Source organism: Coregonus lavaretus, assembly GCF_964263955.1.
Source record: "Coregonus lavaretus genome assembly, chromosome: 39".
In the NCBI taxonomy this organism is placed as follows: Eukaryota; Metazoa; Chordata; class Actinopteri; order Salmoniformes; family Salmonidae; genus Coregonus; species Coregonus lavaretus.
The window spans coordinates 7,870,107-7,936,455 of record NC_140026.1 but is presented as its reverse complement, the minus strand read 5'-3'; the positions used below and the strand labels follow the sequence as shown (position 1 = coordinate 7,936,455).

Below are 66,349 nucleotides of genomic sequence, written 5' to 3'. Positions count from 1 at the left end.
GGAGGGACTGATAATCATATCTGTCATGTCTCATGCAGGATGGATGAGGGATGGATAGATGAGGGATGGATAGATGAGGGATGGATAGATGAGGGATGGATGAGGGATAGATGAGGGATGGGTGAGGGATGGGAGGATGAGGGATGGGTGAGGGATGGATGAGGGATGGTGACCCAGGTCCAGGTACATTAGTTACTTTTGTTTGTTTGTCTTAACAAGTTACTTTTGAAGTTCAATAGAAGTGTTATTGATGAGAGAGAGAGAGAGAGAGAGAGAAAGGGAAAGAGATAGAGATAGTGAAGACAAGAAGTGAGAGAATAAGGGAAGAGATAAATTGAGTTAAAGACAGATAAGAAATAGATTGAATAGATAGATAAAGAAAGATACACAGAGAGGGATGTAACTGACAATTCAATGTCTATTCCACGTTGGTTCAACGTAATTTAATTGAAGTGACGTGGAACCAATGTTGATTCAGACAGTGTGTGCCCAGTGTGTGTGCAATGAGCCTTTTTAGAGTTGAAACAGTCTTAGGAAGTTCTGAAGCTTTTGAATAATTTCAGTCAGTGATGTTGGGAGAGAGAAATACACACAGAAGCTTAGTTTAAAGACTTGAAATGAGCGAGGTAGAAAGGCAAAAAACTGAGAGATAATAATCACGCACAGAACGAGCAGTATGGCTGGTGGCATTGTCATGCTGGAGGGTCTTGTCAGGATGAGCCTGCAGGAAGGGTACCACATGAGGGAGGAGGATGTCTTCCCTGTAACGCACAGCGTTGAGATTGCCTAAAATGACAACAAGCTCAGTCCGATGATGCTGTGACACACCGCCCCAGACCATTACGGACCCTCCACCTCCAAATCGATCCTGCTCCAGAGTACAGACCTCAGTGTAACGTTCATTTCTTCGACGATAAATACGAATCCGACCATCATCCCTGGTGAGACAAAACCGCGACTCGCCAGTGAAGAGCACTTTTTGCCAGTCCTGTCTGGTCCAGCAACGGTGGGTTTGTGCCCATAGGCAACGTTGTTGCTGGCGATGTCTGGTGAGGACCTGCCTTACAACAGGCCTACAAGCCCTCAGTCCAGCCTCTCTCAGCCTATTGCAGACAGTCTGAGCACTGATGGAGGGATTGTGCATTCCTGGTGTAACTCGGGCAGTTGTTGTTGCCATCCTGTACCTGTCCCGCAGGTGTGATATTCAGATGTACCGATCCTGTGCAGGTGTTGTTACACGTGGTCTGCCACTGCGAGGACGATCAGCTGCCCGTCCTGTCTCCCTGTAGCGCTTTCTTAGGTGTCTCACAGTACGGACATTGCAATTTATTGCCCTGGCCACATCTGCAGTCCTCATGAATCCTTGCAGCATGCCTAAGGCACGTTCACGCAGATGAGCAGGGACCCTGGGCATCTTTCTTTTGGTGTCAGTAGAAAGGCCTCTTTAGTGTCCTAAGTTTTCATAACTGTGACCTTAATTGCCTACCGTCTGTAAGCTGTTAGTGTCTTAACGACCTTTCCACAGGTGCATGCTCATTAATTGTTTATGGTTCATTGAACAATCATGGGAAACAGTGTTTAAACCCTTTACAAATAAGGTCTGTGAAGTTATTTGGATTTTTACGATTTATCTTTGAAAGACAGGGTCCTGAAAAAGGGACGTTTCTTTTTTTGCTGAGTTTATCTATGGCTCTGACATAGGGGAGAGCGAAATATATGGCTCTGACATAGGTGAGAGAGATATCTATGGCTGTGACATAGGGGAAAGAGATATATATATATATATGGCTGTGACATAGGGCAGAGAGATATCTATGGCTGTGACATAGGGCAGAGAGATATCTATGGCTGTGACATAGGGGAGAGAGATATATTTGGCTCTGACATAGTGGAGAGAGATATATATATATATGGCTCTGACATAGGAGAGAGAGATATATAGGGCTCTGACATAGGAGAGAGAGATATATATGGCTCTGAAATAGGAGAAAGAGATATATATGGCTGTGACAAAGGGCACAGAGATATCTATGGCTTTGACATAGGGCAGAGAGATATCTATGGCTGTGACATAGGGCAGGGGGATATCTATGGCTGTGACATAGGGCAGAGAGATATCTATGACTGTGACATAGGGCAGAGATATACTATGGCTGTGACATAGGAGAAAGATAAATATATGGCTCTGACATAGGGGAGAGATATATCTATGGCTGTGACATAGGGCAGTGAGATATATATGGCTGTGACATAGGGCAGTGAGATATAAATGGCTCCGACATATGGCAGAGAGATATATATGGCTGTGACATAGGGCACAGAGATATCTATGGCTGTGACATAGGGCACAGAGAGATCTATGGCTTTGACATAGGGCAGAGAGATATATATGGCTGTGACATAGGGCAGGGGGATATCTATGGCTGTGACATAGGGCAGAGAGATATCTAACACTGTGACATAGGGCAGAGAGATATATATGGCTGTGACATAGGAGAAAGAGAAATCCATGGCTATGACATAGGGAGAGAGATATTAATGGCTGTGACTTAGGGGAGATATATATATATATATATATATGGCTGTGACATAGGGCAGAGATATATCTGTCACGCACGTTGACTGATGACTCGTGGAACCAAGGCGCAGCGGGATAAGCGTACATCTTTATTGATACACAACACACGAACAAAACAACAAAACGAAACGATACATGAAGTCCTGAGGTTACACACACACCAAACCTTTACGGATCAAGATCCCACAAACTAACTGGTGCCAACAGGCTGCCTAAGTATGGTCCCCAATCAGAGACAACGAGCTACAGCTGCCTCTGATTGGGAACCACCCTGACCAACATAGATCTAAACGATCTAGAACAAAAAACATAGAAAACTAAACATAGAAAAACCCACACCCTGGCTCAACATTTAAGTCCCCAGAGCCAGGGCATGACAATATCTATGAATGTGTCACGATCGTCGGGTACAGAGGACCAAGGCGCAGCGTGAAAGGTGAACATATTTATTAAATAATGATAACACGAACAAAAACAACAAACGATAACGTGACGTCCTCGGTCTAACACAAACCACACTGGAACAAGATACAACAAACACTGTGGGAAAACTGGCTGCTTAAGTATGGTTACCAATCAGAGACAACAAGCAACAGCTGATACACGTTGCCTCTGATTGAGAACCACACTGGCCAACATAGAAATACAAAACTAGAACAAAAACAAATGAAAACTCACACCCTGGCTCAACATACTAGAGTCCCCAGAGCCAGGGCGTGACAGAATGTGACATAGAGGAGAGAGATATTTATGGCTGTGACAAAGGGGAGAGAGATATCTATGGCTGTGACATAGGGCACAGAGATATATATGGCTGTGACATAGGGCAGAGATATATCTATGGCTGTGACATAGGGCACAGAGATATATATGGCTGTGACATAGGGCAGAGATATATATATATATATGTGGCTGTTACATAGGGCAGGGAGATATATATGGCTCCGACATAGGGGAGAGAGATATCTATGGCTGTGACATAGGGCAGATATATATATATATATATATATATATATATATATATATAAATGGCTCTGGCATAGGGCAGAGAGATATCTATGGCTGTGACATAGGGCGGAGATATATATATATATATATATATATATATATATATAGCTGTGACATAGGGCAGTGAGATATACAGTGAGGGAAAAAAGTATTTGATCCCCTGCTGATTTTGTACGCTTGCCCACTGACAAAGACATGATCAGTCTATAATTTTAATGGTAGGTTTATTTGAACAGTGAGAGTCAGAATAACAACAAAAAAATCCAGAAAAACGCATGTCAAAAATGTTATGAATTGATTTGCATTTTAATGAGGGAAATAAGTATTTGACCCCTCTGCAAAACATGACTTAGTACTTGGTGGCAAAACCCTTGTTGGCAATCACAGAGGTCAGACATTTCTTGTAGTTGGCCACCAGGTTTGCACACATCTCAGGAGGGATTTTGTCCCTCTCCTCTTTGCAGATCTTCTCCAAGTCATTAAGGTTTCGAGGCTGACGTTTGGCAACTCGAACCTTCAGCTCCCTCCACAGATTTTCTATGGGATTAAGGTCTGGAGACTGGCTAGGCCACTCCAGGACCTTAATGTGCTTCTTCTTGAGCCACTCCTTTGTTGCCATGCTGGAATACCCATCCACGACCCATTTTCAATGCCCTGGCTGAGGGAAGGAGGTTCTCACCCAAGATTTGATGGTACATGGCCCCGTCCATCGTCTGATGCGGTGAAGTTGTCCTGTCCCCTTAGCAGAAAAACACCCCCAAAGCATAATGTTTCCACCTCCATGTTTGATGGTGGGGATAGTGTTCTTGGGTTCATAGGCAGCATTCCTCCTCCTCCAAACACGGCGAGTTGAGTTGATGCCAAAGAGCTCCATTTTGGTCTCATCTGACCACAACACTTTCACCCAGTTCTCCTCTGAATCATTCAGATGTTAATTGGCAAACTTCAGACGGCCCTGTATGTGTGCTTTCTTGAACAGGGGGACCTTGCGGGCGCTGCAGGATTTCAGTCCTTCACGGCGTAGTGTGTTACCAATTGTTTTCTTGGTGACTATGGTCCCAGCTGCCTTGAGATCATTGACAAGATCCTCCCGTGTAGTTCTGGGCTGATTCCTCACCGTTCTCATGATCATTGCAACCCCCCCCCCAGTTTTATCATGAATGCGGCAACGGTGTGCTTTAGGACCATGCGGACGCCTCCGTGCGTCGAGTAGGCTTTGGAGTGTTTATCCAAATGGATAAAAAAAAATTGAAATCAAATATTGTGTTCCCCCCCCACTTGTAAAAGCAATGTTGCGCCCCTGTTTTGTCCAAAGACTGACCAACCCTTCATATTACATATGAATGAACTAACAGACTAAACAAACTGAGTTTCTATGTGAGAGGTCAAGGATGTGTGTGTGTGTGTCAATCTACCAGGAACTCCAGGACCACCAGGAGACCAGGGTCCACCTGGAGCCAGCGGGTACAAAGGACCCAAAGGTAAAACGACTTATTACACACTACACTGCACACTATAGATTACACACTGCACACTATACACTACACACTACACACACTACAAACTATACACTATACACTACACACTATACACACTACAAACTATACACTATACACTACACACTACAAACTATACACTATACACTACACACTACACACTATACACTACACACTATACACACTACAAACTATACACTATACACTACACACTACAAACTATACACTATACACTACACACTACAAACTATACACTATACACTACACACTACACTACACACTATACACTATACACTATACACACTACAAACTATACACACTACAAACTACACACTACAAACTACACACTACAAACTATACACACTACAAACTATACACTACACACTACACTATACACTATACACTATACACTACACTATACACTATACACTACACACTACACACTACACACTATACACTATACACTACACACTATACACTACACACTATACACTATACACTACACACACTACAAACTATACACACTACAAACTACACACTACACTACAAACTATACACACTACACACTACACACTACACACTATACACTACACACTACAAACTATACACTGCACACTACACACTACAAACTACAAACTACAAACTATACACTACACACTACACACTACAAACTACAAACTATACACTATACACTACACACTACAAACTATACACTACACACTATACACTACACACTACAAACTATACACACTACAAACTATACACTGCACACTACACACTACACACACTACAAACTACACTATACACTACACACTACACACACATACTACACACACACACACTACACACACACACACTATGCACACACACACTATGCACACACACACACTGTTCATATAATAATAATATTATTATTACTATTATATTATTATATCAACCACACATACACTACACACACACTACACACAAACACAAACACACACTACGCACACACACTACACACTATGCACTACACACTACACTATACACTACACACACTATACACACTACACACACACACTACGCACACACACACACTGTTCATATAATAATATTATTATTATTATTATATTATTATATCAACCACACATACACTACACACACACTACACACAAACACAAACACACACTACGCACACACACTACACACACACACTACGCACACACACACACTGTTCATATCAACCACACACACACTACACACACGACGCACAAACACAAACACACACTACGCACACACACTACACACATACACTACACACAAACACACACACTACGCACACACACACACTGTTCATATCAACCACACACACATACACACTGTCCATATCAACCACACACAGTGCATGCACATACATCTGTAGAGTCATTTTACTCTATAACTCTCAAACCTAATTATTTCCAACACCTCTCAGGTGTACTGCATTTTCATAAAGTTACAAATCAAATTGCCCGATGTTGGGACAATAAAGCTTTTCTACATCTCGATCTGAAACTCCTTACCTCCATCTTCCTCTGTGGTCCAGGGGAGCTGGGTGACTGTAACTGCCTGGGAGGAGGCACCTCGGGTGGGGTGGGGGCACCGGGTGCTCCTGGGGCCGATGGAAGACCTGGGGCCTTCGGCAGGAAGGGCGAGAGCGGAGACCCAGGCATACCCGGTTTGGTAGGACAAACAGGAAGACCTGTAAGTTGCCAGTGACCAAAATGTTCTCCAAATATGTAAAAGTATAAAGCTGCTAATAAGTACATTTACTCAAAAAAATGTTGTCTACTCTCTTTCCTCGGTTCACTGTTTACAAATATCAAACTATGAAAGTGTACATTAATGGGTTCGCTTTACAAATCTGAGGTATAATGATGAACTGTGTGATGATAACACCTCTTCTTCTCCCCGCAGGGCTGTATGGGCGAGAACGGTTTCTTCGGGCGTAAAGGAGAGAAGGGTGCCTCGTTCAGCCAGAGGATCAAGGGTGAACTGGGGTCCCAGGGCCCTCGAGGGCCCCCTGGAAACATGGGCCGACCCGGGAGAGATGGACTTCCTGGGTCCCCCGGACAGCCTGGGCCTCCTGTGAGTCACACAGATATACACACACACAGATACACATACACACGCACACATACTCTACGCAGGCACACACATACAGTACCAGTCAAAAGTTTGGACACACCTACTCATTCAAGGGTTTTTCTTTATTTTTACTATTTTCTACAATGTAGAATAATAGTGAAGACATCAAAACTATGAAATAACACATATGGAATCATGTAGTAACCAGTAAGTGTTAAACAAATCAAAATATATTTTATATTTGAGATTCTTCAATGTAGCCACCCTTTGCCTTGATGACAGCTTTGCACACTCTTGGCATTCTCTCAACCAGCTTCATAAGTAATGCTTTTCCAACAGTCTTGAAGGGGTTCCGACATATGCTGAGCACTTGTTGGCTGCTTTTCCTTCACTCTGCGGTCCAACTCATCCCAAACCATCTCAATTGGGTTGAGGTCGGGTGATTGTGGAGGCCAGGTCATCTGATGCAGCACCATCACTCTCCTTCTTGGTCAAATAGCCCTTACACAGCCTGGAGGTGTGCATTGGGTTATTGTCCTGTTGAAAAACTAATGATAGTCCCACTAAGCGCAAACAAGATGAGATGGCATATCGCTGCAGAATGCTGTGGTAGCCATGCTGGTTAAGTGTGCCTTGAATTCTAAATAAATCACAGACAGTGTCACCAGCAAAGCACCCCCACACCATCACACCTCCTCCTCCATGCTTCACGGTCTGAAGCACACATGCGGAGACCATCTGTTCACCTACTCTGCGTCTCAGAAAGACACGGCAGTTGGAACCAAAAATCTAAAATTTGGACTCATCAGACCCAATGACAGATTTCTACCGGTCTAATGTCCATTGCTCATGTTTCTTGGCCCAAGCAAGTCTCTTCTTATTATTGGTGTCCTTTAGTAATGGTTTCTTTGCAGCAATTTGACCATGAAGGCCTGATTCACGCAGTCTACTCTGAAGAGTTGATGTTGAGATGTGTCTGTTACTTGAATTCTATGAAGCATTTATTTGGGCTGCAATCTGAGGTGCAGTTAACATGAATGAACTTATCCTCTGCAGCAGAGGTAACTCTGGGTCATCCTTTCCTGTGGCGGTCCTCATGAGAGCCAGTTTCATCATAGCGCATGATGGTTTTTGCGACTGCACCTGAAGAAGTTCTTGAAATTTTCCGTATTGACTGACCTTCATGTCTTAAAGTATTGATGATCTGTCATTTCTCTTTGCTTATTTGAGCTGTTCTTGCCATAATATGGACTTGGTCTTTTACCAAATAGGGCTATCTTCTGTATACCACCCCTACCTTGTCACAACACAACTGACTGGCTCAAACGCATTAAGAAGGAAAGAAATTCCACAACAAGGCACACCTGTTAATTGAAATGCATTCCAGGTGACTACCTCATGAAGCTGGTTGAGAGAATGCCAAGAGTGTGCAAAGCTGTCATCAAGGCAAAGGGTGGCTACATTGAAGAATCTCAATTTGTTTAACACTTTTTTGGTTACTACATGATTCCATATGTGTTATTTCATAGTTTTGATGTCTACACTATTATTCTACAATGTAGAAAACATTACACAATTAAGAAAAACCCTTGAATGTGTAGGTGTGTCCAAACTTTTAACTGCTAATATACATACACACACTAATTAGATACACACACACACACACACACACACACACACACACTAACAGATACACACACACACAGATACACATACACACGTACTGTACACAGACAGGCACACATATACACACACTAACAGATACACACACACACACACACAGATACACATACACACGTATTGTACACAGGCACATACATATACACACACTACCATTTTTATGTCTCTGTGTCCAGTACAAAAGAAGTTAGAGGTAGTTTCGCGAGCCAATACTGCAAGCAGATACCCATAGACTTCAAATCATTGCGCTAATGCTAGTTAGCAATTGTGCTAGCGCTTGTTAGCAACTTCCTTCAAACTGCACACAGAGACATAAAAATGGTATCCACAAGTTCATCTGACTCTGGGGAAGTAGATAAAGGGTCTCATTGCCAAAATCCCGAAGTATCCCTTTTAACAGACCTGATCCTCTCCTCTCCCCAGGCTGATGTACATGAAAAAGGAACCGTTGGAGAGAAAGGATTCCCAGGGTCCTCAGGCGCCAAAGGTCGCGCTGGTGAACCTGGAGAGAAAGGATCTGGCTACCAGGGTACCATCGGTACCCGCGGGTTGCCAGGCGACCCGGGATTTACGGGGTTACCAGGGCAACCTGGTTCACCTGGCCCTCCAGGTATGTGCCACCGCGGACACCCAATTAGGGGGGAGTGGAGAGAAAGAGAGAAAGGGAGTGAGAGAGGGGTGAAAGAGGAGAGAGAGAGAGAACATACAGAACAATAAGTAGCCGTTCTTGCAGCTTGGTACATCTACAAGGTTCTCCTCCCTTCATTCATTCCCTTTCAGGCAGTTGGTGGGTTAATTAAAGGGCATCATTAATATGCTTATCTCTCCTCTAGTTAGCTGCCTCATCGATTCACACAGATCGACAATAATTAATTTGCTGTGATTATGCTACTACTGTCCTGTGATTCTTCAATCTCATAGGAGAGAGAAACTGATGTTTCTGAAAAAATTTTAGACAAGTTGATGGATGTTAATGTACTGATAATTTAGACTAAGTGTTCAGGAGACTGACAATATCTGATGACACATTAGGATGTCCTAATATGGAGTCCTGCAAAACATCAGGATGTCCTAATATGGACACCGTATTTATAAAAACAATAAAGAAACACCATTGGACTCCAATTTTGCTAGCTAGCTGACTCTTCTCTGAGACTGAACGACACAAAACCTAACAGCATTTTGCCACTCATATTAATGAACGGGTGTGACTGTTGCCTAAGTTTTCTGATACAATAAAGCTAATGCTAAAACTTTTTATTTTTAATACAATACGTTATTCTCTTCTGAAAAGAGAGAGAGAAAGAGGAGAGCAATGCAAATACATACAGTTGAAGTGGGAAGTTTACATACACTTAGGTAGGAGTCATTAAAACTCGTCTTTCAACCACTCCACAAATGTATTGTTAACGAACTATAGTTTTGGCAAGTCGGTTAGGACTTCTACTTTGTGCATGACACAAGTAATTTTTCCAACAATTGTTTACAGACATATTATTTCACTTATAATTCGCTGTAGCACAATTCCAGTGGGTCAGAAGTTTACATACACTAAATTGACTGTGCCTTTAAACAGTTTGGAAAATTCCAGAAAATGATGTCATGACTTTAGAAGCTTCTGATAGGCTAATTGACATCATTTGAGTCAATTGGAGGTGTACCTGTGGATGTATTTCAAGGCCTACCTTCAAACTCAGTGCCTCTTTGCTTGACATCATGGGTAAATCAAAAGAAATCAACCAAGACCTCAGAAAAATGATTGTAGACCTCCACAAGTCTGGTTCATCCTTGGGAGCAATTTCCAAACGCCTGAAGGTACCACGTTCATCTGTACAAACAATAGTACGCAAGTATAAACACCATGGGACCACGCAGCCGTTATACCGCTCAGGAAGGAGATGCGTTCTCCTAGAGATTAACGTACTTTGGTGCAAAAAGTGCAAATCAATCCCAGAACAACAGCAAAGGACCTTGTGAAGATGCTGGAGGAAACAGGTACAAAGGTATCTATATCCACAGTAAAACAAGTCCTACATCGACATAACCTGAAAGTCCGCTCAGCAAGGAAGAAGCCACTGCTCCAAAACCGCCTTAAAAAAGCCAGACTACGGTTTGCAACTGCACATGGGGACAAAGATTGTCCTTTTTGGAGAAATGTCCTCTGGTCTGATGAAACAAAAATAGAACTGTTTGGCCATAATGACCATCGTTATGTTTGGAGGAAAAGGGGGGATTGCAAGCCGAAGAACACCATCCCAACCATGAAGCACGGGGGTGGCAGCATCATGCTGTGGGGGTGCTTTGCTGCAGGAGGGACTGGTGCACTTCACAAAATAGATGGCATAATGAGGAAGGAAAATTATGTGGATATATAAAAGCAACATCTGAAGACATCAGTCAGGAAGTTAGAGCTTGGTCGCAAATGGGTCTTCCAAATGGACAATGATCCCAAACATACTTCCAAAGTTGTGGCAAAATGGCTTAAGGACAACAAAGTCAAGGTATTGGAGTGGCCATCACAAAGCCCTGACCTCAATCCTATAGAATATTTGTGGGCAGAACTGAAAAAGCGTGTGCGAGCAAGGAGGCCTACAAACCTGACTCAGTTACACCAGCTCTGTCAAATCTTATTGTGGGAAGCTTGTGGAAGGCTACCCGAAACGTTTGACCCAAGTTAAACAATTTAAAGGCAATGCTACCGAATACTAATTGAGTGTATGTAAACTCCTGACCCACTGAGAATGTGATGAAAGAAATAAAAGCTGAAATAAATCATTCTCTCTACTATTATTCTAAAAAAAATAAAAAATATATTTATTTTATTTTTACTATTATTCTGACATTTCACATTCTTAAAATAAAGTTGTCATCCTAACTGACCTAAGACAGGGAATTTTTACTAGGAGTAAATGTCAGGAATTGTGAAAAACTGAGTTTGAATGTGTTTGGCTAAGGTGTATATAAACTTCCAACTTCAAATGTAAATAATACCTTTTTGTTGTAATTTAATGAAGTTACTATAAACAGTAGCTACATCATTTTGGTAATATCACTTTCTCCCTCTATTTTGCTCCTCTGCTGGAAGACAATAACCTTGGCCCAACATCTCAGAATGATTTTTATTTTGCTTATACCTTAACTGAATGAGCTGAATCTCTAACCTCTGATTTGCTGATTGTTTGATTAAATTATTTTTAATTGGCTTATGCATTAATTGGCAAATGACCTGAATGACCTTGATTGGCTTGTTTTCTACCGTCCTGTCCTCCCAGGATCTCCCCCTGTCTCTCTCGCTCTCTCTCTCTGTCTCTCTCTCGCTCTCTCTCTTTCTTCCTCCTCTTCATCTCTTTCTTTTCAACCCTCCATCTCCATCCCTCCATCTCTCTGATCCTGTGCATGTTTGTCTGACCAGGTGACAGCTGTGGGCAGGAGGGGGTTAATGACGCAGAGGGAGGTGAGAAGCTAAAGAGAACTGCCCTGGACAGAGAAACCCAGAGCTCTAGATATAGTACGGTAGACATTTTGCCACTGGGAGTTCCAAGACAATAGGATTCTATTCTCAGATGGAATGTCATTGTTATGGAACGTTTTGGTGTCAAAATGGATGACAGACAGTTGTCCACGGTACTCTGTACTGTATCTGTCTAATCTAATCCATTGGCCAAGTGCAAACCTTGTAATGGCACAGAAAGGAGACACTGAATTTGTATTTACTCAACGTGTCCACCATTTGTTCATGATGTCACCGATGGAAGCTTCTTGTTGCCCCATATGATTAGGATTCCATTGGGCTTAACTCAGTTGATGATTGACACTTGATGATGGACATTTTGACCAGTGTTGAGTTCCCAGTAGCTCTTGTCCAGGGTGACTTGCGACACCACCCTGGACCAGAGCTATGTTCCGAGCAAAATCTCTCTTACTCTGTCAGAAAATGGTTGGGAGCTTAATGTTCCCATGGTTGGCCGCTTAATGTTCCAATGGTTGGGAGCTTTCAGTGGCAGTTAGCATTGCATTACTTTACTCCTTCTGCTCCAATCAGAGTTGCTTAACCCTGGCGCATGCGTTAAGCTCTGCCTCTGCTAAGTGCTTAACCAATAGGGACGGGGGACTACGATGGGGGGTAGACAATCAGACCTCATTACATTATTGAAGTAATACCAAAGAAAAGACATTCAGTTACTTACCAACTGTGAATCACTTTTAACAGGCCATAACTATAACATTGGTTTAATCATTTACTATCTACTTTTAATAAACACACTTACATTATATCATCCCCATAATCTAACATAATCATAATCACATCAATGCATATATCGATAAACAAACATGAAGTCTTAACGAATAGCAATAATGTGTTACAGTGATGGCCAATATTGGTATATAAGCTAGACTTTACTATATCATTTTTTAAAACATTTTAGTCATTTAGCAGACGCTCTTATCCAGAGTGCATACATTATTATTTTATATATATTTTTTCATACTGGCCCCCCGTGGGAATCGAACCCACAATCCTGGCGTTGCAAACATCCCTGCCGGCCATTCCCTCCCCTACCCTGGACGACGCTGGGCCAATTGTGCGCCGCCCCATGGGTCTCCCGGTCGCGGCCGGCTACGACAGAGCCTGGATTCGAACCAGGATCTCTAGTGGCACAGCTAGCACTGCGATGCAGTGCCTTAGACCACTGCGCCACTAGGGATATTGTACTGGTTTCACTGAGACAGTTTCACTTTACTCCAGTCCTGTGTGTGTGTGTTAACCATGATCTGACTGACTGTTACTAGGGCTAACGTTACCATGTCGTCTACCTGGTGAGGATGGAGAACCCGGCTTCCCCGGAAAACCCGGAAGACCAGGTAACATACAGACTTCATCACCATGTCAACACTTCCTGTTTTGTAATTTGAGGAAGAGGTTGGCAATGTTTCTGTGTTTGCTTGTGTCTGTGTGTGCTTGTGCGTGTGTGTGTGTGTATGCGTGTGTAGGTCCCAAGGGCGAGCCGGGTTTCCCAGGTGGTCCCGGTCGGCCCGGTTTTGACGGAGGAAAGGGAGAGAGAGGAGACCCAGGTTATGGAGGCCAGCCTGGACCACAAGGTAAAAACACAGCTGTTGTTAACCATTCACCACTCTTTTCCTTTCCAACATGACCATCTACTGACTGTCTACTGACCATCTACTAACCGTCTACTGACCATCTACTGACCGTCTACTGACCGTCTACTGACCGTCTACTGACCATCTACTGACCGTCTATTGACCGTCTACTGACCGTCTATTGACCATCTACTGACCGTCTACTGACCGTCTACTGACCATCTACTGACCGTCTACTGACTGTCTATTGACCGTCTACTGACCGTCTACATTTACATTTACGTCATTTAGCAGACGCTCTTATCCAGAGCGACTTACAAATTGGTGCATTCACCTTATAGCCAGTGGGATGTTTATTTATTTATTTTTTGGGGAGGTGGGGTAAGGGGGGGGGTAGAAGGATTACTTTATCCTATCCCAGGTATTCCTTAAAGAGGTGGGGTTTCAAGTGTCTCCGGAAGGTGGTGAGTGACTCCGCTGTCCTGGCGTTGTGAGGGAGCTTGTTCCACCATTGGGGTGCCAGAAGGGCGAACTGTTTTGACTGGGCTGAGCGGGAACTGTGCTTCCGCAGAGGTAGGGGGGCCAGCAGGCCAGAGGTGGATGAACGCAATGCCCTCGTTTGGGTGTAGGGACTAATCAGAGCCTGAAGGTACGGAGGTGCCGTTCCCCTCACAGCTCCGTAGGCAAGCACCATGGTCTTGTAGCAGATGCGAGCTTCAACTGGAAGCCAGTGGAGTGTGCGGAGGAGCGGGGTGACGTGAGAGAACATGGGAAGGTTGAACACCAGACGGGCTGCGGCATTCTGGATGAGTTGTAGGGGTTTAATGGCACAGGCAGGGAGGCCAGCCAACAGCGAGTTGCAGTAATCAAGACGGGAGATGACAAGTGCCTGGATTAGGACCTGTGCCGCTTCCTGTGTAAGGCAGGGTCGTACTCTCCGAATGTTGTAGAGCATGAACCTACAGGATCGGGTCACCGCCTTGATGTTAGCGGAGAACGACAAGGTGTTGTCCAGGGTCACGCCAAGGCTCTTTGCACTCTGGGAGGAGGACAAGGGAGTTGTCAACCGTGATGGCGAGATCATGGAACGGGCAGTCCTTCCCCGGGAGGAAGAGCAGCTCCGTCTTGCCGAGGTTCAGCTTGAGGTGGTGATCCGTCATCCACACTGATATGTATTCCAGACATGCAGAGATGCGATTCGCCACCTGGTTATCAGAAGGGGGAAAGGAGAAGATTAGTTGTGTGTCATCTGCGTAGCAATGATAGGAGAGGCCATGTGAGGATATGACAGAGCCAAGTGACTTGGTGTATAGCGAGAATAGGAGAGGGCCTAGAACTGAGCCCTGGGGGACACCAGTGGTGAGAGCACGTGGTGCGGAGACAGATTCTCGCCACGCCACTTGGTAGGAGCGACCTGTCAGGTAGGACGCAATCCAGGAGTGAGCCGCGCCGGAGATGCCCAACTTGGAGAGGGTGTAGAGGAGGATCTGATGGTTCACAGTATCAAAGGCAGCAGACAGGTCTAGAAGGACAAGAGCAGAGGAGAGAGGGTTAGCTTTAGCAGTGCGGAGAGCCTCTGTGACACAGAGAAGAGCAGTCTCAGTTGAATGACCAGTCTTGAAACCTGACTGGTTTGGATCAAGAAGGTCATTCTGAGAGAGATAGCAAGAGAGTTGGCTAAAGACGGCACGCTCAAGAGTTTTGGAGAGAAAAGAAAGAAGGGATACTGATCTGTAGTTGTTGACATCGGAGGGATCGAGTGTAGGTTTTTTGAGAAGGGGTGCAACTCTCACTCTCTTGAAGACGGAAGGGACATAGCCAGCGGTCAAGGATGAGTTGATGAGCGAGGTGAGGTAAGGGAGAAGGTCTCTGGAAATGGTCTGGAGAAGAGAGGAGGGGATAGGGTCAAGCGGGCAGGTTGTTGGGCGGCCGGCCATCACAAGTCGCAAGATTTCATCTGGAGAGAGAGGGGAGAAAGAAGTCAAAGCATAGGGTAGGGCAGTGTGAGCAGGACCAGCAGTGTCATTTGACTTAACAAACGAGGATCGGATGTCGTCAACCTTCTTTTCAAAATGGTTGACGAAGTCATCCACAGAGAGGGAAAAGGTGGCAAAGAGCTTCCTAGGGTTAGAGGCAGATGCTTGGAATTTAGAGTGGTAGAAAGTGGCTTTAGCAGCAGAAACAGAGGAAGAAATGTAGAGAGGAGGGAGTGAAAAGATGCCAGGTTCGCAGTGAGTCTAGTTTTCCTCCATTTCCGCTCGGCTGCCTGGAGCCCTGTTCTGTGAGTTCTCAATGAGTCGTCAAGCCACGAAGCAGGAGGGGAGGACCGAGCCGGCCGGGAGGATAGGGGACATAGAGAGTCAAAGATGCAGAAAGGGAGGAGAGGAGGGTTGAGGAGGCAGAATCAGTAGAATGGAGGGAGAAGGATTGAACAGAGGGAAGAGGAGAGAGTAGCGGGAGAGAGAGAGCGAAGGTTGCGACGGTGCATTACCATCTGAGTAGAGGCAGAGTGAGTAGTGTTGGAGGAGAGCGAGAGAGAAAAGGATACAAAGTAGTGGTCGGAGACATGGAGGGGAGTTGCAGTGAGATTAGTAGAAGAACAGCATCTAGTAAAGATGAGGTCAAGCGTATTGCCTGCCTTGTGAGTAGGGGGGGACAGTGAGAGGGTGAGGTCAAAAGAGGAGAGGAGTGGAAAGAAGGAGGCAGAGAGAAATTAGTCAAAGGTAGACGTAGGGAGGTTAAAGTCACCCAGAACTGTGAGGGGTGAGCCATCCTCAGGAAAGGAACTCATCAAGGCGTCAAGCTCATTGATGAACTCTCCAAGGGAACCTGGAGGGCGATAAATGATAAGGATGTTAAGCTTGAATGGGCTAGTGACTGTGACAGCATGGAATTCAAATGAGGAGATAGACAGATGGGTCAGGGGAAAAAGAGAGAATGTCAACTTGGGAGAGATGAGGATTCCTGTGCCACCACCCCGCTGACCAGATGCTCTCGGGGTATGCGAGAACACATGGTCAGACGAGGAGAGAGCAGTAGGAGTAGCAGTGTTTTCAGTGGTAATCCATGTTTCCGTCAGCGCCAAGAAGTCGAGGGACTGGAGGGTAGCATAGGATGAGATGAACTCTGCCTTGTTGGCCGCAGAACGGCAGTTCCAGAGGCTGCCGGAGACCTGGAACTCCACGTGGGTCGTGCGTGCAGGGACCACCAGGTTAGAGAGGCAGCAGCCACGCGGTGTGAGGCGTTTGTATAGCCTGTGCGGAGAGGAGAGAACAGGGATAGACAGACGTATAGTTGACAGGCTACAGAAAATGGCTACAATAATGCAAAGGAGATCGGAATGAGATGAACTAAACATCTGGGAAAGCGAGAGAGCGGGGCCTCCCTCACTTACGTTTCACTGAAACACCCAAATATAACTCTCCCAACTTCCACCTCAGAAACTATAATTGTTGTATGTAAACTACAGCGGTTCAATGTTTTCTAGGAATAGACTAACTTAGTTTATTCAGCTAGCTAACTTGGTACAGTACTCTTCCGTGAAAACCGTCCAGGGCACCTAGTCCTATGACACCATAGCCAACTAGCATGCCAGGCTCTAATAACACGGTTTAGCACCAATACTCGGCCACAGCAAACCACCAGTGTGTCAACACGCCAAGCAGATCATTTGTGTCCGTTTCTAATGTTGTGGGTTAGTCCGGACAACTTGAGCGAGTCCGTCATCAACTTATTCAGCCAGTTAGTTAGCTAGAATAGTTAGCATACTAGCTAGCCATTGCTTTCTGCCAACAAAAAACCCCTCCTCCCACGGCACGAACACACAGAGAGAGCCAAGCTAACGTTAACTAGTCACCCATGTCCCGAATTCCCTTGAACGACTCTGGTTACTAGTATGTAAAAACAAAACACAAATGTAGGTTATAACTTACCCCTAGCAGCTACTGTTAGCTAGCCAAGTGCAAAGCTAGCCCCTGAATCGACTCAGCCAGTTCGAGTCTGTTTGCTAGATCGTTCCAGCTATTGTTTAGTAGCTATCCAGGTAGCAACAAGCTAGCTCCATTTCGAGCACAGTAGCTACTTACTACCTAACGTTAACGCTTCAGACAATGAGGTTAGAAAAACAGCTGAATGGTAGGCAGCTAGCTGGCGTAATTACAGGTACTCTTAAGCGTGAAACAACTATCCACAGTTGCTAGTAGTTACCAGTAGCTACCCGCTAGCTAGTCCAGGTAGTGGGTTAGCTAGCCTCGTGCTTCACCGGGCTCAGCCGAATACAATACTTACCTACAATAATTACCTACAATAACCTACGATAACTACAATAACCTACGATGACTACCTACAATACCCAACTACAATCTAAATACATGGTTTAAGCTTTACTCTACACCATATAAGCCATATAAGCCAAGCTTACCTCCCGCCAGAGAGAGACACAACCTCACCCGACGACTGCTACTAACCATCTACTGACCGTCTACTGACCATCTACTGACCGTCTACTGACCATCTACTGACCATCTACTGACCGTCTACTAACCATCTACTGACCATCTACTGACCGTCTACTGACCGTCTACTGACCGTCTACTGACCATCTACTGACCGTCTACTGACCGTCTACTGACCATCTACTGACCGTCTACTAACCATCTATTAACCATCAACTTACCATCAACTGACCATCTACTGACCACTGATATCTATGGTTCATTGTTTATATTTATAAATTAGTAATGACTTCTGCTTAGAGTGGCTCTTGTAATTGCTGCCACTTATTGACAATAAATATTTTCTGAAATAATTGACTGAACGTTTCTATAACTTCCACTGAGGCTTTTGATTGCTGCCAACAATGAATGACCTTTAGTGTCTGCTAAATGTCATAAATAATAGTCAAAGTAAAGAGGTATGGAAATGAATCAACTCTATCCTCATCCTCCCTCCCAGGTTTCCCTGGCCCCAGAGGAGATGCGGGGGGGCCAGGTATCCCAGGCGAGGGTCGTCCAGGGTCCCCAGGTAAGAACGGGCTCCCGGGGCGGCCGGGGGAGAAGGGCCAGCCGGGGGAGGTGCTAGGGGCCTCAGCAGGGCTCCCTGGAACACCTGGGTTCCCAGGAGTACCAGGAGACAAGGGAGAGCCAGGAGCATCAGGACTTCCCGGAGGATCAGGTGGGTCTCAGCATGATAACTAACTAATAATCTAATGAATATTCCCTTCAGGAACCAATAAAGTATCTATGTTGCCATCTATCTATCTATCTATCTATCTATCTATCTATCTATCTATCTATCTATCTATCTATCTATCTATCGATCTATTGATCTATTAATCTGTCTGTCTGACAGTCTGTCTCTCTATGAAAACGTTTTAAACTACCTACAACTTCAAAGGTTCAATAAAGCCTTCATAAAGTCTTTTTAATGCCCACATAGATGCTTCAATTATTATTTAGTGGGGATGTATGTTTTTATGTGGTTCTGTCTAACTGTGCTGTATGTTCCTCTGGGTCCTGCTGTATCTTACCCTGTGTCCCGTATTCTCCCAGGTTTTGATGGTCGGTCTGGCATTCCCGGAGCTAAGGGTGAGCGCGGTACGGATGGTTACACCGGAACTTTAGGTCTGCCTGGATTTCCCGGAGACAGAGGCGATGGATTTCCCGGTCCTGCTGGACCAGCCGGAACCAAAGGATTACCCGGATCTCCAGGTGAGAGTTGGAACTCGGAATGCTGACTGATTCAAACCCAATGGGAATTTTGTCCAGAATTGCGGGAATGTTTGGGAATGTTGTCATTAATTCATTGAATCCATTGATTCCAGCTCCCAGATATCTCCTACTTGTTGTTTTTCCTTTTAGCCCACAGAGAGAACACACAGAGACTCTCTCCTCCTTTTAGCCCACAGAGAGAACACACAGAGACTCTCTCCTCCTTTTAGCCCACAGAGAGAACACACAGAGACTCTCTCCTCCTTTTAGCCCACAGAGAGAACACATAGACTCTCTCCTCCTTTTAGCCCACAGAGAGAACACACAGAGACTCTTTCCTCCTTCATGCCTGTATTGATTGTGAATGCCACCCATCCTCTCCTTTATTGATATGTTCTCTCTATTTCCCAGCCTTCAGTTTGTTTGCCTGTAAATCCACTGGTTGCCTGTTTGTGATCGCCATCACCAAAAGCATCTCTTCTCACCCTCTTTCTCTCGTCCATCTCTTCTTCCTCTCGTCACCATCATCTCCATCCATCCTATCATCCCTCCACCCCTCTCTTTTTGGTGTTGGGTCTCTCCCTAGGCTGTCAAGGTGAGCTCCTCCCTTCCCTTCATCCCTCCATCCCTCGCTCCATCTTAGACCAGTCACTCTAACCCCACTCGCCCCCTCTGCCCGTCTCACCACCTCTCAATGCTCCTTTGGAATTCCACATTTTAGAACAACCTGCTTCTAGAACTACTGACTGATCTAAACCCAGAGCATTTGAGTCCAAAGAAAGATATGGAATAAATTGGACAGTTGTTGGACTTCATAGTGTTTTCTCAGCTAGAACTAATCTTATAGTTGCAATCTTAGTGTTGGACCTCTACTAAAGTTGTAGTTTGTATTTGTATTTATTAGGGATCCCCACCACTCGTCCTGGGGTCCAAACATATTAAAGCACTTACATTACATATAAAACAAAATATTATTACACCACTACATATCTACAATACAAAATGTTTAATACCACCATACAACAATATCACAATGTGTGCGTATGCAGGTGTCTGTAGTTAGTTTAGTTAGTTTGAATCCCTAACTAAACTTAACTAAAGCAGGTGTGTGTGTCACTGTAACATTGATAAGCTTGTGTGAACCCTTGACCCCATCTTAACTATCTAACCCACTCACCTCAAACTTTGAGCCTAGAAGCCTGTTCTAGAAACGTCTAGAAGACAGCAACCATAGAAGCCTGTTCTAGAAACTTCTAGAAGACAGCAACCATAAGAGGCTTTCTAGAAACGTATAGAAGACAGCAACCATAAGAGGCTTTCTAGAAACTTCTAGAAGACAGCAACCATAGAAGGCTCTCTAGAGGGTATTTATTATGCATTTGAGCTATCAAATTTTACTCTGGAATTGCACTTGAGTGTACAGGATATTTGATCATAAACATTGGCATGATCATTTTTCATCCCTTGATAAGATATTTGAATGTAACCAGTAAAATATGTTAACCAGAGGTAATACTTTATACCTATGTACCACTTCTACAGTTTAATTTATTAATCCAGCAACCTGTACCCTTATGTGCAATTGCATCTTAAACTACGACAGGAAACAATGTAACTGGACATGCCTTCCTTTTGTCAGTTCATACTGTATGTTTCATTTCGAATTGTCAAAATCATTTTCATTGTAATTGTGATACTGCATATTACAATAGTACCGCTTATGGACAGCAAGGTAAGTTGTGTTTCTGACAGTACAATAAAGGTAAGTTGTGTTTATAACTGCATGGGTAAATTGTATATGTTTTATTAATGTCATGTTTCTATATTTTTATTTATAAACTGGGTGGTTCGAGCTCTGAATGCTGATTGGCTGACAGCTGTGGTATATGAGATGTATACCACGGGTATGACAAAACATTTATTTTTACTGCTCTAATTACGTTGGCAACTAGTTTATAATAGCAATAAGGCACCTTGGGGGTTTGTGATATATCCGCGCTGCGTCGTGCCTAAGAACAGCCCTTAGCCGTGGTATATTGGCCATACACCACACCCCTTTGTGCCTTATTGCTTAATTATCAGCATTTCTCACTCCCTTTTTGCAGGTACTCCTTTGATTCCCAGAGGAAAGTGTTATGCCTGACTCTGTCCTTTCGCTCCCCACCAAGGCTACCCCGGTTTAAAAGGAGCCAGAGGTGACGTGGGCTTCCCAGGCCCAGCTGGGAGGAAGGGACCACCAGGAGAACAAGGAGGTGATGGATCTTCAGGACTCAGGGGCCTTCCAGGACCACCGGGCCCCGGGGGAAGAGACGGCATCTCTGGGGGACCAGGAAGGAAGGGTAGAGGGGGATACTTATTATCAATTAAAGATCCATAGCTAACTACACACTTAATAGCCATACATTCTCTATTTAAGCCTTAAGTGAGTCTCTGGATTACCAGGAAAAAGGGGTAGGGGAAAATCGTTCAACACACATCTACAGCTAGTTACAGTAACTTCCTAGTCAGAGTAAATGACTCTCTAGTCACTACTTTTGATCAGACAGGACTTTCTAAACAGAAGTAGGACCTGTATTATTCCTCCACCTTTATTTGGCAAAACAATTAACAACGCTTCGATCCAAAGTACATCTTCATCAGATCCACTATAGGCATTTTTAAACATCTTTGTTTTTCCCGCTCACAGGCGAGAGCGGTTACCCCGGACTGGTGGGTTTCCCCGGAAGACCAGGTAACCCTGGAAGACCCGGTGGACCAGGAGGAAAAGGAGCTCCAGGGTTCTCAGGAAGAGACGGCCTGCCCGGAGACTTCGGCGCGCCAGGACCTAAAGGTACAGGATTGGGAATGACAGAATCAATGGAATGATGGGAAGGGAGTGGATAGGGAGTAGTTGATCATTCTGATCTGACATTATGAATAGTCTTACAGTGGTTTTGGTTTAGTTTCATGTTTTTCTTGGGGGGGGGGGGGGGGGGGGGGGGGCTTAATCAATCCCTAATGTAATGTAAGAGACACTAACTGTATGAGGTTCAGATAGAATCTGAATGACGTGGCTTCTCTGTGTGTGTGTGTGTGTGTGTGTGTGTGTGTGTGTGTGTGTGTGTGTGATCCAGGTGACAAAGGTTACCCTGGTCTCCCTGGTGCACCCTCTCCGCCCGGAGAAGATGACCTGGAGAAGGGACAGAGGGGCGACAACGGTGCCAACGGACTACCCGGTTTCCCTGGACCTAGAGGTAGGTGGTAGGCTACAAATCTAAATCGTAAGCCATTTTGTGCCAAATGTATGTCATCAACAAGCTCCTACAACAGCCATTTGTGTCAAATCTGTGTCAACAGCAAGCTCCTACAGTCGCCATTTTGTGTTAAATGCTCTTCACCAACAAGCTCCTACAGCCGTCATTTTGTGCTAAATGCTATTCACCAACAAGCTCCTACGTCTGCCATTTTGTGCCTCCCTGTCCCAAGGTGACAAGGGTTTCCCAGGCCAGCCTGGTCGTCAGGGTTTGCCCGGGCTGCCTGGTTATACTGACAGGGCTAAAGGAGAACCAGGACTTCCTGGTCTCCCCGGACGCCCAGCCGGGCCAGGCTACCCAGGACCTAAAGGATCTCCCGGTATCATCGGCTTCCCTGGCATGCCTGGACCAAGGGTAGGCAAATACACCACCATACAAATAGTTTAACAGTGACACTGTGGGCAGTAAACAGAAGTGGAAGTTGATGTTATATTGAGTTTGACATATTTAGAAGTGGAAGTTGATGTTATACAGAGTTTGACATATTTAGAAGTGGAAGTTGATGTTAAACTGAGTTTGACATATTTAGAAGTGGAAGCTGATGTTAAACTGAATTTGACATATTTAGAAGTGGCAATAGATGTTATACTGAGTTTGACATATTTAGAAGTGGAAGTTGATGTTATACTGAGTTTGACATATTTAGAAGTGGAAGTTGATGTTATACTGAGTTTGACATATTTAGAAGTGGAAGTTGATGTTATACTGAGTTTGACATATTTAGAAGTGGAAGTTGATGTTATACTGAGTTTTATATACACTGCTCAAAAAAATAAAGGGAACACTAAAATAACACATCCTAGATCTGAATGAATGAAATAATCTTATTAAATACTTTTTTCTTTACGTAGTTGAATGTGCTGACAACAAAATCACACAAAAATTATCAATGGAAATCAAATTTATCAACCCATGGAGGTCTGGATTAACACATTTTGAGTCACCCTCAAAATTAAAGTGGAAAACCACACTACAGGCTGATCCAACTTTGATGTAATGTCCTTAAAACAAGTCAAAATGAGGCTCAGTAGTGTGTGTGGCCTCCACGTGCCTGTATGATCTCCCTACAACGCCTGGGCATGCTCCTGATGAGGTGGCGGATGGTCTCCTGAGGGATCACCTCCCAGACCTGGACTAAAGCATCCGCCAACTCCTGGACAGTCTGTGGTGCAACGTGGCGTTGGTGGATGGAGCGAGACATGATGTCCCAGATGTGCTCAATTGGATTCAGGTCTGGGGAACGGGCGGGCCAGTCCATAGCATCAATGCCTTCCTCTTGCAGGAACTGCTGACACACTCCAGCCACATGAGGTCTAGCATTGTCTTGCATTAGGAGGAAGCCAGGGCCAACCGCACCAGCATATGGTCTCACAAGGGGTCTGAGGATCTCATCTCGGTACCTAATGGCAGTCAGGCTACCTCTGGCGAGCACATGGAGGGCTGTGCAGCCCCCCAAAGAAATGCCACCTTACACCATGACTGACCCACCGCCAAACCGGTCATGCTGGAGGATGTTGCAGGCAGCAGAACGTTCTCCACGTCGTCTCCAGACTCTGTCACGTCTGTCACGTGCTCAGTGTGAACCTGCTTTCATCTGTGAAGAGCACAGGGCGCCAGTGGCGAATTTGCCAATCTTGGTGTTCTCTGGCAAATGCCAAACGTCCTGCACGGTGTTGGGCTGTAAGCACAACCCCCACCTGTGGACGTCGGGCCCTCATACCACCCTCACGGAGTCTGTTTCTGACTGTTTGAGCAGAGACATGCACATTTGTGGCCTGCTGGAGGTCATTTTGCAGGGCTATGGCAGTGCTCCTCCTGCTCCTCCTTGCACAAAGGCGGAGGTAGCGGTCCTGCTGCTGGGTTGTTGCCCTCCTACAGCCTCCTCCACGCCTCCTGATGTACTGGCCTGTCTCCTGGTAGCGCCTCCATGCTCTGGACACTACGCTGACAGACACAGCAAACCTTCTTGCCACAGCTCGCATTGATGTGCCATCCTGGATGAGCTGCACTACCTGAGCCACTTGTGTGGGTTGTAGACGCCGTCTCATGCTACCACTAGAGTGAAAGCACCGCCAGCATTCAAAAGTGACCAAAACATCAGCCAGGAAGCATAGGAACTGAGAAGTGGTCTGTGGTCACCACCTGCAGAAGCACTCCTTTATTGGGGGTGTCTTGCTAATTGCCTATAATTTCCACCTGTTGTCTATTCCATTTGCACAACAGCATGTGAAATGTATTGTCAATCAGTGTTGCTTCCTAAGTGGACAGTTTGATTTCACAGAAGTGTGATTGACTTGGAGTTACATTGTGTTGTTTAAGTGTTCCCTTTATTTTTTTTAGCAGTGTATGTGACCAACCACGTGGATTCGGTGCTATGTATCAACATTTGAGATTGTGTTTTTTACATTGGATAAAAGTAGAAAATGGCCCTTGAATGTTTTGCTACACTTACTGGAGAGCTCTTCTTTGTCTACACCCATTCATCATTGTTCACACCCTCTTAAGCCTTAGCCCCACCCATCTCTTTAAGAATTCACACGTGAGGCCATGTGCTAAACAGAGTCAGTATCCTAATCTGATTTTGGTGCAGGTCAAAATCAAATCACATTTTATTTGTCACATACACGTGTTTAGCAGATGTTATAGCGGGTGTAGTAAAATGCTTGTGCTTCTAGCTCCTATAGTGCAGTAATATCTAACAATTTCACATATATACCCAATACACACAAATCTAGTAAGGAATGGAATTTAAGAATATATACATATATGGACAAGCAATGACAGAGTGGCATGGACTAAGATACAGTAGAATATTATAGAATAGAATACAGTATATACATATGAGATGAGTAGTGCAAGATATATAAACATTATTAAAGTGACTAGTGTTCAATTTCTTAAAGTGGCCGGTGATTTCAATAGGCAGCAGCAGCCTATAATGTGCTAGTGATGGCTATTTAACAGGCTGATGGCCTTGAGATAGAAGCTGTTTTTCATTCTCTCTGTCCCAGCTTTGATTTACTGACCTTGCCTTCTGAATGATAGCGGGGTGAACAGGCAGTGGCTCGGGTGGTTGATGTCCTTGATGATCTTTTTGGCCTTCCTGTGACATCGGGTGCTGTAGGTGTCTTGGAGGGTGGGTAATCTGACTTTGGTGCAGGTCATGTTGTCCTTCACATTACTGTCTCTGGTAAACACACACTATGTTGAATAAAATTGATGTTTATTTGTCACATGCACAGGATACAGAAGGTGTAAATGGTACAGTGAAATGGTTACTTGCATAGTAGCAATATCAAAAACAGAAAGTGTCCAGATAAAAATACTTGTCTAAATTGATGGGTCATGTGAAAGAAACGCTATAACCACCCCCCAGCCACATTTAGCTAAGTGGATGGGTCACTATTGTCTAGACACAGCTGGCTAACTTGAGGAGTCATATAATCATCTGCTGAAGTGGAGTCAAATATTTTTACAACTAAACCAAGATAGACCACACAGCCTGTCGTTTCAAATGGGAACAAATGAGTCATAGTGGGCAGAAAAAGCAAGGAGGTCGGCAGAGCCAAGCACAAGCTAGCGAGATCCTTTTGGCACTTTCTAGCAAACATTTGCATATTTCCATTAGGGAACGCCTACTCTGTGAATTGTGGTCCTCTGTAGCTCAGCTGGTAGAGCACGGCGCTTGTAACGCCAAGGTAGTGGGTTCGATCCCCGGGACCACCCATACACAAAAATGTATGCACGCATGACTGTAAGTCGCTTTGGATAAAAGCGTCTGCTAAATGGCATATTATTATTATTATAATAATTTTTTATGTGCAATAACTCAATTAGCCTTTGCAGTCCTTCTAAATATCGCACATTTTTGAAACTTTAGCAAAGGGTAAAGTCTAGAAAACTTAGTCCACTCTGTTCATAACAGATTATAGTTTTGGGAACAGAAAACTGTATTGAGATCAAAGGTTTCATCAATGAGAACATTTGCAGAATGTCGGCCAAAATCCACCTCGTTCCATCTTCTCTCACTGCCGGCCACAGGGCTTCCTCTCACGACCATATTTGGTAGTAACTGGAAACGCCGGGCGGATGGGTCACATGTTTATACATCCGGTGAAATATCTGTCTCATTGTTCTATCTGTGGTGGAGTCTTTTGTTTAGACAATGAACCGGCATAATCCCAACTCATACTACTACCAATACAAACATTGTCATAGCTGTAGTATGAATCTGCAGGTAGCTAAATCTACCCAAATAGGTTCCATGTTAGCTAGCTAACATTATGCTATAACTAGCAATGCAAATTGTTTTTTGATTGGAATAATACAGTGCATTGGGAAAGTATTCAGACCACTTGACTTTTTTCACACTTTGTTACGTTACAGCCTTATTCTAAAATGGATTCAAATGGGAGTTTTTTCTCATCAATCTACACACAATACCCCATAATGACAAAGCAAAAGCAGGTTTGCTAATTTATATATATATTTTTAAACGTTACTGTCACATTTACATAAGTATTCAGACCCCTTACTTAGTACTTTGTTAAAGCACCTTTGGCAGCGATTACAGCCTCAAGTCTTCTTGGGTATGACTCTACAAGCTTGGCACACCTGCATTTGGGGAGTTTCTCCCATTCTTCTCTGCAGATCCTCTCAAGCTTTGTCAGGTTGGATGGGGAGCATCGCTGCCCTGCTATTTTCAGGTCTCTCCAGAGATGTTCGATCGGGTTCAAGTCCGTGCTCTGGCTGGGCCACTCAAGGACATTCAGAGACATGTCCCAAAGCCACTCCTGCGTTGCCTTGGCTGTGTGCGTAGGGTCGTTGTCCTGTCGGAAGGTGAACCTTTACCCCAGTCTGAGGTCCTGAACGCTCTGGAGCAGGTTTTCATCAAGGATCTCTCTGTTCTTTGCTCCCGTTCATCTTTCCCTCGATCCTGACTAGTTTCCCAGTCCCTGCCGCTGAAAAACATCCCCACAGCATGATGCTGCCACCACCATGCTTCACTGTAGGGATGGTGCCATGTTTCCTCCAGACGTGACGCTTGGCATTCAGGCCAAAGAGTTTCATCAGACCAGATAATTTTGGTCTGAGAGTCCTTTAGGTGCCTTTTGGCAAACTCCAAGCGGGCTGTCATGTGTCTTTTACTGAGGAGTGGCTTCCATATGGCCACTCTGCCATAAAGGCCTGATTGGTGGAGTGCTGCAGAGATGGTTGTCCTTCTGGAAGGTTCTCCCATCTCCACAGAGGAACTCTGGAGCTCTGTCAGAGTGACCATTGGGTTCTTGGTCACCTCCCTGACCAAGGCCCTTCTCCCCCGATTGCTCAGTTTGGCCCAGGCGGCCAGCACTAGGAAGAGTCTTGGTGGTTCCAAACTTCTTCCATTTAAGAATGATGGAGGCCACTGTGTTCTTGGGGACCTTCAATGCTGCAGAAATGTTTTGGAACCCTTCCCCAGATCTGTGCCTCGACACAATCCTGTCTCGGTGCTCTACGGACAATTCCTTCGACCTCATGGCTTGGTTTTTGCTCTGACATGCACTGTCAAATGTGGGACCTTATATAGACAGGTGTGTACCTTTCCAAATCATGTCCAATCAATTGAATTTACCACAGGTGGACTCCAATCAAGTTGTAGAAACATTTCAAGGATGATTAATAGAAACAGGATGCACCTGAGCTCAATTTCGAGTCTCATAGCAAAGGGTCTGAATACTTATGTAAATAAGGTATTTCTGTTTTTTATTTTTAATACATTTGCTAACATTTCTAAAAACCAGTTTTCGCTTTGTCATTATGGGGTATTGTGTGTAGATTGATGAGGATTTTTATTTATTTAATCAATTTTAGAATTGTGGAAAAAGACAAGGGGTCTGAATAATTTCCGAATGTACTGTATTGCTACACAGATCATACACGTAACATTATCTAGCGAGCCAGCAAGCTAACATTTGCTAGATAGCTAACAGTACGCTTTAACTTTAACTTCTGACAAAATTAGAAATGTAAAATATCTGAAAATGTAGCTAGACTCTTACCCATATACATGGATGAATGCTTCACGGCAGACTGGAACCATTTAACTGCGTTTTGTTTGTAGCTACATCTTGTTTGGCCAGCATTGTGTCAAGTCACTCCAGTTCACATTGACCGTAGCGTGTGCAGAAAGTATCCCATCACAACGTTTTCCAACTGATCTGTTGATAGCGCCTGCTAAATTCAGGGCATCAATGTTCTTGAGAAAGTAGCAAAACCTTTTTAGATCTAGATGGCTAAAGTTATATCTTTCAAAAAGACTGTGGTAGAAATGACTATCAACACATTCTGAGCAGCTCACGTTATAGACAGAAGCATGCTAGACGGCAGACCAATCCAAACTCATCTCCCGACACATGTCCAGCTCATCCATTATCTCAGCCAATCATGGCTAGTGGGAAGGTTCCTGTCTTTTTCCGTGGCTAAACCAACTAGGCTTATAATTTAACAATTGTATTCGTATTTACAGATGGAATACAAGTTTGTTATTAAGGCACATGAAAGTTCACATGTTCTAGAAGGCATTTCTCCCTCCCAAAAATGCATTTTGATAAATAAAAAAAGTATACTTTAAATAGCCTCTTCTGTACAGTAGTCGACATGCGACATGCGCCTAGCTTCCTGAAACGGGTCACATATTTAGAAGTGGCAGTTGATGTTTTACTGAATTGGACATATTATTTTTCCGTAGGGTGACGATGGCGGGCCTGGTTTCCCTGGTAACCCCGGAGTCCCTGGTCAGCCAGGTGCTAAAGGTGAGTGGCTGTCACCTGTTTGTCATATACAGTGAGGGGGAAAAAGTATTTGATCCCCTGCTGATTTTGTACGTTTGCCCACTGACAAAGAAATGATCAGTCTATAATTTTTGCAGAGTTAGCTCCAGGTAAATGTTGCAATTCTTTAGCCATTCCTGAACCTGCGACCAAAAACAAGCTACATATGGACAGTACGAAAATAAATGATGTAATGATTTTGTCTCTTTGCAGCAAAATCTGCAGAGCTGGAATGGTTGTATCCCCCATATATTTTGTATACTAATTTTAATTGAAAAACTCTACGTTTTGAATCCAGCCTTGTTTTGTGTATCAGTTCGTAAACCATGTGCCATGGAATCGGTACCTGGAAAATCTCTTCCCAACTATTTTGCAATCTATATGGCACAGCTGTCAATTTTTTGGTCCTTAAATGAAACTGGTATACTTTTTTATTTATCACAATTTTCATTAGCCAATTTTGGTTTTTAATGCAAGGCCGACAGACAAGTTCCTTACTTTCTCCCCCTTCAACTTGCCTCTACCATTTTTGCAGTAATGCTGCAATTAGTTGGTTGTAATTTTTATAATATATATTTTTTGTGGGTATTTTACACCCTTTTTCAAGTTATCCAATTGGTAGTAGTTACAGTCCCTGTCCCATCACTGCAACCCCCGTACGGACACGGGAGAGGCGAAGGTCGAGAGTCGTCTGTCCTCCGAAACACAACCCAACTGAGCCGCACTGCTTCTTGACACAGTGCCCGCTTAACCCAGAAGCCAGCCACACCAATGTGTCGGAGGAAACACCGTACACCTGGCGACCGTGTCAGCGTGCACTGTGCCCGGCCCGCCACAGGGATCATATATAGCGCGATGGGACAAGGACATCCCTATCGGCCAAACCCTCACAAGGACATCCCTGCCGGCCAATTGTGCGCCGCCCCATGGGTCTCCCAGTCGCGGCCGGCTACGACAGAGCCTGGATTCGAACCAGGATCTCTAGTGGCACAGCTAGCACTGCGATGCAGCGCCTTAGACCACTGCGCCACTCGGGAGGCCAGTTGGTTGTAATTTTTAGTTTTATATATTTGTGTTAGCTGCAAAACTCCACCAGTCCTATTTATGATATAATTTACGAAGATTACACCTTTTTTAAACATTATTTCCAAAAACATGTTTTTTTAAAAATCCATTAGTATATTTGAGTTTAACCATAATATTTGTTGTAATATTTGTTCTGTCTTTTCTGGTGGATTAAACTGAAATTGCAACCAACTTTCTAAGGCTTGGTTTACCTGTACCTTGTCAGTGTAAAGGTTTTGTATTGGTTAAGTTCTTACCTGCTTCTTGTCAGTGTAAAGGTTTTGTATTGGTTAAGTTCTTACCTGCTTCTTGTCAGTGTAAAGGTTTTGTATTGGTTAAGTTCTTACCTGTATCTGTATGGTCCTCAGGGGAGAGAGGTGACTCGTCCGGCTACCCCGGAAGTCCCGGAGCTAAAGGTGAGTCCGGAAACCCCGGTTACCCAGGTGGCCCAGGTGCTAATGGTGCCCCCGGTGACAACGGTTTCCCAGGGGGCCCTGGGTTCAGCGGACAGAAGGGAGCACCAGGCGTTCCAGGAAGACCCGGACTCTTGGGTGAGTAGTGGGGATGATGATGTCACAGGACGTGATGTCATAAATGTCAGGAAGTGATATTTAAACAATTTAGAAAATATGGAATAGAAGTATACTATATATATATATATATATATATATATATATATATATATATATATATATATATATATATATATATATATATATATATATATATATATATATTAACCCCCTGATCATCATTCATCATTTTCTATGTTATTACATGTTCCCCCCTCCTCTCAGGTACCCCTGGTTTCACTGGGGCTAAGGGTCTGAACGGATACCCAGGAGGAAGAGGTTTCGACGGGACGCCTGGCCGCCCCGGCTCCCCTGGATCATCTGGAGAGAAAGGTTTGTCGGACACACACACAAACATACACAAACAAACACGCCCACGCACACAAACGCAAACACACACACACAGAAATACGCCCACGCACACACACACACTCACAATGCAATAATCATGTTCTTTCTCAAGGTCTGCCGGGATCTCCTGGTCTTGATGGACTCAACGGACTGGCTGGGCCCAACGGTCTACCAGGAAGCCCAGGTTATAGTGAGGAGGGTCGCCCCGGCACCCCTGGAGTGGCCGGTCTGAAGGGAGAGAGGGGATCCTCCATCCCAGGAGCACCAGGGTACAACGGGGAGAAGGGAGCGAGAGGAGAGTCAGGTGAGAAAGATTAATAAATCAATCAAATTCATTTTCTAGAGAAGGATCAATCAATCCTTAAAATGTATTTTATAGAGAAAGATGAATCAATCAATAAAATGTATTTTATAGAGAAAGATCAATAGTCAGTCAATATAATTCATTTTATAGCGAAATATCAATCAATCAATAAAATCAATTTGATAGAGAAAGGTCAATCAATCCAATTAATTGTATAGAGAAAGATCAATCAATCCTTAAAATGTATTTTATAGAGAAAGATTAATCAATCAATAAAATGTATTTTATAGAGAAAAATCAATCACATTTATTTTATAGAGTAAGATCAATCAATCTATACAATTTATAGCCCTTTTTACATCAGCAGTTGTCACAAAGTGCTTTATAGATACCCCACCTAAAACCCCAAAGAGCAAGCAATGCAGAGGCAAAAGCACAGATGAGCAGAGATGAGTAACCTTGAGTAACCTTGATGAGTCACATGATGACCCTAACCCCTAGCCTAACCCCTAATGGTGCTCTCACTACATTTGACCAGAGGCTGTTTCTAAAGCAGACAGTGAGGCACTTAAGTTAATGTGTGTGTGTGTGTGTCTCACTGGATACTGACCTTAACTCTTGTGTGGTTGTCAGGGGGTCCTGGTATGACGGGCTTCCCAGGTCTGCCTGGGCGTCGTGGGGAGACAGTCGGCTCCAATATCCCTGGACCTCCGGGAGACCCAGGCCTGCCCGGACTCGATGGAGTAGGAGGTAGTTTAACCCTTTATTTAGCGTTTTATAAGACAATAAATTATATTCCTCTGTCTCACTTTCCTCCTCCTCCTTCCATCTCCTTCTCCTCCTTTTTACTTCTCCCTCTCATCTCCTTGTCCTCCCTCCATCAAAGTCCAGCTCTAACCACTCTATCTCTGTAGCTAGTTTACTGCCTGTTAAATGGTTAACATCTCCTCTCCTCTCCCGTCTGTACCTCCTGGATTTCCTCTTCTCCTTCTCCTCCTCTCCATTTCTCCTCTAAGTCATCTCTCCTTCTCCTGCCTCCATCTACATCCAACACTATAGCCCTCTAAACTGTAGCTAGTTTACTCTTGTGTTAACTGTTGATGGTGGGTTCCTCCAGGTTACCGTGGTCCTCCAGGTCCCGCAGGCCCACCGGGGCCCAGTACGGCCCAGGGAGACAGAGGCGACGCTGGGCTTCCTGGCTGCCCCGGTACCCCTGGGAGACGTGGAGACCCTGGAGGTCCCGGTGTCCCAGGAAGGGACAGCAGCCCTGGATTCAAAGGTACATGGATGATTATGTTTATCTGAAACATGTAGAATTTGTTGGAGGGGCACGTTGGTTGACCACTCAAGCAATTATCAACCAGAATTGGATGTTGATCTGAGGTCTTTGCCCAGTGGTTGATGTACCATACCATGTCTGATGGAGCATGTTGTTGTTGTGTTGCCCAGGAGAGAGAGGCCACTCTGGGTACAGTGGAGTATCAGGAACCAAGGGCTACCCTGGAGATGCAGGAGATTACGGAGGGAAAGGACAAAAAGGAAGGAATGGTGAGAAATGTATCCTTTTAACATTGACCTGAAGATTAAACACTTGTCTTTGTCAATTTGATCAATTATGTTGTAGATGATTTAGCTTGAGTCTCATTTCCCTCTCTCTCTCTCTCGCTCTCGCTCTCTCTCTCTCTCTCTCTCTCTCTCGTTCTCTCTCTCTCTCTCGCTCTCTCTCATCTCTCTTTCTTCCTCCTTTTCCTCCTCCTGTCTCTCTCTCTTCATCCCTCCATCTCTTTGATCCTGTGCATGTTGGCTTCCTCCCCACACCTCTGTCTCCCATCCTCCCTCCCCTCACCTGTCTCCCATCCTCCCTCCCCACACCTCTGTCTCCCATCCTCCCTCCCCACACCTCTCTCTCCCATCCTCCCCACACCTCTGTCTCCCATCCTCACTCCCCACACCCCTGTCTCCCATCCTCCCTCCCCACTCCTCTGTCTCCCATCCTCCCTCCCCTCACCTGTCTCCTATCCTCCCTCCCCTCACCTCTGTCTCCTATCCCCCCTCCCCTCACCTCTGTCTCCTATCCTCCCTCCCCACACCTCTGTCTCCTATCCCCCCTCCCCTCACCTCTGTCTCCTATCCTCCCTCCCCACACCTCTGTCTCCTATCCTCCCTCCCCACGCCTCTGTCTCCTATCCTCCCTCCCCTCACCTCTGTCTCCTATCCTCCCTCCCCACACCTGTCTCCCATCCTCCCTCCCCTCACCTCTGTCTCCTATCCTCCCTCCCCACACCTCTGTCTCCCATCCTCCCTCCCCTCACCTGTCTCCTATCCCTCTCCCCTCACCTGTCTCCCATCCTCCCTCCCCTCACCTCTGTCTCCTATCCTCCCTCCCCACACCTCTGTCTCCTATCCTCCCTCCCCACACCTCTCTCTCCCATCCTCCCTCCCCACACCTCCGTCTCCTATCCTCCCTCCCCACACCTCTCTCTCCCATCCTCCCTCCCCACACCTCTCTCTCCCATCCTCCCCACACCTCTGTCTCCCATCCTCCCTCCCCTCACCTCTCTCTCCCATCCTCACTCCCCTGTCTCCCATCCTCCCTCCCCACTCCTCTGTCTCCCATCCTCCCTCCCCTCACCTGTCTCCTATCCTCCCTCCCCTCACCTCTGTCTCCTATCCCCCCTCCCCTCCCCTCTGTCTCCTATCCTCCCTCCCCACACCTCTGTCTCCTATCCTCCCTCCCCTCACCTCTGTCTCCTATCCTCCCTCCCCACACCTCTGTATCCCATCCTCCCTCCCCTCACCTCTCTCTCCCATCCTTCCTCCCCTCACCTCTCTCTCCCATCCTTCCTCCCCACACCTCTGTCTCCCATCCTCCCTCCCCACACCTCTGTCTCCCATCCTCCCTCCCCTCACCTCTCTCTCCCATCCTCACTCCCCACACCCCTGTCTCCCATCCTCCCTCCCCACTCCTCTGTCTCCCATCCTCCCTCCCCTCACCTGTCTCCTATCCTCCCTCCCCTCACCTCTGTCTCCTATCCCCCCTCCCCTCCCCTCTGTCTCCTATCCTCCCTCCCCACACCTCTGTCTCCTATCCTCCCTCCCCTCACCTCTGTCTCCTATCCTCCCTCCCCACACCTCTGTCTCCCATCCTCCCTCCCCTCACCTCTCTCTCCCATCCTTCCTCCCCTCACCTCTATCTCCCATCCTTCCTCCCCACACCTCTGTCTCCCATCCTCCCTCCCCACACCTCTGTCTCCCATCCTCCCTCCCCACACCTGTCTCCTATCCTCCCTCCCCTCACCTGTCTCCCATCCTCCCTCCCCACACCTCTGTCTCCTATCCTCTCTCCCCTCACTTCTGTCTCCCATCCTTCCTCCCCACACCTCTGTCTCCCATCCTCCCTCCCCTCACCTCTGTCTCCCATCCTCCCTCCCCACACCTCTGTCTCCCATCCTCCCTCCCCTCACCTGTCTCCTATCCTCCCTCCCCTCACCTCTGTCTCCCATCCTCCCTCCCCACACCTCTGTCTCCCATCCTCCCTCCCCACACCTGTCTCCTATCCTCCCTCCCCTCACCTGTCTCCCATCCTCCCTCCCCTCATCTCTGTCTCCCATCCTTCCTCCCCACACCTCTGTCTCCCATCCTCCCATCCTCCCTCCCCACACCTCTGTCTCCCATCCTCCCTCCCCACACCTCTGTCTCCTATCCTCCCATCCTCCCTCCCCACACCTCTGTCTCCCATCCTCCCTCCCCACACCTCTGTCTCCCATCCTCCATCCTCCCTCCCCACACCTCTGTCTCCCATCCTCCCTCCCCACACCTCTGTCTCCTATCCTCCCATCCTCCCTCCCCACACCTCTGTCTCCCATCCTCCCATCCTCCCTCCCCTCCCCTCTGTCTCCTATCCTCCCTCCCCACACCTCTGTCTCCTATCCTCCCTCCCCTCACCTCTGTCTCCTATCCTCCCTCCCCACACCTCTGTATCCCATCCTCCCTCCCCTCACCTCTCTCTCCCATCCTTCCTCCCCTCACCTCTCTCTCCCATCCTTCCTCCCCACACCTCTGTCTCCCATCCTCCCTCCCCACACCTCTGTCTCCCATCCTCCCTCCCCTCACCTCTCTCTCCCATCCTCACTCCCCACACCCCTGTCTCCCATCCTCCCTCCCCACTCCTCTGTCTCCCATCCTCCCTCCCCTCACCTGTCTCCTATCCTCCCTCCCCTCACCTCTGTCTCCTATCCCCCCTCCCCTCCCCTCTGTCTCCTATCCTCCCTCCCCACACCTCTGTCTCCTATCCTCCCTCCCCTCACCTCTGTCTCCTATCCTCCCTCCCCACACCTCTGTCTCCCATCCTCCCTCCCCTCACCTCTCTCTCCCATCCTTCCTCCCCTCACCTCTATCTCCCATCCTTCCTCCCCACACCTCTGTCTCCCATCCTCCCTCCCCACACCTCTGTCTCCCATCCTCCCTCCCCACACCTGTCTCCTATCCTCCCTCCCCTCACCTGTCTCCCATCCTCCCTCCCCACACCTCTGTCTCCTATCCTCTCTCCCCTCACTTCTGTCTCCCATCCTTCCTCCCCACACCTCTGTCTCCCATCCTCCCTCCCCTCACCTCTGTCTCCCATCCTCCCTCCCCACACCTCTGTCTCCCATCCTCCCTCCCCTCACCTGTCTCCTATCCTCCCTCCCCTCACCTCTGTCTCCCATCCTCCCTCCCCACACCTCTGTCTCCCATCCTCCCTCCCCACACCTGTCTCCTATCCTCCCTCCCCTCACCTGTCTCCCATCCTCCCTCCCCTCATCTCTGTCTCCCATCCTTCCTCCCCACACCTCTGTCTCCCATCCTCCCATCCTCCCTCCCCACACCTCTGTCTCCCATCCTCCCTCCCCACACCTCTGTCTCCTATCCTCCCATCCTCCCTCCCCACACCTCTGTCTCCCATCCTCCCTCCCCACACCTCTGTCTCCCATCCTCCCATCCTCCCTCCCCACACCTCTGTCTCCCATCCTCCCTCCCCACACCTCTGTCTCCTATCCTCCCATCCTCCCTCCCCACACCTCTGTCTCCCATCCTCCTTCCCCACACCTCTGTCTCCCATCCTCCCATCCTCCCTCCCCACACCTCTGTCTCCCATCCTCCCATCCTCCCTCCCCACACCTCTGTCTCCCATCCTCCCTCCCCACACCTCTGTCTCCTATCCTCCCTCCCCTCACCTGTCTCCTATCCTCCCTCCCCTCCCCTCACCTCTGTCTCCCGTCCTCCCTCCCCACACCTCTGTCTCCCATCCTCCCCCATCATCTGTCCCTCTAGGTACTTCTGGTTGTAAGGGAGCCCCAGGTATAATTTTAGGTGGCCCGGATATCCCGACTCCCTATGGAGACATGGGAGGCTCTGGTCCCAAAGGAGCTCCAGGGGCAGTGGGAGAACCAGGCAATCCCGGCATGCCAGGCAGAGGGGGTGAGTAACCTACTGGGAACAGCCTGGCCTGCTAGGCAGAGGTCGTGAGTAGAGTAGCTTACTGGACTGTATCAAAGAAAATGTGATTTGTACCCACCAAAGTTTAGACTGGAATCCACACTCATTTTACTTGCTTCAAAACAGTTGTGATGGATTCAGTTAGTGTGGAGTCTAGGCTAACCAAAGTTACCCTTAGTTATCCCTGATCTAGGTTCAGCTTTACCTTCATCCAATCCTAACCTCAACCATAAGGTAGTTATCTAAGTTTCCTTAGATCAGTATTCTAAGCGTATCTTCCTCCTTTGTTCTAGGTCCTAAAGGCAGGCCCGGTGCGGTGGGGAAGCTGGGGAGGAACGGAGGGTCAGGTCTGGATGGACCTCTGGGAGACCCTGGTTCTCCTGGTTTCCCTGGACCTACCGGATCACAAGGTACGTGTGTCTGTGTGTACGTGTGTGTGTACGTGTTTAACTATACTTGTGGGGACCAGCAGTCAGTAGAGGTGTGTGGGTAAAGTCACTGAGGAAGCCAAGCCAGTAAAAAAGCCATATTACAACCTATGTTGTGATAATTGCATTGTTTGCTCTATAACCCATTAGTTCATACGCCACCGTGATATACAATAAGGCCGTGACAACAAAAAGACAACAGTCACACAGTGACACATACGTTTGTTTCTTCACAAAACCAGAGAGCAACATCTGTCAGGTGAAGTCCACAAAGCAAATATTGCATGTAACAAACAGTTGTATGACCTGCAACACGGTCAAACAAGTTAATGTTTTCGACATTACATTATTTTACTAAACAACAACTGATTTAGAACCACAGAGTTACCGAAGGTCAGCGCAAAGACAACAGGAGCACTGCCTCCACTATTCCAGCACCATTTCACCTTAAACATTTAAACATCATCAAATCAACTAGGCTATATATGCTTAGTTTAATACAGTGAAAACAAACAAAGTTACGTGCATGCGTGCGCATGAGAGAAAGAGAGATGTCGATACATGTCAAGTCTTACAATGCTCTATCACTGCATCATAATGCATTATAGCTGGAGGCTTTAAGTAAAGTGTTACCCAACATTTTAACATGAAGTACTTACATACTCCCTCTCCTCTCTTCCCCCCTCTCTTCTCCTCTTCCCCCTCCTCTCCTCTCCTCTCCTCTCCTCCTCTTCCTCCCTCTCCTCTCTTCCTCCTCTTCCTCCCTCTCCTCTCTTCCTCCTCTTCCCCCCTCTCTTCTCCTCTTCCCCCTCCTCTCCCCTTCCCCCTCTCCTCTCCTCTTCTCCTCTCTTCTCCTCTCCTCTTCCCCCCTCTCCTCTCCCCTCCCCCTCAGGTCTGCCTGGTAAGCCTGGTCTGCAGGGTCCCCCTGGTAGTGTGGTCCGCAGCAGGAGTGTTGGTTTCACCCTGGTGAAACACAGTCAGAACAACCAGGTACCCATGTGTCCCCAGGGCATGGCCCGGCTCTGGGAGGGATACAGTCTGCTGTACGTAGAGGGGCAGGAGAAGGCACACAACCAGGACCTCGGTGAGTCACACATACACACACACACACACACACACACACACACATACATACATACACACACACACACACACACACACACAAAAGGCAACATAAGCAATTCTAGGATTCGGGCATGCAGAGCGATCTACAAAACTTGCAGAAAGCTTATATATATATATATCTCTCAATCTCTCCCCTCTCTCTATCCCTCCCCTCCTCTCTCTATCCCCTCCCCTCCTCTCTCTATCCCCTCCCCTCCTCTCTCTATCCCCTCCCCTCCTCTCTCTATCCCCTCCCCTCCTCTCCTCTCTCCTCCTCTCTCTATCCCTCCCCTCCCCTCTCTATCCCTCCCCTCCCCTCTCTATCCCTCCCCTTCACTCTCTATCCCCTCTCTCCTCTCTCGATCCCTCCCCTCCTCTCTCGATCCCTCCCTTCCTCTCTCTATCCCCTCTCCCCCAGGTATGGCGGGCTCCTGCCTCCCCCGTTTCAGCACTGTCCCCTTCCTTTACTGCACACCCAGCGAGATCTGCTACTACGCCAGCCGCAACGACAAGTCCTATTGGCTGTCCACCACGGCGCCCATCCCCATGATGCCGGTGGGAGAGGAGGCCATCAGCCAGTACATCAGCAGGTGCTCCGTGTGCGAGGCCATGTCCCAGGCTGTGTCCGTCCACTCACAGGACCTCACCATCCCCACCTGCCCTGCTGGCTGGAGGTCCCTCTGGATCGGGTACTCCTTCCTCATGGTGAGTGATGCGGGATTAAGGCCAGATTCAATCCACGGTGCGTTGTAGAGTACTGTTGACAGTGCGCCTTTCAAAGGCAATACAGTGAGGGGGAAAAAAGTATTTGATCCCCTGCTGATTTTGTACGTTTGCCCACTGACAAAGAAATGATCAGTCTATCATTTTAATGGTAGGTTTATTTGAACAGTGAGAGACAGAATAACAACAACAAAAATCCAGAAAAACGCATGTCAAAAACGTTATAAATTGATTTGCATTTTAATGAGGGAAAATAATCGCTGTTTGGAAGGTAGGAGTGCTTAAAGGGAGTGCTCCTAATCTCAGTTTGTTAACTGTATAAAAGACACCTGTCCACAGAAGCAATCAATCAATCAGATTCCAAACTCTCCACCATGGCCAAGACCAAAGAGCTCTCCAAGGATGTCAGGGATAAGATTGTAGACCTACACAAGGCTGGAATGGGCTACAAGACCATTGCCAAGCAGCTTGGTGAGAAGGTGACAACAGTTGGTGCGATTATTTGCAAATGGAAGAAACACAAAATAACTGTCAATCTCCCTCTGCCTGGGGCTCCATGCAAGATCTCACCTCGTGGAGTTGCAATGATCATGAGAACGGTGAGGAATCAGCCCAGAACTACACGGGAGGATCTTGTCAATGATCTCAAGGCAGCTGGGACCATAGTCACCAAGAAAACAATTGGTAACACACTACTCCATGAAGGACTGAAATCCTGCAGCGCCCGCAAGGTCCCCCTGCTCAAGAAAGCACATATACAGGCCCGTCTGAAGTTTGCCAATGAATATCTGAATGATTCAGAGGAGAACTGGGTGAAAGTATTATGGTCAGATGAGATCAAAATCGAGCTCTTTGGCATCAACTCAACTCGCCGTGTTTGGAGGAGGAGGAATGCTGCCTATGACCCCAAGAACACCATCCCCACCGTCAAACATGGAGGTGGAAACATTATGTTTTGGGGGTGTTTTTCTGCTAAGGGGACAGGACAACTTCACCGCATCAAAGGGACGATGGACGGGGCCATGTACCATCAAATCTTGGGTGAGAACCTCCTTCCCTCAGCCAGGGCATTGAAAATGGGTCGTGGATGGGTATTCCAGCATGACAATGACCCAAAACACACGGCCAAGGCAACAAAGGAGTGGCTCAAGAAGAAGCACATTAAGGTCCTGGAGTGGCCTAGCCAGTCTCCAGACCTTAATCCCATAGAAAATCTGTGGAGGGAGCTGAAGGTTCGAGTTGCCAAAAGTCAGCCTCAAAACCTTAATGACTTGGATAAGATCTGCAAAGAGGAGTGGAACAAAATCCCTCCTGAGATGTGTGCAAACCTGGTGGCCAACTACAAGAAACATCTGACCTCTGTGATTGCCAACAAGGGTTTTGCCACCAAGTACTAAGTCATGTTTTGCAGAGGGGTCAAATACTTATTTCCCTCATTAAAATGCAAATCAATTTATAACATTTTTTACATGCGTTTTTCTGGATTTTTTTGTTGTTATTCTGTCTCTCACTGTTCAAATAAACCTACTATTATAGACTGATCATGTCTTTGTCAGTGGCAAACGTACAAAATCAGCAGGGGATCAAATACTTTTTTCCTTCACTGTATATCCGCATTCTCAGAGATCACATTCATGGTAAACGCTGTGGATCTCGGCTCAATCGTAAATTACCTTTAAATATCAGGCACGGCACTGTGCGCCTCGGATTGAATCCCGGCCAATATTTGTAACTAAAATGTATTTTTGTTATTTCACCACACAATAACCCCAGTCTAAACCACCATAGTGAAACTAACACACAGGACTTGTCTGGGCCTCTCCCTCTCTCTTTCCCCCCATACAGCACACTGCTGCCGGGGCAGAGGGTGGAGGCCAGTCCCTGGTTTCACCCGGGTCCTGTCTGGAAGACTTCCGCGCCACTCCCTTCATCGAGTGTAACGGGGCCAAGGGCACCTGCCACTTCTTTGCCAACAAGTACAGCTTCTGGCTGACCACGGTGGAGCCTAACCGGGAGTTCAACCCCCCTCCGATGGACACGCTGAAGGGAGGCAACCAACTCAGCAGAGTCAGTCGCTGTCAGGTCTGCAGCAAGATCTTGTAGCCGGGAGAAGAGTCAAAGATAGAGAGAAGATATGGGAAATGGAAAACAGAGAGACTGAAACAAAGGAGAGGGTGATGATTACTTCTCAGAATGAAAAAGAGAGGAGGTAAAAAAAATATATATATATTAATTATGACTGAATTTGAGCTCCCCCCTGCTTCATCTGCGGGTCTCCCTTGGGGTGTAAGGGCGTCCTGAAGGACCGACGAGGGCACTTCTGTGGGTTTATGATGCCCTTATATCGATTTTAGAGAGAGGGGGATGGATATAGAGCGAGAGAGGGAGGGAGGGATGGAGAGATGTGGGGTCTTGGTGTTGATTGCTCTGCACTAGAATATCACTGACAGTGTTGCTATAGCTACTGCACTGTTGTATGTGTCTTTATTTGGGTGTTTTCTCATTACTATGGTTACATGTCTGAAAACATTCAAGGCTACCTAGTGACACCGCAAACCAACCCTTCGGACCGCACTGAACCGCTTTCCCTTCCTGGCAGCGTCCCAAATGGCTCCCTATATAGTTCACTACTTATGGCTTGGGCTCCATAGGCCTCTGGTCAAAAGTAGTGTATATAGGGTGCCATTTGGGACAGAACCCTTCTCTACCATAACAACAACAATAACTACAGTCATAAACCTGAGAGACCTGCTATACATACAGTTGAAGTGTGAAGTTTACACACACTTAGGTTGGAGTCATTAAAACTTGTTTTTCAACTACTCCACAAATGTCTTGTTAACAAACTATAGTTTTGGCAAGTTGGTTAGGGCATCTACTTTGTGCATGACACAAGTAATTTTTCCAACAATTGTTTACAGACAGATTATTTCACTTATAATTCACTGTATCACAATTCCAGGGGGTCAGACGTTTACATGACTGTGCCTTTTAACAGCTTGGAAAATTCTACAAAATGATGTCATGGCTTTAGAAGCTTCTGATAGGCTAATTGACATCATTTGAGTCAATTGGAGGTGTACCTGTGGATGTATTTCAAGGCCTACCTTCAAACTGCCCCATTTGCTTGACATCATGGAAAAATCAAAAGAAATCAGCCAAGACCTCAGAAAAAAAATTGTACACCTCCACAAGTCTGGTTCATCCTTGGGAGCAATTTCCAAATGCCTGAAGATACCACGTTTATCTGTGCAATCAATAGTACACAAGTGCAAACACCATGGGCCCATGCAGCCGTCATATCGCTCAGGAAGGAGACACGTTCTGTCTCCTAGAGATGAACGTACTTTGGTGCGAAAAGTGCAAATCAATCCCAGAACAACAGCAAAGGACCTTGTGAAGATGCTGGAGGAAACGGGTACAAAGGTATCTATATCCACAGTAAAACAAGTCCTATATCGGCATAACCTGAAAGGCCGCTCAGCAAGGAAGAAGCAACTGCTCCAAAACCGCCATAAAAAAGCCAGACTACGGTTTGCAACTGCACATGGGGACAAAGATTGTACTTTTTGAAGAAATGTCCTCTGGTCTGATGAAACAAAAATAGAACTGTTTGGCCATAATGACCATCATTATGTTTGGAGGAAAAATGGAATGGCTTGCAAGCCGAAGAACATCATCCCAACTGTGAAGCACGGGGGTGGCAGCATCATGCTGTGGGGGTGCTTTGCTGCAGGAGGGACTGGTGCACTTCACAAAATAGATGGCATCACGAGGAAGGAAGATTATGTGGATATATTGAAGCAACATCTCAAGACATCATTCAGGAAGTTAAAGCTTGGTCACAAATGGTTCTTCCAAATGGACAATGACCCCAAGCATACTTCCAAAGTTGTGGCAAAATGGCTTAAGGACAACAAAGTCAAGGTATTGGAGTGGCCATCACAAAGCCCTGACCTCAATCCTATAGAAAATGTGTGGGCAGAACTGAAAAAGCGTGTGCGAGCAAGGAGGCCTACAAACCTGACTCAGTTACACCAGCTCTGTCAGGAGGAATGGGCCAAAATTCACCCAACTTATTGTGTGAAGCTTGTGGAAGGCTACCCAAAACATTTGACCCAAGTTAAACAATTTAAAGGCAATGCTACCAAATACTAATTGAGTGTATGTACACTTCTGACCCACTGGGAATGTGATGAAAGAAATAAAAGCTGAAATAAATCACTCTACTATTATTCTGACATTTCACATTCTTAAAATAAAGTGGGGATCCTAACTGACCTAAGACAGGGAATTTCTACTAGGATTAAATGTCAGGAATTGTGAAAAACAGAGTTTAAATGTATTTGTCTAAGGTGTATGTAAATTACCGACTTCAACTGTACCTATTTACTGCTAGCTAACCGCTTGTATTCTCAAACACACACTGATTATATATTCGATGTCTGAGATAAAGTAAGAGTCTATTATGATATGTTCTTGTGATCCTATTGGAAACCAATATGTCCTTTTTTTTTATGCTACCCTACTCCGGGACTCAACTTGACAACAGTTTGGAAAAAAGCACTTTTAAAATATTAGAATGAATGGCATAGATATAGTGTCACGTTGTACAATGATAGGAAGACAAGCGGGCTTTTATTACTCCACCCAACACAAGGTACGTCATAACAACAATGGGGACGAAGCCCAAAACAACCACGTATATATAACACAGGGCTGTAACCCAAACAAAAGAGCAAGGTGTAAACCTATAAATACATACACGGGATGAGACCCGAAATAACAAGAGCACAATATACGGTACTCACGAGACCAATGGACATGGGACAATAATCGACAAGGACAATGGGGAACAGAGGGCATATATATATACACATACTAATCAGGGGGAATGGGAACCAGGTGTGTGTAATGAGACAAGGCAGTCCGGGGTTGGTGGTAATGATCCATGTCAGTGACGCCTAGAAGGCCGGTGACGTAGACCTCCGGAACTGGTGAACGGAATGAGCAGCAGTACCGGGGGGATCCGTGACAGATAGAGTGAGGTAACATCATCCAATGACGAATCACTTGAAAAACAAAAAGTAATAAGAGCCCATTTATGTGTATGTGAATGTATTGCACTGATGTGAATTCCTATAATGGGTCAAATATAAAATGTCAGTCAGTCTGTGCCGGTAAATCAGATCTGTAACGTTTGACTTGTCAATCAAATGTGTGCCTTTTCAGTTTAGCTACAGCGACGATGGGTGAAGATATAGATTCTCACCACCACCACAGAAACTAACCTATCAGCTCCTCAATTCACTGCTGCCACACAAATCATCGACACCAAACGCACATGATTACAGTGAGACCCTGATAGTTGTGTTAAGGGGTGGCACTTGAAATGCAAATGTTCTGTAACTGCCACAGAGCGGAGAGGATACCACAAGAGCGTTGGGCCAGTAACCGAAACGTCGCTGGTTCGAATCCCTAGCCGATTAGGTGAAGAATCTGCCGATGTGCCCTTGAGCAAGGCACTTACCCCTAATTGATCCTGTAAGTCACTCTGGATAAGAGCGTCTGCTAAATTACTAAAATGTCAAATTAAAGTTGCTTAATGGCAATTACATTTGCCCAAGACCCACCTCTTTGTTTACAAACACAAATGTTGGGGGTCCACACTGTGAGCGGAAACAGATATAGAGTACTGCTACTTTATTACAACGCTCTCACTGACTGGAATGGTTGACTGAGCTGCTAGTACGATGCACCAACTCATTCAAGTGGCTTCGTACTTATTTAAAACTGTCATATTCTTCAGGGTTTCACTCATTCTATCTTCTCACCTCGTTAGCCTATCTACTCTCCATGTTTTGTGACCAACATAAAAATCCACCCCCCATACTCAAGCCAAAACATACAAGTACACAATAACCACTTGGAAGGAATCACAAACTAACAACAAACACACACAGTCTTTGTTAGTATGTTTGTTATTGTACAGAAGCTTACTATACATTTTATCAACGTTAAGGCCTATTGTGTGCCGGTAGTCCCTAACTGCTGTCCTCAGCCTGTCTTGTCAATGGCCACGTTCCAGAGCTGACTACATTAGGTTCCAGAGCTGACTACATTGGGTTCCAGACCTGACTACATTAGGTTCCAGAGCTGAGTACATTAGGTTCCAGAGCTGACTACATTAGGTTCCAGAGCTGACTATATTAGGTTCCAGAGCTGACTACATTAGGTTCCAGAGCTGACTACATTAGGTTCCTGAGCTGACTACATTAGGTTCCAGAGCTGACTACATTACAGACGCCTACCAGATCTCACAACACCTGAATAGGTGATTAACATATCAGCTGACCACTTTATATGATCTAGCAATCTGATTGATGCCTGACTGCGCAGTCGATGAGGTGGCTCACAACCATTGGTTGGCGGTTGATGCAATGCAACACCTGCAATGTAGGTGGCCTGGAACGCGTCCATTGTCGCTGAATTGATGTTAAAGGTACTGGGTGACTTAAGTTGTAACCACTATAACCACTATGTCTACTATGTCTATCAAAAGGCCCATCTCTCGTTGGTAGCCCTGAGTACATTATTTTTCCTAATTTGTCGTTGTTTTGTCTGTAATCTAGATTATAATTATTTTTACTTCACAGTATGTATCCGCTGGTTCAAAGGTTATTTACAAATACATTTTGGGGAAGCTGGTCTGTACATTCAATGATAGGAACTGACATTTTTTGGGGGGGATATGTTTTTATATGGAAATACTTCTATGATTCTTTTAGGAATGACACAAATGGATAAAAACATTTTTATTGTCGCTCTTTTGTCACTGTCCTCAGATGTTAAATAAATTCCACCATCTTAAAAGGAATTTTGAGAACCTGAACAATTTATGTTTCATACGAATCCACATTTTACATGTACAACTGAAGTGCCTACAATGATTATGTAGTTGTGCTACATTTTCCTCAGAGGATAAACAACAGAATTGAATGAGTCTGAAATGTGTATTCTTGTGTTCACACTGAAATAAAGTATTACAATTTACTCAGATTAAGAAGAATGATTAAGATTATGTGAGAAAAATTTTACTAAATTATAGACCACCAATACAGATCAAATCAAATCAAATGTTATTGGTCACATACACATATTTAGCAGATGTTGTTGTGGGTGTAGCGAAATGCTTGTGTTCCTAGCTCCAACAGTGCAGTAGTATCTAACAATTCACAGCAATACACAAATCTAAAAGTAAAATAATGGAATTAAGTAATATAAATATTAGATTGAGCAATTTCGGAGTGGCATTGACTAAAATACAGTAGAATAGAATACAGTTTTACATATAAGATGAGTAAAGCAGTATGCAAACATGATTTAAACATTATTAAGGTGACTAGTGTTCCATTATTAAAGTGGCCAGTGATTCCAAGTCTATGTATTTAGGGCAGCAGCCTCTAAGGTGCAGGGTTGCGTAACCGGGTTGAAGCCGGCTATCTGATGGCCTTGAGATACAAGCTGTTTTTCAGTCTTTCGGTCCCAGCCATGGCTTAGGTGGCTGATGTCCTTGATGATCTTTTTGGCCTTCCTGTGACAACGGGTGCTGTAGGTGTCCTGGAGGGCAGGTAGTTTGCCCCCGGTGATGCGTTGGGCAGACCGCACCACCCTCTGGAGAGCCCTGCGGTTGTGGGCGGTGAAGTTGCTGTACCATGCGATGATACAGCCTGACAGGATGCTCTCAATTGTGCATCTTTAAAAGTTTGTGAGGGTTTTAGGGACCAAGCTATATTTCTTCAGCCTCCTGAGGTCGAAGAGGCGCTATTGCGCCTTCTTCACCACACTGTCTGTGTGAGTGGAACATTTTAGATCGTAAGTGATGTGTACGCCAAGGAACTTTAAGCTTTCTACCTTCTCCACTGCGGCCACGTCGATGTGGATAGGGGTGTGCTCCCTCTGCTATTTCCTGAAATCCACGATCAGCTCCTTTGTTTTGTTGAGGTTGAGTGAGAGGTTATTTTCCTGGCACCACTCTTCCAGGGCCCTCACCTCCTCCTTGTAGGCTGTCTCATCATTATTGGTAATCAGGCCTACTACTGTTGTGTCATCTGCAAACTTGATGATTGAGTTGGAGGCGTGCGTGGCCACGCAGTCATGGGTGAACAGGGAGTACGTGAGGGGGCTGAGCAAGCACCCTTTTGGGGCCCGGTGTTGAGGATCAGCGAAGTGGAGGTGTTGTTTCCTACATTCACCACCTGGGGGCGGCCTGTCAGGAAGTCCAGGACCCAGTTGCACAGGGTGGGGTTCAGACCCAGGGCCCCAAGCTTAATGATGAGCTTGGAGGGTACTATGGTGTTGAATGCTGAACTATAGTCAATGAACAGCATTCTTACATAGGTATTCCTATTGTCCAGATGGGATAGGGCAGTGTGCAGTGTGATGGCGATTGCATCTTCTGTGGATCTATTGGGGCGGTAAGCAAATTGAAGTTGGTCTAGGGTGTCAGGTAAGGTAGAGGTGATATGATCCTTAACTAGCCTCTCAAAGCACTTCATTATGACAGAAGTGAGTGCTAAAGGGCGATAGTCATTTATTTCAGTTACCTTTGCTTTCTTGGGTGCAGGAACAATGGTGGACATCTTGAAGCATCTTGAGGCTACAGACTACCAGGGAAACACAGCGCTACACCTCTGTGGACACGTGGATACCATCCAGTTCCTGGTGTCCAACGGACTCAAGATAGACATCTGGTGAGCGAGGGGGTGAGGGTTGGGAGGGGAGTGAGGGGGCATAGCCAGACATTGGGCCTGTTTAAATTGGGGTGGTTTTGTGCAATGTGATAATTATTTGGCTTATAATGGGTGCCTAGAGGAAAAAAATAGATTGATGTGGGGGCCTCAAGGGAAAAAATGGGGCGTATGTTGGAAATGCCCGGGCTGATTTCTGGTCCCAGTCCGTCCTTGGTCATATTTGATCATCAACCTCTGACCAACACCATCAATAGTTTTAAACCGGGGTTGGGGTTGGGGGACATTTTGAAGACTGCCACTGGATGGGATCTGTTGCATCAGGTAAGACAAACTTCTTGTAAAAACCGTTTTTATTATTATTATTGTAAAGCATGTTGAGACCTCGTTAAATAAAATGTAAATACATTGTGATTTGATATTTTTAGGCTAAAGTGTTTGTCAAAACCTTGTGATTCTTGACCAAAATAGTAAATTAATCATACTGCCTTCAAGTGTGAAGGTTACCTTTAAAAAAGTACAATAAAATCCACAGTGAAATAAATGCTGTCCCCACTTGCTTCAAGATGTCCACCATTGTTCCTGTACCCAAGAAAGCAAAGGTAACTGAAATAAATGACTATCGCACTCACTTCGTACGTTTTTATGTTGAATTCCATCATGCATTATATTAATGGACAAGTCTGGCTAGGTCAACTGATTTTTAAATGAATTGACCTTTCCATAATAAAAAGACGAACTGTTAGGCCTTACCGGAAAGCAGATTGATTGGTCAGATTCTGAGAGCCATCCTCTGCCGTAAAGCGGTTTGCGCAAAACTGTCATCGTAAAATAAGAGCTTGTTCAACATCACCACTTTGCAGAAAAGGGTTTTGACTTTGTCGTCTGATTTGGAACACATTAACAGGTAAATATCATCCCCAAGAACTGAAGATGTGGTATAATATGCTTTCCGACTGTTTTAATGTGTTGGATAAGCTCGATAATTGCTTATAGTCACGTTATTACGAGTGCGTTAGCTAGCATTCGCTAGCATCTTTTTGTTAGCTTATCTGGCATTTTCACATTTTTAGTCATTTAGCAGACGCTCTTATCCAGAGCGACTTACAATTAGTGAGTGCATACATTTTTTTTCATACTGGCCCCCCGTGGGAATCGAACCCACAACCCTGGCGTTGCAAACGCCATGCTCTACCAACTGAGCTATACGGGGCCAAGTAGTTAGCTAGCTAAGTTAACTAGCTGGGTATCTTGGATCATGAAACGATTCGATGTCAATAATGGTAGCTACTGTGTTGAGTATGTGTTTTCATAATAGCCAATTGCCAACTAGTAAACTAGTTAGCTAAGTAATCTAACGTTACATAGCTAAAATATCTAGCCACGGACAGAAGCCAGATAGCTAGCTAACATCTGCAAATGTTCTCATCGATTAAACATTTGATCTCAATACAGTTTTCTGTTTCCTACGGTTTGTAAACTTTAACCGTTTGCTGAAGTTGTCAAAAAATCGCGTTGTTTAAAAGAGTGCAAAGGCGAATTGAGTTGTTGCACACGCGCACTTCAGAGAAGGCGTTCACTAACGGAAATATGCAGATGATGCCAGAACGCGCCAATAGGATCTCGCTAGCTCGTTCTTGGTTCTGCCCCACTCCTTGCTTGTTCTGCCCACTGTGGCTCATTTGTTCCAATTGCAAACGACAGGCTGTGGTCTATCTTGGTTTAGTTATAAAAAAATATTGGTTTAGTTATACAAATATTATTGGCCAAGTGAACTTTGATTCAGGGTATGCCTTTTGTAATACTGTAGTTTTCAAATATTTAAGTTAGGTAATAATAACGCTCTGCTCATTTGTGATAAGAAGAGCTAGCTTAGCTACCTACCTAGTGTTAGCTCTAGCTACAGTGCCTAAAGAAAGTATTCATACCCCTTGACTTATTACACATTTTGTTATGTTACAGCCTCATTTAGAATTGATTAAAAAAATAAATAAAAAGTCTCACCAATCAACACACAATACCCCATAATGACAAAGTAAAAACATGTTTGTAGATTTTGTGTGCTCATTTATTGAAAATGAAATACAGAAATATCTCATTTACAAGTCGGAAGTTTACATACACCTTAGCCAAATACATTTAAACTCAGTTTTTCACAATTCCTGACATATAATCCTATTAAAAATTCCCTGTCTTAGGTCAGTTAGGATCATCACTTTATCTTAAGAATGTGAAATGTCAGAATAATAGTAGAGAGAATTATTTATTTCAGCTTTTATTTCTTTCATCACATTCCCAGTGGGTCAGAAGTTTACATACACTCAATTAGTATTTGGTAACATTGCCTTTAAATTGTTTAACTTGGGTCAAACGTTTCGGGTAGCCTTCCACAAGCTTCCCACAATAAGTTGGGTGAATTCTGGCCCATTTCTCCTGACAGAGCTGGTATAACTGAGTCAGGTTTGTAGGCCTCCTTGCTCGCACACACTTTTTTAGTTCTGCCCACAAATTTTCTATATGATTGAGGTCAGGGCTTTGTGATGGCCACTCCAATACCTTGATTTTGTTGTCCTTTGCCATTTTGCCACAACTTTGGAAGTATTCATTGTCCATTTGGAAGACCCATTTGCGACCAAGCTTTAACTTCCTGACTGATCTGTCTTGAGATGTTGCTTCAATATATCCACATTTTCCTTCCTCATGATGCCATCTATTTTGTGAAGTGCACCAGTCCCTCCTGCAGCAAAGCACCCCCACAGCATGATGCTGCCACCCCCGTGCTTCACGGTTGGGTTGGTGTTCTTCGGCTTGCAAGAGCCCCCTTTTTCCTCCAAACATAACAATGGTCATTATGGCCAAACAGTTCTATATTTTTTCCTTCAGACCAGAGGACAATTCTCCAAAAAGTACAATCTTTGTCCCCATGTGCAGTTGCAAACCGTAGTCTGGCTTTTTTATGGCGGTTTTGGAGCAGTGGCTTCTTCCTTGCTGAGCGGCCTTTCAGGTTATGTCGATATAGGACTCGTTTTACTGTGGATATAGATACTTTTGTACCCGTTTCCTCCAGCATCTTCACAAGGTCCTTTGCTGTTCTGGGATTGATTTGCACTTTTCGCACCAAAGTACGATCATCTCTAGGAGACAGAACGCGTCTCCTTCCTGAGCGGTATGACGGCTGCGTGGTCCCATGGTGTTTATACTTGCGTACTATTGTTTGTACAGATGAACGTGATACCTTCAGGCGTTTGGAAATTTCTCCCAAGGATGAACCAGACTTGTGAAGGTCTACACATTTATGGCTGATTTCTTTTGATTTTCTCATGATGTCAAGCAAAGAGGCACTGAGTTTGAAGGTAGGCCTTGAAATACATCCACAGGTACACCTCCAATTGACTGAAATTATGTCAATTAGCCTATCAGAAGCTTCTAAAGCCATGACATAATTTTCTGGAATTTTCCAAGCTGTTTAAAGGCACAGTCAACTTAGTGTATGTAAACTTCTGACCCACTGGAATTGTGATACAGTGAATTATAAGTTAAATAATCTGTCTGTAAACAATTGTTGGAAAAATTACTTATGTCATGCACAAAGTATATGTCCTATATGTATATGTCCTTGTTTGTTAACAAGATGTGTGGAGTGGTTGAAAAACAAGTTTTAATGACTCCAACCTAAGTGTATGTCAACTTCCGACTTCAACTGTAGATAGTGATGTGTTGTGTTGGATTTGCCCCAAACATCGCTTTGTATTCAGGACATAACGTTAATTTATTTGCCACATTTCTTGCAGTTTTACTTTAGTGCCTTATTGTAAACAGGATGGATGTTTTGGAATATTTTTATTCTGTGCAGACTTCCTTCTTTTCACTCTGTCAGTTAGGTTAGTATTGTGGAGTAACTACAATGTTGTTGTTCCATCCTCAGTTTTCTCCTATCACAGTCATAAAACTCTGTAACTGTTTTAATGTCACCATTGGCCTTATGGTGAAATCCCTGAGCGGTTTCTTTCCTCTCCGGCAACTGAATTAGGAAGGACGCCTGTATCTTTGTAGTGACTGGGTGTATTGATATACCATCCAAAGTGTAATTAATAACTTCACCATGCTCAAAGGGATATTCAATGTCTGCTTTTTTCATCTTTTACCCATCAACCAATAGGTGCCCTTCTTTGCGAGGCATTGGAAAACCTCCCTGTTCTTTGTGGTTGAATCTGTGTTTGAAATTCACTGCTCAACTGAGGGACCTTACAGATAATTGTATGTGTAGGCTACAGAGATGAGGTAGTCATTCAAAAATCATGTTAAACACTATTATTGCACTGAGGGAGTCCATGCAACTTTGTATGTGACTTGTTAGGCAGATTTTTACTCCTTTAGGCTTGCCATAACAAAGGAGTTGTCTACTTATTGATTCAAGACATTTCAGCTTTTCATTTTTAATTCATTGGTATAAAAATTCTACATACAAGTCCACTTTGACAGTATTGGGTATTGTGTGTAGGCCAGTGACACAAAATATTGTGGAAAAAGCCAAGTGGTGTAAATACTTCCTGAAGGCACTGTACATAGTCCTAACTAATAAAACTCTTTCATCTCCATTTCTCATTTCCTCCCTCTCTGCCTCCCTCCCACTGTTCTTGCTACCCTCCCCCCCCCCCCCCATCCCCCTCTTCAGGTACGCTGGAATTTTCGGACACCCACTCGGACATGTCCTATGTCTTCATCAATGACTCGTCGCAGACCTCCGTTCCCCTGCTCCAGGTAGGGGAGATGTCTACGCCTGCACATTGACTCTGTACCGGTACTCCTTGTATATAGCCTCGTTATTGTTTTTGTGTTACTATTTCCTTTTTTTTGTTTGATAATTTTTCATACTTTTTAACTCTGCATTGTTGGAAAAGGGCTCGTAAGTAAGCATTTCACTGTAAATTCTACACCTGTTTTATTCGGTGCATGTGACAAATAAAAATGTGTTTTTGATTTGACAACCCTAATGTCCTGGACAAGGGGGTTCCGTCCCAAATCGACCCCTACGCCCTATGTACTGAGAGGATTTGACAACCCTAATGTCCTGGACAAGGGGGTTCCGTCCCAAATCGACCCCTACGCCCTATGTACTGAGAGGATTTGACAAGCATAAGCAATCTGGTAGTAGCTCCACTTGCCCTCTGATAGGTTAGATGGAAGTTTCACCATATTTTTATTTTTATTTTTTATTTTTTTATTTCACCTTTATTTAACCAGGTAAGCCAGTTGAGAACAAGTTCTCATTTACAACTGCTACCTGGCCAAGATAAAGCATAGTAGTGCGATAAAAACAACAACACAGAGTTACATATGGGGTAAAAAACATAAAGTCAAAAAATACAACAGAAAATATATATATACAGTGTGTGCAAATGTAGCAAGTTATGGAGGTAAGGCAATAAATAGGCTATAGTGCAAAATAATTACAATTAGTATTAACACTGGAATGCTAGATGTGCAAGAGATTATGTGCAAATAGAGATACTGGGGTGCAAAAGAGCAAAATAAATAACAATATAGGGATGAGGTAGTTGGGTGGGCTAATTTCAGATGGGCTGTGTACAGGTGCAGTGATCGGTAAGGTGCTCTGACAACTGATGCTTAAAGTTAGTGAGGGAGATAAGAGTCTCCAGCTTCAGAGATTTTTGCAATTCGTTCCAGTCATTGGCAGCAGAGAACTGGAAGGAATGGCGGCCAAAGGAGGTGTTGGCTTTGGGAATGACCAGTGAGATATACCTGCTGGAGCGCAGACTACGGGTGGGTGCTGCTATGGTGACCAATGAGCTAAGATAAGGCGGGGATTTGCCTAGCAGTGATTTGGCGACGAACATGTAGTGAGGACCAGCCAACAAGAGCGTACAGGTCACAGTGGTGGGTAGTGTATGGGGCTTTGGCGACAAAACGGATGGCACTGTGATAGACTACATCCAATTTGCTGAGTAGAGTGTTGGAGGCTATTTTGTAAATGACATCGCCGAAGTCAAGGATCGGTAGGATAGTCAGTTTTACGAGGGCATGTTTGGCAGCATGAGTGAAGGAGGCTTTGTTGCGAAATAGGAAGCCGATTCTAGATTTAACTTTGGATTGGAGATTCTTAATGTGAGTCTGGAAGGAGAGTTTACAGTCTAACCAGACACCTAGGTATTTGTAGTTGTCCACATACTCTAGGTCAGACCCGTCGAGAGTGGTGATTCTAGTCGGGTGGGCGGGTGCCAGCAGCGTTCGATTGAAGAGCATGCATTTAGTTTTACTAGTGTTTAAGAGCAGTTGGAGGCTACTGAAGGAGTGTTGTATGGCATTGAAGCTCGTTTGGAGGTTTGTTAACACAGTGTCCAATGAAGGGCCAGATGTATACAGAATGGTGTCGTCTGCGTAGAGGTGGATCTGAGAGTCACCAGCAGCAAGAGCGACATCATTGATATACACGGAGAAAAGAGTCGGCCCAAGAATTGAACCCTGTGGCACCCCCATAGAGACTGCCATAGGTCCAGACAACAGGCCCTCTGATTTGACACACTGAACTCTATCTGAGAAGTAGTTGGTGAACCAGGCGAGGCAGTCATTTGAGAAACTAAGGCTATTTAGTCTGCCAATAAGAATGCGGTGGTTGACAGAGTCGAAAGCCTTGGCCAGGTCGATGAAGACGGCTGCAAAGTACTGTCTATTATCGATCGCGGTTATAATATCGTTTAGGACCTTGAGCGTGGCTGAAGTGCACCCATGACCAGCTCGGAAACCGGATTGCATAGCGGAGAAGGTACGGTGGGATTCGAAATGGTCGGTGATCTGTTTGTTAACTTGGCTTTCAAATACTTTCGAAAGGCAGGGCAGGATGGATATAGGTCTGGAGCAGTTTGGATCTAGAGTGTCACCCCCTTTGAAGAGAAGGATGACCGCGGCAGCTTTCCAATCTCTGGGGATCTCAGACGTTACGAAAGAGAGGTTGAACAGACTAGTAATAGGGGTTGCGACAATTTCGGCGGCTAGTTTTAGAAAGAAAGGGTCCAGATTGTCTAGCCCAGCTGATTTGTAGGGGTCCAGATTTTGCAGCTCTTTCAGAACATCAGCTGTCTGAATTTGTGTGAAGGAGAAGCGGGGGGGGCATGGGCAAGTTGCAGCAGAGGGTGCAGAGTTGGTGGCCGGGGTAGTGGTAGCCAGGTGGAAAGCATGGCCAGCCGTAGCAAAATGCTTGTTGAAATTCTCGATTATTGTAGATTTATCGGTGGTGATAGTGTTTCCTAGCCTCAGTGCAGTGGGCAGCTGGGAGGAAGTGCTCTTTTTCTCCATGGACTTTACAGTGTCCCAAAACTTTTTGGAGTTAGTGCTACATGATGCACATTTCTGTTTGAAAAAGTTAGCCTTTGCTTTCCTGACTGCTTGTGTATATTGGTTCCTAACTTCCCTGAAAAGTTGCATATCGCGGGGGCTATTTGATGCTAATGCAGTACGCCACAGGATGTTTTTGTGCTGGTCAAGGGCAGTCAAGTCTGAGGAGAACCAGGGGCTATATCTGTTCTTAGTTCTGTATTTTTTGAATGGGGCATGTTTATTTAAGATTGAGAGGAAATTACTTTTAAAGAACAACCAGGCATCCTCTACTGACGGAATGAGATCTATATCCATCCAGGATACCTGGGCCAGGTCAATTAGGAAGGCCTGCTCACTAAAGTGTTTTAGGGAGCGTTTGACAGTGATGAGGGGTGGTCGTTTGACCGCGGACCCGTTACGGACGCAGGCAATAAGGCAGTGATCGCTGAGATCCTGGTTGAAGACAGCGAAGGTGTATTTAGAGGGTAAATTAGTCAGGATTATATCTATGAGGGTACCCATGGTTACGGATTTAGGGTTGTACCTGGTAGGTTCATTGATAATTTGCGTGAGATTGTGGGCATCTAGTTTGGATTGTAGGATGGCCGGGGTATTAAGCATATCCCAATTTAGGTCACCAAGCAGTACGAACTCTGAGGATAAATGGGGGGCAATCAATTCACATATGGTGTCCAGGGCACAGCTGGGGGCTGAGGGGGGTCTGTAGCAAGCAGCAACAGTGAGAGACTTATTTCTGGAAAGGTGGATTTTTAGAAGTAGAAGCTCAAACTGTTTGGGCACAGACCTGGATAGTATGATAGAGCTCTGCAGGCTATCTCTACAGTAGATTGCAACTCCACCCCCTTTGGCAGTTCTATCTAGACGGAAAATGTTATAGTTGGGGATGGAAATTTCAGAATTTTTGGTGGCCTTCCTAAGCCAGGATTCAGACACTGCTAGAACATCAGGGTTGGCGGAGTGTGCTAACGCTGCCACCTGTCAAATCCTCTTAGATCTCCACAAGTGTGTAGAGTCTAGAGTTCGGTTTGGCATTGGGCAACAGTGTAGGAACCAAACAGAAGCAAACAGGGATGGACCTACCTGAATTTGTCCAATTAGAAACTCTTGTTTCGGTTGCAAAACGTTTTGCTATGGTGTGCTCTCATGAATACACCCCAGTTCTTCAGAATCGATTAAAGTTTAAGGTTGCTAGGGTCAATTAATCAATTCCCTTATTCTCTGAATCAGTACAGACATCATCAATCAACTCCTATATTAATCTCTCATCCCGGGATGTTATCGTGAAAGAGAATGTGTTCTCAATGGCAGACCTGCTTAAATAATGGCCAATCCCTAACTACAGGCCTGCATCGACGGGGACCTGCCTTTCGCCAAGAGGCTCCTGGAGACGGGCTGTGACCCCAACATACGGGACAACCGGGGCCGTACCGGCCTGCACCTAGCGGCCGCCAGGGGGAACGTGGACATCTGTTGGTTCCTCCATAAGTTTGGGGCGGACCTCCTGGCTACAGACTACCAGGGAAACACAGCGCTACACCTCTGTGGACACGTGGACACCATCCAGTTCCTGGTGTCCAACGGACTCAAGATAGACATCTGGTGAGTGAAGGGCTGAGGGTTGGAAGGGGAGTGAGGGGGCGTAGAGACTGTTTAACAGTTGGCTTGGGGCCTGAGAGGGGAGTGAGGGGGGCGTAGAGACTGTTTAACAGTTGGGGACTGAGAGGTAAAGGCAGGGGTTATTTTCCCAAGGTGAACGATCAACAGGGTTTTAGGTCACCCTATTATGTTTTGAAATATACACATTGGTCCAACAGTCCACTCCATAGGGTCAATGTGTATCCCAAACACTGGTTGTACCCATGTTTTGAACATTTTCATGCTACATTGTGTGTTTCTCTCTCCCAGTAACCACAACGGGTCCACTCCTCTGGTGCTGGCCAAGAGGCGCGGGGTGAACAAGGACGCTATCCGCCTGCTGGAGGGCCTAGAGGAACAGGAGGTGAAAGGATTCAACAGAGGAGCCCACTCCAAACTGGAGACCATGCAGATGGCTGAGAGCGAGAGGTGAGGAGGGGTGGGGGGAGTGGATGAGAGAGGTGCGGAAGAGGGGGAGGAGATGGCAGGAAGTGGAGGTGAAAGGATTCAACAGAGGAGCCCACTCCAAACTGGAGACCATGCAGATGGCTGAGAGCGAGAGGTGAGGAGGGGTGGGGGGAGTGGATGAGAGAGGTGCGGAAGAGGGGGAGGAGAGGGCAGGAAGTAGAGGTGAAAGGATTCAACAGGGGTGCCTATGTTACAGGCATTACTGTTCTGCTTAACAGTATAGCTCCCTCCCTCTCAAGTCCTTACCGGTACTTAATGTCGCGTACTCTGCCACGCCAACACACTTGACCGCCCGCTTGACAATTTTGTGCCACCGAAAAGCTAGCAATTCAGCGACGTGATTGGTGACATTTCCAACTGTGGAGTTCACTAACAGCATGATCTTAACTCCGTTACACCCACTCTAAGCTGGAAATCAATCGGTATCCATCTATCCTATCTAGCTATCTATAATCAAGTCATGTCACTGTGTCATGGCATGTAAGCTAACACTGGGTTGTTACTTTCTCACCCTGTCAGCGCAATGGAGAGCCACTTCCTGCTGAACCCCAACCTCCAGAACAGGGAGGGAGTACTATCCAGCTTCAGGACCACCTGGCAGGAGTTTGTAGAGGACATGGGCTTCTGGAGGGTTCTGCTACTGCTGGTGGTTATCGGCCTGCTCTCCCTGGGCATCGCGTACTACGTCAGCGGGGTGCTACCTTTCTCCACTAGCCAGCTGGAGCTGGTACACTGAGGGAAGGGTGGATGGATAGAGGTTGAAAGTTGGCTTGGGCTACGTCCCGATTATCCACCCTTGTCCAGAAGTGTACACTTGCACACTTCCCCTTTTAGGAGTGGTGTAAACGTTGGCTGGATTCAACCGTTGTGAAATCCTTGCACACTTGGGGAGAAGGACAGGGGAATCGGGACTCAGTCATGGATGCAGCTGCAGTCTTCATTCCCTGCACTTATGTATGTGTTATATGTTATTTGCTTTGAACGTTTTCTCATCGTGGCCAGTTATGAATGAGAACGCACATCATTTCATGTGTCATTAATTCGTATGACAAAAATGACTAAATCGACCAAATATTGACCAGTGACGTGACTATCTTTTTTTCTTTCTGGAATACTGACCGCTTTTAAAGCATAACCCTAAAAAAAATGGAATATTAATTTCTTACATGCAGTTTCATAATAATATTAGGTTTCAGAACATTCCATGTCTAATTTAGTTTTGACAGTATTCAGCTCTATATGAAGAAATTGTTGCATTGTGGACCTTTTTCCTAATGTTGTCACAATATGAATTGTTCTGTGTTGTGTGGTGTTACAAGCTGTAGATTGCCATAGTTTCTGTTCGTTTTTTCTTATTATTTTTGTATAAGAATTTTGTTTATCTTCTATTTCTGTTAATATTGTTTTGAAAAGGCCGCATTTGTTAAGTGATTTAAAGTACAGGGTCAAATCCTCTTTCAAAGTCAATATTTTTGTTTTATTTCCATTCTTACCGTTTCAACTCAAGTCAGTTTCCCCCACGCTCATTGCAAATTTCCATAATAATGCTAATCAGGCTATAACTGTTGTGTGGAATCTTACAAGGAACAAAAACCCAACGGAAATACAACAGAAAGTGTGTGGAGTTATCCTGGGTTTCAGTCTGTTTCTGATCTCTTACCAACTCCTTAATGGAACTGTCATGTCATGGCTTGATAATGAGAGCAATGGAGTTGTCAAGAGCACAAACTGTTCTGGGATCAGGCTAGTGTAGAGTTGCATGGGAATATAATATAAAAGGGAAGTGAAGTTTGTCCCTCTTCCATCACCAAGTCAAGTACAATAAGAACTATAGAGTAGCACCTTTTATTGTGTGCCTTTGAAAGAAAAGACAAATTAATATATTTATTTTCTGTATTTTAAGTTTGTTCAGCTGAGTGTGCTGAAAATGACCTTGTTATGAATCTGTGTACTACAACGCCTGCATGAAGATTATTTCAAATATTACATTATATTTTTAGCTATGTTGTACTCTGTCAAATATCCATCCTCACACATACTGTAAACCATGTAGTTAAACGTTTTGTTATGTTGTTCTGTGTCTGTTATCTTGTAGAACAACATTGAAGGTATGTATCTATCATTTGATGTGTAAAATGTATTAATCATGTATACAATTCTAATTACCAGTTATCCTTTGATGTGTTCATTCAGTATATAATCCAAAATGAAACTTGGATGCACAATGAATACAAATGCAAAATGGAATTGACAACTTTAATGTCTTACAAATTAATGGAAGAAAATGTATTAGAATAGTTTAATTAAATTACATTTCATAATAAACTACAGTCCATTTTAAAACGCAAAATGAAACTTACAACTTAGTCTTAAAAGTGATAATAGAATATCCATTAACAGCACATCATGAAATCCTTCACCACGTTAATGTGATTATTCTCACATCTGCAGGATGGCCAGTAATCGGGTCCAGCTATCAATAATATTTCAAATACAGCAGGTATCAAACAGGCACATTATAAATTATTATTATTATGAATTCCAGAATATAAAAGCATGAGTAACTGAAGTAACAATGAATAACTGACCAAAGTGCAAAACGTCTCCTGTTGTTCCCAACTAACTCTCAAACTCTAAAATTGTAATTGCATAATCATCTTAAAAACTACGCCTACAGCTAACGGCTTGGCTTGGCTCCACCCCCACACACACACACACACAGAGTTTGCAAGAGCACAAACAGGTCTGGGACCAGGCTAGTGTAACTCCTCCATCTCTATGATGGTAGAGGACCTATTCACCTCTCCGGTTTCTTTCTCCCTCTCAGGACACATGGTAACCCTCTCATCACTATGACCATCAGAACTCTCTTGGGACTCTTTGGAAGCCACTGGCTGTGGTGATCCCCTGGGGGTGTGGCCAGAGATAAATCCTGAACCGTTCATTCGGGTAAATGTAATATTTCAGTTGTTTATATGGAATAAATTAGCAAAAATCTATAAAAACCTGTTTTGCTTTGTCATTATGGGGTATTGTCTGTAGATTGATGAGAGAAAAAAACATTGAATCAATTTTAGAATGAGGTTGTAACGTAATAAAACAGAGATAAAGTGGCATTTTACCCAGTATGGCCTTATGAATCAGGGGATACCAGTGTTTAAGCCTAAAGTGTTAGACATTTTTGATTGGTAATGAACCTGAGGGCCGCATGAAATACTGAATCAAGTGCTCTCAGGATAGTAGTTGAGGCCTGCATATACAGTGGGGGGAAAAAAAGTATTTAGTCAGCCACCAATTGTGCAAGTTCTCCCACTTAAAAAGATGAGAGGCCTGTAATTTTCATCATAGGTACACGTCAACTATGACAGACAAAATTAGATTTTTTTTCTCCAGAAAATCACATTGTAGGATTTGTAATGAATTTATTTGCAAATTATGGTGGAAAATAAGTATTTGGTCAATAACAAAAGTTTCTCAATACTTTTATATACCCTTTGTTGGCAATGACACAGGTCAAACGTTTTCTGTAAGTCTTCACAAGGTTTTCACACACTGTTGCTGGTATTTTGGCCCATTCCTCCATGCAGATCTCCTCTAGAGCAGTGATGTTTTGGGGCTGTCGCTGGGCAACACGGACTTTCAACTCCCTCCAAAGATTTTCTATGGGGTTGAGATCTGGAGACTGGCTAGGCCACTCCAGGACCTTGAAATGCTTCTTATGAAGCCACTCCTTCGTTGCCCGGGCGGTGTGTTTGGGATCATTGTCATGCTGAAAGACCCAGCCACGTTTCATCTTCAATGCCCTTGCTGATGGAAGGAGGTTTTCACTCAAAATCTCACAATACATGGCCCCATTCATTCTTTCCTTTACACGGATCAGTCGTCCTGGTCCCTTTGCAGAAAAACAGCCCCAAAGCATGATGTTTCCATCCCCATGCTTCACAGTAGGTATGGTGTTCTTTGCATGCAACTCAGCATTCTTTGTCCTCCAAACACGACGAGTTGAGTTTTTACCAAAAAGTTATATTTTGGTTTCATCTGACCATATGACATTCTCCCAATCCTCTTCTGGATCATCCAAATGCAAACATCAGACGGGCCTGGACATGTACTGGCTTAAGCAGGGGGACACGTCTGGCACTGCAGGATTTGAGTCCCTGGGGGCGTAGTGTGTTACTGATGGTAGGCTTTGTTACTTTGGTCCCAGCTCTCTGCAGGTCATTCACTAGGTCCCCCCGTGTGGTTCTGGGATTTTTGCTCACCGTTCTTGTGATCATTTTGACTCCACGGGAGCCCCAGATCGAGGGAGATTATCAGTGGTCTTGTATGTCTTCCATTTCCTAATAATTGCTCCCACAGTTGATTTCTTCAAACCAAGCTGCTTACCTATTGCAGATTCAGTCTTCCCAGCCTGGTGCAGGTCTACAATTTTGTTTCTGGTGTCCTTTGACAGCTCTTTGGTCTTGGCCATAGTGGAGTTTGGAGTGTGACTGTTTGAGGTTGTGGACAGGTGTATTTTATACTGATAAGTTCAAACAGGTGCCATTAATACAGGTAACGAGTGGAGGACAGAGGAGCCTCTTAAAGAAGAAGTTACAGGTCTGTGAGAGCCAGAAATCTTGCTTGTTTGTAGGTGACCAAATACTTATTTTCCACCATAATTTGCAAATAAATTCATTAAAAATCCTACAATGTGATTTTCTGGGAAAAAATTCTCAATTTGTCTGTCATAGTTAACGTGTACCTATGATGAAAATTACAGGCCTCACCTCTCATCTTTTTAAGTGGGAGAACTTGCACAATTGTTGGCTGACTAAATACTTTTTTCCCCCACTGTATATAGCTGAGGCTCCTCCTAGAAAGCTTTCAAGGCCGTTTGAACTAATCCCCCTCTGGTTAGTCATCCAGAGAGACTAAATGAATGTCGCAGTGTTCAGCACATAAAGGCTGGCCAGGTGTAACCTATTTGCATGGCTGACTGTAGTTAAGCTGTCCAACCGATGTTGGGCCTATGGGACCTCACACAATCCAACCATAGCTACGTCATCCACACCCCGCTGGAAGGGCTGACCTATAGCACCATCATACAACTGTTAGGTATATGGCTGTACTACCCACCCAGCATCCAACCAATATTAATTTCATATGACCTCCCTTCATCCCACAATAGCTACACCATCCACACAGTACTACAACGTCCGACATATAGCGCAGCCATAGAACTGTTGTGTGTATGGCTGTACTACCCAGCCACTATCCAACCAATATTACTGTTATATGACCTCACAACATACACCCATAGCACTAATAAAACATCCCACCCTGTAGCACCATCAGACCACTGTTGTGCATAAATGGCTGTGCTACCCAAGCAAAGCCACGGATGTAAACCCAAGCAATGTTATGTCTATGGGAGATGGTTAGCTCAGCACAATCACTGACACAATGACAAGTGTGTAGCTCTGGGAGTCTAGAGTGGGAGGTGCTAGGATATTCATCAGACTAAAGCTGACTAGACCATCCAAAGGTCTGTCTAAAGAGTTGGGAGATGTGCAGTGTAGCTCTGTCACTGACAGAATGAGAAGGGTCCAGGGATGGGAGTCTAGGATGGGGCGGGGTTTCTGCACCCAGTGCTGGATCCCCAACCAGTGCTAGAGGCCCACCCAGTGGTTGTCGCTCCACCCTTACACTGTTGTGGAAGCGGATGTGTATAGCCTTGACAGATAATTAAGACCTCACCTAGGGGATGTTAGCATAGCAACTTTGTCTACAGGATCACACCAGACAGCACTCGGGTAACTAATACCAATGCAATGCAACACTATTATTATCTGGGAATGACTGTGAAATATAATCTATGTTAAACCTAGGGGCTTATTACATTTACATTTTAGTCATTTAGCAGACGCTCTTATCCAGAGCAACTTACAGTTAGCGCATACATTATTTTATCGAACCCACAACCCTGGCGTTGCAAACGCCATGCTCTACCAACTGAGCTACATAATGCCACTCAGCACACGCTTCGCTTTCAAATGTCAGGGTGTGTATTTCATTATACCGTAAGGCCAAGAGGGATGGGTTGGGTGGTTGCCGGATTGATGCTATATCGACATTGGTATTAGTATTCTGTATTCTGGTGGTATTCGTATTTTGGTGCCTCAGACACTGACACTAACACACAGGAGCCTAGACAATGTCTGTGAAACAACATGTGTCAAATGTTACCACACTCCAATGTACTTTACTTGTAGATGTACAGTACTACATAACCAATACACTTACCCAATGTTATAGGATTGCTCCACAGGCACATTACGTGTTAATAACCGTGGTTTGGTTGGTGTTATCAGTGTTATTATGTATTAGTATGTATTATTATGTATGGGTGTTATATATGGAGATATGATAGGTCTGATAGGTCAGCCTAGGTTGGGTGCATCCACGCTCATATAAGCATGTATGGGTACATCTACTACACGAGTCCGATAACATGTTATTACAATGTGATATGACACAACAATAATATATTAGACATAAAGGACAGTGAGGACAGTGAAATGTGTTAAATGGAAGGCTTTGGAAGGCTTTGTCTCATGAGGCTTGTGGGAGGGTGTGGCTTGTGGCAGCTGCCAGCCTGATACGTTCCAACGTGCCTTGAGGTTTTAGGTTGGATAGGCAGTTGAAGAGGCACACACAGCACAGGCACACTGTTTGCACCCCTTTGTGTAGCCCTTTGTGTAACGTACCATTGATGTACATATACAAAAACATGATAAATATGGCCCCAATGCACCCTTTATTATATTGTTATGTGATGTATGACAGATGACAACAGTGGACAGTGTAGTCTTTATGCAGAAGCTCTATTTATTTGTCACTTTATATAATAATAATAATAATAATTGGTCATTTAGCAGACGCTCTTATCCAGAGCGACTTACAGGAGCAAGTAGGGTTAAGTGCCTTGCTCAAGGGCACATCAACAGATTTTTCACCTAGTGGGCTCGGGGATTAGAACCAGCGACCTTTCGGTTACTGGCACAACGCTCTTAACCACTAAGCTACCTGCCGCCCATATATGGGATCAGTATATCATCAGATGGTACAGACCACCATTCTGTGCAATGGTAATAAGCAGTCTATCTAGATAGCGTAGAGCATATGAGCCTATGGACACACACAATATCAATTCTGTTGGTTGTACTGGATATTGGCAGTGTTAAGTCAGACACAGACATGGGAGACACTGAGCCCCATAGCCCCATCAGGCAGTGACATTCAACTAGTACTATTGGTATACCAACCATGCATGCACAGGTAAAGGAACAGGTAAGGCAGTGTAGCTAAGGCAGTGTAGCTAAAGCGTTGATGACATTATGTCATTCGGTATGACATGACAAAAACACACAGTGAAGACCTCTGTAGTGCCCGGTAAATCAAAGCATGCCTACAAGCGGTACAAACACCCCATCCATGCAGGTAATGGTAAACAGCATTATATCTATAGTGAGCATAAGAGCATAATACATAATACAGTGTATTGAATGGAAATGTGAAAAGTATGGCCTGGCCTACGAACACACGCCCATTATCATCAGCGTTAAGCATTATGTCAGACACTAAGCCCAAGAATATAGATTTTCAACTGTCTAGCCAAGTAGTTTTCTTGACTCATACGCAGTGTTTGGTAGATGATCTCCAAGAAAATGAGCATCTCGTGGCCCACATGTTCCATGAGTGCCTTCACCACGTCGGTGGCAGTCTTGATACGTTCAGACATGCAACGTGGTAGGCGTAATCCCCATATGAATGATTTCAGACCTGCTCCGCTTAGGTCCGACAGTATATCCAGCACCTTCGCCTTCACTGCAGCCTTGTTTACATCGATAGCTTTGCTATATCCAGCGAAGTTCACAGGTTCTGGCTGATTTGAGGGGTGACTTTATGGGTTGCTATGGGTGCCGCTTTCCACCTCCTCCGCTAGGTCATTGCGGTGGATTTATTTAAGCAGTCTGGTCAACACTGCTTGGGCCCCTTCACCGTAGCGTGACGCTATAGCGTCTGCTATCTGGATTCTGTCAGTCATACAATCCAACTCAGCCTCACTGATGGGCTGTTGACTGTGGACATGTATCTCGCCCATGAAAAACTTGAGGCCCTCAATATCTTCAATGCTCAAATTGTCCAAGGTGTCAAGTATTTCCTTAGGCGACATACCATTATCAATACGTGATGCCGCTGAGGAGTCACTGCTGACAGTTTCTTCACTTGGGTAATTATCCCAGGTTGCCATCAACATATTAGAGGTAACATCTCCCTTGTTCATAACATAATCAA

General features: G+C 45.1%; 2 protein-coding genes across 2 annotated transcripts; both read left to right on the top strand.

The window, feature by feature from the left end:
• The first annotated feature begins 7,094 nt into the window (after nucleotides 1–7,094).
• Nucleotides 7,095–42,011, top strand: col4a6 (collagen, type IV, alpha 6). The gene is made up of 22 exons (XM_084156311.1): nucleotides 7,095–7,188; nucleotides 9,292–9,478; nucleotides 13,660–13,731; nucleotides 13,861–13,968; nucleotides 18,922–19,140; nucleotides 19,518–19,676; nucleotides 21,845–22,015; nucleotides 22,363–22,506; nucleotides 22,790–22,909; nucleotides 23,142–23,323; nucleotides 29,697–29,760; nucleotides 31,212–31,394; nucleotides 31,641–31,748; nucleotides 31,879–32,070; nucleotides 32,704–32,820; nucleotides 33,188–33,349; nucleotides 33,520–33,618; nucleotides 37,381–37,527; nucleotides 37,839–37,955; nucleotides 38,866–39,057; nucleotides 39,496–39,782; nucleotides 41,646–42,011. Exons 1-22 carry the CDS (start codon nucleotides 7,132–7,134, stop codon nucleotides 41,901–41,903), a joined length of 3,345 nt encoding a protein of 1,114 aa, XP_084012437.1. The 5' UTR covers nucleotides 7,095–7,131; the 3' UTR covers nucleotides 41,904–42,011.
• A 7,344-nt stretch (nucleotides 42,012–49,355) lies between these two features.
• ankrd46b (ankyrin repeat domain 46b) lies at nucleotides 49,356–60,177 on the top strand. Its single transcript, XM_084155934.1, has 5 exons — nucleotides 49,356–49,457; nucleotides 53,226–53,311; nucleotides 57,249–57,505; nucleotides 57,812–57,970; nucleotides 58,529–60,177. Exons 2-5 carry the CDS (start codon nucleotides 53,258–53,260, stop codon nucleotides 58,743–58,745), a joined length of 687 nt encoding a protein of 228 aa, XP_084012060.1. The 5' UTR covers nucleotides 49,356–49,457; nucleotides 53,226–53,257; the 3' UTR covers nucleotides 58,746–60,177.
• The last annotated feature ends 6,172 nt before the right edge of the window (nucleotides 60,178–66,349 follow it).

Coding starts and splice junctions, on each gene's coding strand:
- col4a6 (XM_084156311.1), top strand. CDS start 7,132: ATGGGCCGACCCGGGAGAGATGGACTTCCTGGGTCCCCCGGACAGCCT. Junction 13,969..18,921: donor AGGCCAGCCTGGACCACAAG/GTAAAAACACAG, acceptor CCTCCCTCCCAG/GTTTCCCTGGCCCCAGAGGA. Junction 22,910..23,141: donor CGGTTTCCCTGGACCTAGAG/GTAGGTGGTAGG, acceptor CCCTGTCCCAAG/GTGACAAGGGTTTCCCAGGC.
- ankrd46b (XM_084155934.1), top strand. CDS start 53,258: ATGTCCTATGTCTTCATCAATGACTCGTCGCAGACCTCCGTTCCCCTG. Junction 57,506..57,811: donor GGACTCAAGATAGACATCTG/GTGAGTGAAGGG, acceptor TCTCTCTCCCAG/TAACCACAACGGGTCCACTC. Junction 57,971..58,528: donor CAGATGGCTGAGAGCGAGAG/GTGAGGAGGGGT, acceptor TCACCCTGTCAG/CGCAATGGAGAGCCACTTCC.